The following is a 62,614-nucleotide window of genomic DNA, read 5'->3' on the forward strand; positions in this document are numbered from 1 at the left end:
TTATTGTTATAGGCCAAAACTCATCTTTGCAGTAGCCCAAAAGGAAGGAAAACAACAAACAAGACTGGTGGGGTAAAATACAAATGAAGCCCAAGAAAAATAAAGAATAGAAGGCAACAGGCTGAATGAAAAAGATCTGATCCAAGCCCGGTTACCTATCTCAGTTCAAACTCTTTCCATGTGCTTTAACCAAAAGTAACGTACACCTTTACTATCTCAATCAGAACTCAGAGAAAGAAAGAGAGAAAGCTTAGTCTCTAAGTTGTTCACAGAAGAAGAAAGAAAGAGAAGGTTAAGCAAGAAAGGGTAAAGTCTAATCAACCATTTCAAACCACATCGAGAAAAAAAATCAAAAGCAAAGGCAAAGGTTAAAGGTAACCCATTTCCTTATGCATGCATCATATGTTCTTCTCCTCTTCCTAACTCTCTGATCAGTCTGAAATAGGATACAAAGAAAAGTTGATTTCTGTTCTTCATTGCTGTGCATCTACGGTCACAAGTGAATCTTGGGGACCAAGTAGCTTCTTAATGGCTAAGATATGGGCTTACCATTGAAAGACCTTTTTCTGTTTGCCTTCCTATGGCTTTCGGTCAACAAGAGAAGGTCAGAACAAAAGTTTCTACTCTAAGATTTAATGGAAAAAAGTGAGAAAATAGGTTGGTGAAGCACAGAGCTCAAGAAGTTGACCTAGGAAGAAGAACCCAGCAACATGCAAGGAGATAAAAGAAGATTTTCTGTTCATTCAGAAGTAAGGAGAGATAACCCAGTGTATTGAGTTATTATTCTGTGAAGAAGCTCTCCGAAGAAGTTCATCTACTTGGACAGTGCTTTCTTTCAAAGAAGCATTCCGCCAAAAATGAAGAATTGAATCAAAGACATACAAATCTAGTTTATCACATAGCAAAGAGGCTGTTGATGAAGTCAATCTCCTTCATGTTATTGCAGATTTTATTTTTACTTTTCAATGTTTATCTTTCTGTAATTTCTTGAGTGAAAAGGCATATTGGGTGAGTTTAAGTAAAAGCCAATGAGTGAATAAGGATGAGTGATACACTAAAGAGAAAAGCCTAGAGTTATTTTCTGATTTCTTTAGGTAAGTCTGTGTCTTGTATCTTGTACTAGTGAGGTACCCCTTTCTTAGTTGGGTGAGCACTAAGAGTGAAGAGTTAGGTATTAGCATAGCCAATGTCAAGTTAGGTTAGAACTTGAGTGTGAAAGGATTGTGTCAGTCCTGTGGAACTGGTGTATGTAATACTTTAACTATAGTGGAAATTTCACCACTATTGTGGTGGTGACTGGACATAGGTTGCATAGCACAAGGCAACCGAACCAGAATACATGATGGTGTTAGCTTTTCTCTTCTCTGATCTGTTTTGTTTTCTGATATTCATGCGACAAAACGAAATTGTCTCATAAATTTCTGCTGCTGAGTTCAAACAGAATCAGAGTTGCAAGTTGATTTAAAAAGGAGTCATTTCAGTAACTTAAAGAAAGACATAGATTCAACCCCCCCTTCTCTAAGCCTTCTACAACCTTCATTCTTCTATCTAATACTATAAAAAAATAGATTAGCTACTTTGAATTGCATACAGGTCAACTTTCATCCACAGTAGTAGAATGCCTAAATTGAGATATATTCATCAAACAAACAATCAATAAAATACTCATCCGTATTTTCTCATGTTGGGTACATTTATACATAAAATAAATTATACATATAGAAAAAAAAAAGAAGAAAAGAAGAGTTGAAATAGCAATAACGATAAAAATCACGATTCTTATAATTTTGTGTGGCCATCTATATATAGTAAACCAGACAACTATGATTATCTAATAAAATTAATTTGTATTTATTGCACTCAACTTGAATAAGTAATAAATTATCTTATTTTAATTTAGTCCTTAATTCACATGATTTAAATTTAGCTCAATATATTTGATTTGATTTGATTTAATTATTAGTTAAAAATATCTCACTTGCCTATTTTATTCATAGATTTATTATTTTAATGACTAATAAATAAATCAAATTAATTAATTAGTACACAAAATAAATTAAAAAAATAAATTAAAAAATACTAACAAAATATTAAAATAAATAAATTAGAAAATACTACCAAAATAATTTGATATAAATTATAATAAATTATATGATATTTAAATATCTAATCAAATCAATTAGTTGATATAGTTAGTTTATCGTAACAACTTATATTTAATGAATTAAAAGAAATAAATCGGGAAACACTCTCAAAAGCATGTCACGTCAGCTCCATCATTAAGTGTCAAAAACCCGATTTTTATATAATAGAATAGATAGATAGAATAGATTTGATCGAGATAAATATTAAATTATTTAGTAAATAATATATAAAGCAATGAAATAAATGAACTTAATTAATTCAATTTATTATCTTATTATTTTATATATTCCTTTTCTCCCTCTCTATTTTTTACTTCAGGTAAAGTATTTGTAATTTTTTATTTTTGTTTTTTTATCTTAATTTTGCTAATATTTTTCTATGATTTTGTTTTATATTAATTCTTTTTTTATTTATTTTTATTAATAAGTCTTAAGGGTATTATTATTTTATGAAGGTTGTAGAAAGCTTAGAGAAGGGGGTTGAATCTATGACCTTCTTTTGTGTTAATAAACTTGACCCTTTAATACTGATTTGCACTTTGAATCTGTTTGAACTCAGCAGCGGAAAATTTATGAAACAATTTCATTTTGTCTCATGAATATCAGAAGACAGAACAGAGCAGAGAAGAGAAAAGCTAACACCATTATGTATCCTGGTTCGGTTGCCTTGTGCTATGCAACCTACGTCCAGTCTCCACCACAACAGTGGTGGAATTTCCACTATAGTTAAAGTATTACATACACCAATTTCACAGGATTGACACAATCTTTTCACACTCAAGTTCTAACCTAACTTGACATTGGCTATGCTAATACCTAACTCTTCACTCTTATGCTTACCCAACTAAGAAAGGGATACCTCACTGGTACTAGATACAAGACACAAACTTACCTAAAGAAATATGAAAATAACTCTAGGCTTTTCTCTCAAGTGTATCGCTCAGCCTCTTTCCACTCATTGGCTTTTACTTGAGCTCTCTCAATATGTCTTTTCACTCAAGAAATTACAGAAAGATAAACATTGAAAAGTAAATTATAATCTATAAAACATGAAGGAGATTGACTCTACAACAGCCTCTTTGCTATGTGATAAACCAGATTTGCATGTCTCTGATTCAGTTCTTCATTTTTGGCGGAATGCTTCTTTGAAAGAAAATACTGTCCAAGTAGAGGAACTTCTTCAGGGAACTCTTCTCAGAACACAACTCACCAAACTCTGGTTCTCTCACCTTGGCTTCTGAATGAACAAAAATCTTCTTTTATCTGCTTGCATGTTGCTGGGTTGCTCTCCCTAGGTCAACTTCTTGAGCCTTGTGCTTCACCAACCCATTATCTCACTTTTTCCCATTAATCCTCAGAATAGAAACTTTGCTTCTGACCTTTTTCAGTTGACCTAAAACTATAGGAAAGTAGAAAACAGATATCCTCAATGGTAAACCCAGATCTTGGCCATTGAGAAGCTACTTGGTCCCCAAGACTCACTTGTGACCGTAGATACATAGCAGTGAAGAACATAAATTAACTTTCCTTTGTATCTCATTTTCAGACTTGGCAGAGAGTTGGGAAGAGGAGAAGAAAGTAATATGCATGCAATAGAAAATGTGTTACCTTTAACCTTTTTCCTTAGCTTGATTTGGTTTGATTTTGCTGATTTGATCTCAGCCTTTCTTGTCTAACCTTTTCTTTCTTTCTTCTTCTTTGAATAGCTTAAGAACTAAGCACTCTCTCTCATTTCTGTGATTTTTGACCAAGAGGGAAAAGTTTATGTTGCTTTTGTGAAGGCAAGTGAGAGGGATTTGCTTGCTGAAATCAAATCAGGCTTGGGTTGGTTATCATTCAAGTTCAACCCGTTTAATTTCTTTGTCTCAGCTGGTTTCAATTGCTTGAATCCTTTTGGGCTTGTTTAATGATTTTAGCCCACCATATTTGTTTCTTTTTTTCCATCCACTTGGGCTGCTCCATTATATTTATTTTTGGCCTGCAACATATCATCATAAATAATCAACACTAATTATTTACTTTACTTAATAAAATAATGTTTGTCATCATTAATTGATTTAGTTAATTTTTTAACTCAATAATCTTCCCCTTTATGACAAACATATTTTAACAATGATCAAAAGAAAATAAATTTGAGTAGGGTCAATAAAATCTCTTTGATTTTTGTCATTTGCTTTTATATTGCTCCCCCTTTCCTTTTCAAGAGTAGCTCCCCTTAGATTTATGCTTTTCTTTTTGTTCTTGTTTACATTATACTTATATAGAGCACAGTAAAGAGCTACACAAAATTTACTTTAACTAAGAGAGATTAAGCAACTAGCAACACAATTCCAGCCCAGAGTTCAACATGTCATAAAAGCATGTTCCAATAAAACAATCACAGCAGTATCAAATAGTTGTAAATCAAAATTCACAATTTAAAAAAAAAAATCAGCATTCAGCAGCTATTACTCCCCCTTTTGTCATCAAGGGTGGGCAACAAGCAAGATCAATAAAAAACAGCACCTTAAATCCTGCAAGAAGGTGTTAGAACATAGTTCAAAATACCAAATAAATTGAAATACACTCCAACAGAAGTCAGAGTATTACAGTCATCCAAGACCATAAAAAGCTAGTTCAAAAGTGACAAAATAAACAGTTTTCATGAGACAAAAACTAAGAAATAGGCAGCAGTAGTGTGATGAGACAATCCTAAGCATCAGAACCATTTCCCTCCGAATGAACGTCCTCATCAGTGTCAGTGGCAGGGTCTTCATCCTTTTGTAGGTTGTCAATGAATGTCATGAACACAGCCACTCAATCTCTTGACTTCTGGATGAAATTTTCATGCTTGCTCACTAGCCTCCTTTGCTACTTGCTCATGGCAATCATGTGATTTGATTGCGAGACAAACTCCTGGACTACATCTTTGACAACATTTAGCAGAGCAGATTTTTGTCCAGTGGAGATGGAAGTACCCTCGGTGGAAGGAAGAGGAGAGTCTTCAGGGTTAAAGTCATCATCTTCATCATCCAAGACCACCCTCTCTGAACGAGTATGTCCATTTTGCTGTTTCACTAAACCACCCCCTTTTAGATATGAATGTCTATTTTCATAATCCTTATTTGACAGGTCAACACCAAAATGCTCAAAAACACAAGTTAGAAATATGCCATAAGGAAGGGCTTTTTCTTTCTCACTTCTAACAGAATTAAACATGTATCTAACCATCAAATAGGCAAAAGAAATTTCTACTTTTGTGATTACGGCATACAAAACAAGTATGTCTGTGTAAGAAACCCTTTGATATGAACCACTTTGAGGAAGTAAGACGTGGTTGACAATTCGGTGCAACTGAGCATGTTCATATCCTAGGGCTTTGTGAGTGGGTATGATGCCATCAATTAAGGAAACATATTCACAAATGTGAGCCAAAGCATCATTGTAAGAAATACCAACTCCTTCATCCCAATTTACAGATGTATAAGCACACGGCCCAACATCAGTGTACTGCAGAGAGTCACTAATTGTTTAATCATTTAAAACAATATCTCTATCCTTAACATAAGAATGCACACTTCCTTCATGGTATGTCATATTTGGATAAAACTCTTTGACCAACAGAGGATACACAGGCTTTTTTATTTTAAAAAGGTGATTTCAGTCTAAAAAAATCCAGATTTTCAACAAAAGGAAAACCTTTCTTTTTTAAAGTAGGTAAATCAGCAAGAAAGGAGGGACATATGGTATAATACTTAATAACTCCTTCATAAAAATCATTGTTCATGGTAGATTTGAGTCTATAGGGGTTATAGTTGGAGTGAGATGTCATAAAGTGGGATTTGTGAGCAAAAAGATCAATGTCTGGTTCTCTAACTGATTTGAGAGATATACGAGAATTACCTCTCTGTGGACGCATAGGAACATGCCTAGTTCTGGGTTGTGTGGGCTCAGAGGCAGGTTCATGCGCTGCAGGTTGTTTCCCCTTTGACGAGCTCGGCTTTGATGAACCAGGCTTTGATTGAGGTTCCTTTGGAGGTGGCATTGGCTTGGCTGACGATGGAACCCTGGAAGGATTCTTTGTGCGAGCCATAGGATTCGGACGAGGAGGTGAGGTCGGAGGAGAAAGTGAAGGAGTGAAAGTTTGGTTTTATGAGCGTGTTGAGGGTTTTGTGGGAAGCTTATATACTTTTTCACGATGAGGCCTTTTAGCTATGGTTTTCTTCCTCATTTGGTTGGTTTCAGATTTTTGTGGAAAGAGAAGCAGTAAAGTTAGTGGGGAGAAACCAAAGAGTTGAGGAGGAGTTATGGAGGGAAGAGAAGGAGTGTTGGTAACTGTACCAAAAAGTTTTCCAAAACCATGCAACTGCATCACCTTCTTATTTGACTTGAAATGACTTGACATCATAAAAAAAAGATTTGATTTTATTTGAAAAAAAAATATGAAATTAATTAAAATTATTTTTGGACATAAAAACAAATTAAAACCAAAATAAATTAAAGCAAACAGCCCAACAAAAACAAAATAAAACAAGTGTAACATTCAAGTTGGGCCCAGAGGTGGTTTGGATTAAGGAAACATATTGGACCACTCTTGTTCAGATTTTTTTATATTGACCCAGATAAATCTGCACCTGCAACCAGTCCAGAACACGCTGATTGAAAGGAATATTCTTCACCTGCCCAGAATTGTCTCATACCTGTTTATGAGACAAAAACTCCAACAAACACATTAGCAATTTTCAAACAATGAATCATAGCTCAAAATTTCTAGGCTAGTCCTAAGCATGCAGAATCTGTCCTCAGCAAGTGGTTTTGTGAAAATATCTGCTAATTACTCCTCCGATTTAACAAATTGAATGCTGATATCCACCTTTTGGACATGTTCTCTTATTGAGTAAAATTTCACTTTAATATGTTTAGTCCTAGAGTGCAAAACTGGATTTTTAGAAATATTAATGGCACTCATGTTGTCACACAATAAGGGAATATTTTCAGCATTTTATTTATAATCAGCAAGCTGTATTTTTAACCACATAAGCTGAGAGCAACAAGAAGAATACAGCATATACTCAGTCTCTGCAGTGGATAAAGCCACGTTTGGCTGCTTCTTACTTGACCAAATATTCAAGGACTTTCCAAGGAAGCAACATAAGCCTGATGTGCTTCTCCTATCAACTCTATCACCGGCAAAATCTACATCACAATAACCAACTGCAGAGAAATCATCAATCTTAGGATACCAAAGACCAAAATTGAATGTGCCATGAACATATCTAATGATCCTCTTAACTGTAGAAAGATGAGACTCTTTTAGTTTAGATTGAAATCTTGAACACATTCCAACACTTTGCACAATGTCGGGTCTAGAGGTAGTTAAGTACATAAGAGAATCAATCATTTCTCTATACCTAGTCTCATCAACATCTTTCTCAGTTTCTCCCTTATCTAATTTTAAATTAGGGTGCATGGGAGTTTCCATGGGTTTGACATTTTCCATACCAAATTTCTTAACTAGTTCCTTGGCATACTTTTCTTGATGAATAAAAATACCATTTTCAGTTTGTTTAATTTACAGCTCAAGAAAAAAATTAAGTTCATCCATCATAATCATGTCAAATTCACTTGTCATGAGTTTCACAAATTCAGAACAAAGGGATTCATTGGCTGATCCAAAAATAATGTCATCAACATATATTTGGACTAGAATAAAAGAATCATTAGAATTCTTGATAAATAGAGTAGTGTCTGTGGTGCCTCGTTGAAAATTATTTTTCAAAAGAAAAGAGCTAAGTCTCTCATACCAAGCTCTAGGAGCTTGCCTCAACCCATAGAGAGCTTTTGATAATTTGAAAATATGGTTAGGAAGTTCTTTATTTTCAAAATCAGGTGGCTGTTCCACATACACTTCTCTATCTATCACACCATTTAAAAATGCACATTTCACATCTATTTGATATAACTTAAAACCACAACACACAGCATAAGCTAAGAGAAGTCTTATGGCTTCCATTCGGGCAACATGGGCAAAGGATTCATCAAAGTCTATTCCTTCTTCTTGGTCATATTCTTGTGCCACTAGCCTTGCCTTATTTCTTGCAATGCTACCATCCTCTCCTACCTTATTCCGAAAAATCCACTTGGTTCCAGTCATTTTATTTCCACTTGGCCTTGGAACCAATGTCCAAACTTAGTTCTTCTCAAACTCTTGAAGCTCATCTTCCATTGCCTTCACCCAAGAAGGGTCACCAAGGGTTTCCTTGACATTTTAAGGCTCCATTTGAGAGAAAAAGAGCAATGTTTGTTCCTTCATTTGCCTTTCTAGTTGAAGACCGAGTTCTAACCCCATGAGAGATGTCCCCAATGACAAATTTCTCAGGATAATTCTTCAAAAATCTTCATTCACGAGGTCTGGTGGACTTGGAGGCAGATTCAGATACCAAGGGATTCTGGGTGCTGCTGGTTTCAGGGTCTCCTTCAGATTCATGAGACAAAATAGAATTGTCTCTTGAATTTTCAGCAACTGCAGTTTCTGGTTCAGCTTGTCCAGAATTTTCATTTTCATGATTTTGCACAGTTTCATCATCCTTTTGAGCTTGATTTCCTGCATCACAGTCTTCCAAAATACTTTGAACCAAATTAGTATTACAAAATGTAACATGTATGGACTCCTCAATTATCCTAGCATCTTGATGATAAACCCTATATGCTTTACTAGATGCAGAATATCCTACAAACAAGCACTCATACGCCTTTGGATCAAATTTCTCCAAATTATCTTTGTTGTTAAGAACAAAGAATTTGCATCCAAAGATGTGTAAGTAGTCCAAGTTTGGTGGGTAACCTTTCCAAAGTTCATAAGGAGTTTTCTTCAAAAATTTCCTTATAATGGTTCGATTCAAAATGTGGCAAGCCGTGTTAACCGCTTCAACCCAAAGGAACTTTGGAACATTATTCTCACAAAGCATAGCTCTTGTCATCTCTTGTATGCTTCTATTTCTTCTTTCCACAACACCATTTTGTTCTGGTGTTTTTGGACAAGAGAAGTTGTGAGATATTCCAAATTCCTCACAAAAGGATTCAAATAAATTGTTTTCAAATTCGGTTCCATGATCACTTCTTATAGAAGATATCTTTAAATCCTTTTCATTTTGAATTTTCTTGCAAAAAGGTTCAAAGGCCGAAAAGGCTTCATTTTTATGTGCAAGAAATAAAACCCAACCAAACCTAGTATAGTCATCCACAATCACTAAACCATAATGTTTACCACCTAGGTTTTGAGTTCTTGGTGGACCAAATAAATCAATGTGTAGCAACTCAAATGGCCTTTTAGTAGAGATGTCTTTCTTTGGTTTAAAAGAACTTTTGTTTTGTTTTCTCATTTGGCAAGCATCACAAGTGATGTCTTTGTCAAACATTATCAAAGGAAGACCTCTTACTAACCATTTCTTTACAAGTTTGTTTATTTGAAACATACTTGCATGGCCCAATCTCTTGTGCAATAGCCACTTTTCAGATTCTTTAGAATGAAAACAGGCTATATTTTGATCTTTTAGTTCATCAAGGGTTAGTCCATACACATTATTACAACGCTTGGCAACAAAAAGTACTTCATTAGTCTTTTCATTTACCATACAGCACTCAAATATTTTGAAAGCCACTAAGTATCCTAAGTCAAATAGCTGACTTATACTCAAAAGATTGTGCTTCAATCCACATACCAAAAATACTTCATCAATGAAAGTAGAGTGATCATTACCTACTTTTCCAATAGCAATGATTTTACTTTTTCCATCATCTCCAAAGGTCACAAAATCTCCATCATACTTGTTTAGTTTGATGAAGTAAGTTGACCTCCCAGTCATGTGCCTTGAGCATCTACTATCCAAGTACCACATATCCTTTTTGTTCTTGGATGCTAGGAAAATTTGCATGAAAACTTCAAATAACCTTAGGTATCCAAATTAATTTGGATCCTTTAAAGTTAATCCATCTTTGTTGTCCAAGTGCATTGAAATCACAAACAACATTGTAAATTTGGTTCCCACAACTCTCTTTTCAATGAAACATTGTGCATATGAGTGACCAAATTTTTTGCAATTTAAACAATGAATTTCTGATGCATATTGCTGAAATTGAGGTGAGTTATTTTGCTGGAAATAATTGAATGATTGAAATTTTCTGGTTTTTAGAAGAGGTGCATTTCTTTTGATAAATAGGTTTTTGTTATAATTTTTCCTCTTTGCAAATACAATTTCAACAGAATTTTTGAAAACTTTTAAACTTTTCGAATATGAGGTTTTGTTGTAAACTGATGGTTTCTTGAAAGCAACCTCATTTTTCGAAATATACCTTAGACCTGAACTGTTTGAAGTAGGTTCGGTTCTTGGTGAATGTTCATTTTCATTTGTGTAAACTTCATCAAAATTTTCTTCCAATGTGGGAACATATCCAATACCAGATTTGTTGGTTGTGGATTTAGTATTTGATGAAGAAGCCACAAATATCATAGAGGAATTATTACAAATTGCACTTTCCTTGGTTATATAACCTAAACCAGATTTTTCAAACAATGGTCTTTGGCTTGCAAGTAATTTGTCCAAGTTACTAGAGCTTTGAGAAAATTTTGCTAAGTCACTGTTCAGCCTTTTAATCATATCATTTAGTCTTTCATTTTCAGCAATTAACTCATGAGAAGGATCCACAATGTGCTTTCCTTTTAATTTTTCAAGTTCAGATTTTAGAAATCTGTTTTCTTCAATAATGTCCAAAGCACATTCAGTTTCCTCACTTTTTCTTTTAAAAAATCATTTTCAGCTTTTAACACATCTCTTTCAGATCTGCACTCATTGTACTTATCTAGAAGTTTTGAGGTGTTTAGAGTAAGATCATCAATAATAGCATGTAAATCATCCATAGACAAGTCAAAGTAATTTGCCTCATCAAAATTATTGTTTCCAGCCATGAAGCAGTCTTTACATTCACCTTCGGACTCTTCTTCCTCATTGGAGTCATTCTCAAGATCCTCCTAAGCTGCCATGAGCACTCTCTTCTTTTTTTTCTTTCCTTTATCCTCCTTTTTGAGCTCTGGACAGTTTAGCTTGAAATGTCCAGCCTACTTGCAGTGATGACACGTCACTTTGCTCAAGTCCATATTTTTTCCTTTGAGCTTGAACCCTTGTTCTTCATCATCCTTCTAAACCTCCTAGCAAAAAATATAAGCTCATAATCTGAAATACCACCACTAGACTCACTCTCTTTTGATTCTATTTTTGACTTGAGGGCTATTTCCTTTTTCTTTGAGTCTAGGTTTGTGTGTGTGGTTTCATATGTAAGGAGTTTTTCTCTAAGCTCACCATAGGTTATAGGGCTTAGGTTATTACTCTCGGTTAGGACAGTGGCAGTGGTTTTCCATTCTTTTGTGAGGCTTCTAAGGAGTTTTCTCACTAGGGTTTGTTCTGAGTAGTTTGTACCCATAGCATCAAGGTTGTTGATTATGATTGAGAATATCTCAAACACTTCATCAATGCTTTCTCCATCCTTCATGTTGAACATCTCGTACTCTTTTCACAGGATATCAATCCTCGTTTCTTTGACATGTTTAGTGCCTTCGTGTATAACCTGGAGTTTCTCCCATATTTCTTTGGTTGTCTTACATATAGACACCTTTCGGTACTCTTCAAAGCTGATAGCACAGTGAAGAAGGTTGATGGCTTTAGCATTCAGCTTCATTTTCTTCTTATCGTCTTCATTCCACTCAGCTTCTTTTTTTGGAGTCACTACTCCATCAGCGCTTGTTTTTGTTGGGATCTTGGGACCGCTTACAAAAATCTTCCAAATGTTGTAGTCAATAGATTGGATGAAGATTCTCATCCTCTCTTTCCAGTAGGTATAATTTTTCCTGTTGAAGAAAGGAGGCCTATTGTTTGACTGGCCTTCAGTGAGAGTGTAGGCAACTGTGGTTGTGCCCAAGTTGTTCGCCATTGAATCTTTGCTCCAAGCTGTTAAGCTTGATTCTTGAGACCTTCGCTCTTGATACCAATTGAAGGTTGTAGAAGGCTTAGAGAAGGGGGGTTGAATCTATGACCTTCTTTTGTGTTAATAAACTTAACCCTTTAATACTGATTTGCACTTTGAATCTATTTGAACTCAGCAGCAGAAAATTTATGAGACAATTTCATTTTGTCTCATGAATATCAGAAGATAGGACAGAGCAGAGAAGAGAAAAGCTAACACCATCATGTATCCTGGTTTGGTTGCCTTGTGCTATGTAACCTACGTCCAGTCTCCACCACAACAGTGGTGGAATTTCCACTATAGTTAAAGTATTACATACACCAATTCCACATGATTGACACAATCCTTTCACACTCAAGTTCTAACCTAACTTGACATTGGCTATGCTAATACCTAACTCTTCACTCTTAGTGCTTACCCAACTAAGAAAGGGATACCTCACTGGTACTAGATACAAGACACAAACTTACCTAAAGAAATATGAAAATAACTCTAGTCTTTTCTCTCAAGTGTATCGCTCAGCCTCTTTCCACTCATTGGCTTTTACTTGAGCTCTCTCAATATGCCTTTTCACTCAAGAAATTACAGAAAGATAAACATTGAAAAGTAAATTACAATCTGTAAAACATGAAGGAGATTGACTTTACAACAGCCTCTTTGCTATGTGATAAACCAGATTTGCATGTCTCTGATTCAGTTCTTCATTTTTGGCAGAATGCTTCTTTGAAAGAAAACACTGTCCAAGTAGAGGAACTTCTTCAGGGAACTCTTCTCAGAACACAACTCACCAAACTCTGGTTATCTCTCTTTGGCTTCTGAATGAACAAAATTTTTTTTATCTCCTTGCATGTTGCTGGGTTGCTCTCCCTAGTTCAACTTCTTGAGCCTTGTGCTTCACCAACCCATTATCTCACTTTTTCCCATTAATCCTCAGAATAGAAACCTTGCTTCTGACCTTTTTCAGTTGACCAAAAACTATAGAAAAGTAGAAAACAGATATCCTCAATGGTAAACCCAGATCTTGGCCATTGAGAAGCTACTTGGTCCCCAAGACTCACTTGTGACCGTAGATGCACAGCAATGAAGAATAGAAATTAACTTTCCTTTGTATCTCATTTTCGGACTTGGCAGAGAGTTGGGAAGAGGAGAAGAAAGCAATATGCATGCAATAGAAAATGTGTTATCTTTAACCTTTTCCCTTAGCTTGATTTGGTATGATTTTGCTGATTTGACCTCAGCCTTTCTTGTCTAACCTTCTCTTTCTTTCTTCTTCTTTGAATAGCTTAAAAACTAAGCACTCTTTCTCATTTCTGTGATTTCTGACCAAGAGAAAAAAATTTACGTTATTTTTGTGAAAGCAAGTGAGAGAAATTTGCTTGCTAAAATCAAATCGGGCTTGGGTTGGTTATCATTCAAGTTCAGCCCATTTGATTTCTTTGTCTCAGCAGGTTTCAATTGCTTGAATCCTTTTGGGCTTGTTTAATGATTTTAGCCCACCAAATTTGTTTCTTATTTTTCATCCACCTGGGCTGTTCCATTATATTTATTTTTGGCCTACAACATATCATTATAAATAATCAACACTAATTATTTACTTTGCTTAATAAAATAAAATTTGTCGTCGTTAATTGATTTAGTTAATTTCTTAACTCAACATTTTATTTAAAGATAATTTAAATTTTTTGTAATATTTTTATAAAACTTGATTAATAGTTTCTTTTTTAAAATATTGTTTTTGAAATTTTTTTTAATAAGATTGTATTTTAATTTTTTTCTTTCATCCTTTGTATTAATTAATTATATTAATCTTCTATTGTAATACATTTTTTTATCTACTCCTCACATTATCTTTTTTATCTTCTTTTACTTTTTTAATTGCTCTTTTTACTTTATTTTTAATTGTTTATTCTACTTTTACTTCTCATATATAAATTTATTATAATTCATCAAGGTTCTTTTTGAATTTAAGTAATTTTTTAAGTTATATGTTACCATTGATACTTTTATTTTATTTAGTGTGTTTTTTTAGTCTGTGATTAATATAATAATTTGTAAATATCTATTCTATTATATAAAAATTAAATTTCTGCACTTAATGATAAAACTGTCGTGGTATGTTTCTAATAATGTTTTTTGATTTATTTCTTTTAACTCATTAAATTTAATTTATTATAATAAATTAATTATATCAACTAATTGATTTGGTTAATGTTATGGCCCAGCCTAGCTGGCACTCTGACTGAACCGACCCGGCGTCCAGGGCCACCCGACCCGAGCGGTCGGGCTGTTGGGCGTCGCACATCCGGACCCTGACCAGGACACCTCTCCTTCAGGAAGCTAGCTACCTGACAGCTGGAGCAAGGAAAGTTCCAGGAAGGTGGGTCTGTCCTCGTGGGACCCACCCCACTGACAGGGTATATATGGGGAGGGCCCTACCCCTTCCCACGGTACGTCACTACCTCCTTTATTTTCTCACCACCATCTGCACTATTTCTGACTTGGGCGTCAGAGTGTCATTGCAGATGGCGCCCCCTCCTTCACATCGCAACAGCTCGGGAGATCGTGAAGTCTCCGCCCTCTTCTCCTGGACCCAAACCAAGGCTGGTTCCTACCATTCTATCTCCAGAGCTCCACCGACCTGTCCGGAACCCGAAGAACCAAATATTTAATTATTTAAATATCATATAATTTATTATAATTTCTATCAATCAATTAATTATAATTTAAATTGAATGATTAATTTGTTACGAAATTATTATTTTTTAATCTATTTATTGGCAGTACATATATTAATTATAATCGCAAATTAAGCTATTTTATATTAAATGACTTATATAATGGTCATCTCATTTATTATCTTAAATGCTGAATTAAATAAGTCATTATTACTTTTGATTTAGAATTAAATGAGAATAAAACCAGAGATACTATTTTATTTGGCCTTTCGGGTTTAATGGGTGTCACACTCAAATATAAATAGTGACTTCCAGATTTTGGTCTCCAATACATTAAAGTCACCTCCATAACTCTTTTTCCATAAAAGGAATTGCGATTCAACTCTATCAGGGATACATAAGATTTTCAAAGAACAAGGGAATGGTCTGAATTTACACGAATTCTAAATGATCGAACTTACGATGTTGTTTCAGTTGGTTGTCGTTACGAAAATGACTCTAATCTATACGTATTTAAGGATTAGAATAGATTAAATATTGTTTAAGTAATTTATTTCTAATATTGGTATTTGATTAAATTAGTTTTAGCAAAATTTAAATTGTTGACTCAATTTATATATTACGACTATTCTTTTTGAATATATTATTTTTATATTTTTTAATATAATTTTTTTATTTTTAAGTTTATTTTCTTTCTTAGATATATGTATCACTTTTTTTTGTCATTTTATATTTCAAATTAGTAATGTAATTATTAAGAAAAATGTATTTAAAAAAAATATTAAAACATCACTATTTTTTTAAAAAAAGAAAGATACGTGAAAAAAATAAAAACAAAAAATTAAAACATGACTATTAGAAAAAAAACTGTTAATATGCGTATGAATAGAACTGAAATTGAGGAATATATATGAATATAAAAAATAAAAAATTATTGTACGATTGTAGAATAAAAAATAATCATATATATAAAACGAAATAATTATAACAAAAAATAATTAATATATGTGATTTAAATGTTTTTAATAACCGGTAACATAGAGTTTAACAAAATATAATTCATATATTTTTTTTATTTATGTATATGTATATATATTAAAAAAAACTACCGTAATATATATATATATATATATATATATATATATATATATTATTTAACAAAATTAATATATAAAGTTATGGAAAGTCCTATCTAAATTTGACAAAAACAAGGCAACTTACATAGAAATGGTTCTCATGAATAATAAGGTAAGTTGATTATTTTTCATGATTCTTTCAAATGATGCTAGGTCCATTTTATAAATATTTTTTATTCATATTTTAAGTTTATTTGATAAGTAAACCTTGCACGAATCAAAGACAATACGATTTTATAGATTTATAAGTACTAATAGCCTTTATATTTAATTTGTTTTATAGTGTGATAATAGCCAATATATTTGTTGGTAGATTTAACTATTACTATATTATTTATGATCACATTCACATTCAGTATATATGTCTGATTTATTGAAGAAAGTAGATTATTAAAACCGATTAATAACTATTTTAAAGTTAATCCAATTAACACTAGATTAAAAAAAACAAACAATACATAACATACTACTTTTTTATTAATCAAATTATTATAATTTAAAATAATTTATAAAATAATTTAAAATTATAATTTCAATCTTATCACGTGCATGACACGGGTAATTATACTTGTTCTCTTACTAAATTAGGTGAGCACTTAGTGTTTGAAAGTTTACGAGTGAATCTAGCCAAATCAAACTTGAGTAGAAATTTATTTTGTTTCTGATAGAATTTGATAAAATTTTTGAAAATTTGTGTATGTAATCTTTAAAAAAGATAATGAAAATTTCACCATAATTATAACGAAGACTAAATATAGACTATATTATGTTAGGAAATTATTTGATTTCCTAACTTATTTGTGGGCAATACATATATTAATTATAATCACAAATTATGCTATTTCAAATTAAATGACTTATATAATGATGATCTCATTTATTGTTTTAAATACTAATTGAATAAGTCATTATTACTTTTAATTTGGAATTAAATGAGAATAAAACCGGATATTATCTTTTGTTCCTTAGATAATTATCTTTTTAGATTTTAGATATATTATCTTTTGGGCTTTAGATACTATTTTATTTGGGCTTTAGGGTTTAATGGGTGCCATGCTCAAATATAAATAGACCTTTAGGGTTTCGGTCCCCAATATACCAAAAGCCGCCTTTGTTACTCTTTCCCCATCAAAAGAGTTGCAGTTCAGCCTCCTAGGAATACAGAAGGCTTTGGTTGAGGAAGATCAAAAGAACCACAAGATCCAGACTCTTCCAACAATTTCTGACTCTTATGAGCAAAGGTACGCTTCCGTATTATGAGATATTTTTGGTGATTCAATATGAATGATCTGGGTTATTGAAATTAATTTATTCCAACATATTACACATGGTAGTTAAACCAAAATATATAATTATATTATGAAAAATGCTATTTGTACACTAAAATTAACTACTAAAATCAGTTACCAATGTATTTATGTATAAATACATATGTAGTTTAATTTATTTTCAATATGTATTTATATTCCAGTATATATTTTATATTAGTGACTGATTTTGGTGTACACGTAACATAACCCTTATATTATAATTTTATTCTTCTCTATTCTATTTTTGATTTCACTCAATATAAAACAAAATAAAATTATCTTTTACATAATCTATTTCTCAAACATTACAGTAACTCAACGTATTCATAAATTATATATTTGCTCTGTTATTAATCAATTGTCAAAAAAAAAAAAAAAATATCTTTTACACAACAAACATTATAGTTTCGACAGTAAAAACCCTTTACATGCATGCATGATTCACATTTTTATTGTAATTTACTTAGAAAATAATATACATACCATTCTCTATGCAGATATTATTATATTAATATACTGATATACTAATATTTTAATGATCAAATGACATGACAATTTGCAGAGAACTTAAATTCATCTCGTCTTTGTCTTCCTTGATTTGACAAACCTCCTTATAATTTGTCATATCCAATTTCAAAAAATTTTCATCAACTTTTTATTTCATGGGATGGCTAGCCATAATTTGATACTTTCTAAAACTTCTATAACAAAACTTTATCCCATCCCATCAACTATTATCTATTTTTTCATAAAACATTCATTTTTACTTTTAGTTATCAACTTAAATAAGTAATCTTATAATTTATAAATATTTTAAAAATTCTATAACTTTAATTTAAATTCTTCAACTTAATTATAATTTTATTATTTTAATTTTTTATATAAAACATCTTTATATATAATACTAAGTAAATGATAAATTTATTAAATAATTCACTAAATATTATTATTCTTTTACATTAAAAATAACTGTTGAACATCTAAAACTATTTTAAAAAAAATTAAAGTTGTATTTAATTATGAAAACAAGACAAAATAAAATTATGAAAATTCAACTTATTTTTATTTTTTTATTCAAAAAATTTAAGAAAAAAATATAATAATATTAAAAAAATATAATTATAAAAAATTAATTAAAATAATAAAATAAAAAATAAATGATATCACTTGTTAATATCTCTATATCTTTTTTATTGAGATAAATATAAAATATATTAATTTAATATTTTTAAACACAATATTTTTATTTTTATCTTATCTTATCTAAACAAATACAATTTTATATCTCTATATTTCTATTTCAATATTTGTACCTATAAACAAACACCACCTGAATTACTTTAGTAAATGGAAAGTCTACTAACATTGATAACTCCCCTATATTAAAAATAAACTACTTAATATATTTATTATAATTAAAACTAATACAAAAAACTAAGTCAGTCTCGTAAACTTGAGCCAAACACCGTTAAATTACTCTCAAATGACTAGTTAATTCTGCCACCTCGCTTGTGCTCATGTCATATTTTTCTTGTTGAATCACATGCTTCTCTTTTTAATATATGACATTTTTATACTCTTGAATATCAAATGATATCAAGTTTGTAGTTTTGATACCACATTTGAGTGACAGCGAAACCAAATTTTCTAAAATATTTCTTTTTATATTTTGAAATGGGTTTGTTTTAATTTTTTTTATTATCTTAAAATAATAATTAAAAAAATTAATTGAAACTCAATTTAAAAAATACTTATTCAACTATTCATCTATCATCTTTCTTTTGTAATATTACATGCAAGCTTCTATGTCTGTTTATCGAAATTAGAAATAGTATATATATGCTGCTGAATATTAATCACCATCAATTTGAGTTATTTTATTTAGGGCAATTTATGTTATTAAATTGTTTCACCTTTAATATTATGTAAATGTATTGTTTCCAATTTTAATACGCAAATACATTATTTTACTATTTTATATAAACCGCTACTGACAATAGCGGTTTACAGGTGTACATAAACCGCTACAACCAACCGCGGTTTTTGTGTGTGAGTGTGTGAGTGTAAACCGCTGCTGCCAGCAGCAGTTTACGTGTGTGCGTGTGTGAGTGTAAACCGCTGCTGCCAGCAGCGGTTTACGTGTGTGTGTATGTGAGTGTAAACCGCTATAGGCTATAGCGGTTTACGTGTAGTGTGCTGCCTATATAAACCGTGGTTGTAGCCGCGGATTATGCATTTAGAGGGTTTGTGGAGTTTTTTAGAGAGAGGAAATTCTAGAGAGAGGTCAGAGCAAGTTGAGAGCGGGTCCGAGGTATCTCAGCAGCGACTTCTGGCGAGTTATCATGGCAGGCAGGACCCTGTACCGACTGAACGGTGTTGCGCATATTGCCGGTTCTATTGGTGATGAGGTTAGTTAACATTTATTTTTTTTTAGGCTTTGCATATGTTAGTCAGAAAAATGGTAGGTTAGGTAGACGAATTAGAATTTATAGATTATTCCCTCTAGTTTGAAATTAGGCTTCGCATGCTAGGATGTTAGTTTATTGGTTTTGGTTTAGTATTTTGAGTTTTTCTTGTTAAGTTATAAATATGAGTATTTAGCTGAATTTCAAATCCCTTCAATGAATGTTATGCTACATGGTGTTGGTTTAGTTTAGGGAAAGGGATAGTTGACGTTAGTGAATTATTTTAGTTTGGTAAGGGCATTTGTATGATATGAAGTTTTAAATTTTAAAGCTTTATAATATTTTAACATTTCTGGCTGTTATTTATTAAAGTATGTGTGTTGTTATTTTTACTATCGTGACTAGGGAATTTTTTTTTATATAGGAGAATTTGTTGATGGTTTAAGATATTTGTATCCAGTTAGATATGGAAATTTTTTTTAAGGATAGGAGAATATAATTGGACTCTGTATTTCTTTGTTGTTCTGTGCAGCCCACTAGGTGTATATACAGTGTGAGACGGCAACAGAATATGCCCATGCATGAAAGGATCATCCCGTATTTAGAGAGAGCTAGATTGTACCATTTGGCCAGGCTAAACAGCCAATGGTTCTGGTTGGATGAGCCACTGGTTAGTGCGTTCGTTGAGAGGTGGCGTCCTGAGACGCATACGTTCCATATGCCTTTCGGAGAATGCACAATGACATTGCAGGACGTGGCATTTCAGCTAGAGCTGCCTGTGGATGGGGAGGCTGTGAGTGGTTGCCTTGGTGAGTTTGAGAAATACATGGAGGGTGGCCGACCAGCTTGGGAGTGGTTTGAGGACCTATTCGGTGAGCGGCCTCCACCGAATAAGGTCAAGCAGATGACAGTACATTTTACATGGTTTCACGAGAGGTTTAGGGTGCTACCACCAGATGCGAGCGAGGAGACTGTCCGCATCTACGCACGGGCCTACATCATGATGCTGTTATCGACCCAGTTATTTGGGGACAAGAGTGTGAACCGGGTACATATACGGTGGTTGCCATTTGTGGCAAACCTTGATGACATGGGGAGGTATAGCTGGGGGTCGGCTGCTTTGGCATGGCTGTACCGATGCATGTGTCGGGTAGTGAACAAAAATGTGACTAATCTTGCGGGCCCGCTCCAGTTACTACAGAGTTGGATATTCTGGCGGTTTCCGTCTTTGAGGCCGGTCGGGTTTGAGGTTTTCTCTTTCCCGCTGGCATCCAGGTATGGGTTATGCTTTTTTAATGTTAACAAATTTCTTGGGCGTTTTTTTAAGTTTGTGTCTCATATGACTTAAATTTAGGTGGTCTGCCTACTTACCTCCTAACGATGGAAAGGAGCAGAGGGTCATAAGGTATCAACTTGCATTGGATCGATTGACCGCTCGTGATGTAAGTTTTATAGCAGTTAGAGTTTCGTTTTTGGTTTGCTCTCTAGTCGTGACTAGATATATACTTGTTGTTGTAATGTATGATGAGTTCTGAAATTTCAGATTGTATGGGAGCCCTACTCTGCGCTTGATGTACTTGTTGTGGTCCATCCAGAGATACTTACAGAGGAGCATAGTCGCATATGGCGAGCGGTGACTACTTTGATATACTTTGCGGTCATCGAGTGGCATCAGGTTGACAGGGTTGTTCCATAGCTGGGTGGAGTACAACATATCCCCGAGGATGCTTTGAACGTAGACTGGCTGCATGCTAAGGACGGGAGGGGAGGGGATAGGTGGTTCCCCCATTACTATCAGGTCTAGCATTTGCACTGGGGGAACCGACTTGATGCAGTCATTTCCATTGAGCGAGTGGCAGATCCTGGCCCATCTGCTGATTACCTAGATTGGTGGTACCGCAAGGCTCAGCGGTTCCTTAGCCCGGGGGCAGCATTCGCGGATCCCAGAGGCACTCAGATACCTCCAGAGGCATTTCAGAGAGGGTCGTACCAGGTCCCACGCAGATCACAGCTACATGATATGCCGAATAACCGCCGTGTTGAGAGACTCCGTCGTGTTGGTACTAGGGACACCGGTCGAGAGTGGCGATGGTTACATGATGCGATGCAGGAGGATGATGCAGGCGGAGAGGCTAGAGCTGAGGTCGATCACCGTGTTCGTCGGTCTAGTGCCAGACGTGGGAGAACTGCGGATCCCACGCAGTTCGGTGGTGGAGTTAGTGGGACCGCAGCGACTGAGGCTGGAGGGGAGACATTCACCAGCTGATCTTACTCTCCGATGCCAAAGCCCAGCTCTCACATGTATGCCCAGCCTGAGACGCCGACGATGACTATGGATTTAGATGATCAGCTGGTGAGTCCACGGTTTTATGCAGAGTTTGCTGATTTGATTAGGGATGATGCTGGCACGTCCAATGTGCAGTTTGGTGGCCAGTCTTACCAGCCCCAGATGCTGGAGGTGCAGTTCGAGGCTGCAGCTTACCAGCCACATATGACGGAGATGCATTCCCAGCCACCTGATTATCAGGGTCAGTATGTGGTGGATCTGAACGTGCCTGCAGGTAGCCCGTTGGATACTTGGTTCACATGGAGGGCACCCCCCAGTCCGCGATTGGGTTAGACCATCCAGTTGATGACATTGGACAGGAGGCGGCCCAACCGACTCGAGTCAGGCGTCCCGCTCGATGTGGGACAGGATCTCATCTCCTTGGTGACTTTCATGATGCAGCCCGGGATGATCGCGATGATTAGCACCATGTGTTGTTGTTTTCCATTTCTCATTATGTTGTTTATGTTCCGGTTATGGACTTTATGTTTATTCTCGTTGGATGACTTTGGATGACTGTTATTCTAGTTAGTTTTTACTTTATGTTTATGTTGATGGACTTTATGTTTATTCTCGCTGGATGAATATTATTTTGGTCAGTTTTTACTTTATGTTTATGTTGATGGACTTTATGTTTATTGATCGTACAGCTATGACGGAAACAAAGCACGATAAATCTAGAAAAGTGATAAATAACTACTTATATTAACATTAACATTTAAACCAAGAAGACTTAAAACTCATAACTGATACAAACAGACACATTTGTAATCACGAAGACTAACACAAACGAACTAAATCATGATAAATCTAGATGCCGCTAGTAGAACCTCGCTGAGGGCAAACCCTTCGAGTATGACTGGGCTGCCTGCACAGGCCACACCTCTTAGGTCGGCTGGTGTCAGCTTCGTCCATGTTGTTGCGGATGCGGGTGGACCGTGGTCGTCCTTCTCTTGCCCTTCTCATGCCCCGGTCGGGGATCACTGTCGGCTTGTCATATGGTGGCCAAAGCCCCTCTGGAATACAAGGTGAAAAGGACATCTCGTACACCTTAAAGACCTCAGACATGGTGTACACCTCATCGACATATGTGGCCCAATGTAGCCGTGACTGCACACAGCATGCGAAGGCATGGCAACAGGGGTAGTGCAGCGCCTGGAAGTATCCACAATCGCAGGTGCGATCCCTTTGAGAAACCCGATAGCTACCCAAAGAGAATTTGTCGGTGGGTGTCGTCTCAGCCACTGTATAGTCAAGGTGATGTCTATCAAACATAGTCACGGTGAAGCACCTCGAATCCTTCAGGTTACGCTCAATGGCCTTAACTACTGCCTGTGAAAACCGGTGCCCGGACCCTAACTGTGCCTCTGCCGTGTGCCCCCGGACAACAAACAACTCCGCCAGCCGGAGATATGTCGACTTAACAAGAGACGTCACCGGTAGGTTTCTTGTGCCCTTCAAGACAGAGTTCACACACTCAAAAATGTTGGTCGTCATGTGACCATATCTTCTCCCCCCATCCTTGTGCTGTGTCCACCTCTCATACTCCATTCTGTTTGCCCAATCGCACATGGCCGGGTTCTCCGTCCTCATTATATCAAACCAATAGTCGAATTCTGCTTCCGTCTTCGCATACACGGCATTTACCAGCCACCTCCTCGCATCCTGTCCCTTGAAAGTGAGGGCAAAATTTGTAGCAACATGCCGAATACAAAATGCCCGATAAGCATGGGGAGGTTGCCAACCACTATCGGGGGACTCTAGTGCAGCCTTGATGTCGTTGTGTCTATCAGAGATCACGAGAATACCTTGCTGTGGAGTGACATGCCTTCTAAGGTTCGAAAGAAAGTATGACCAAGACTCTGCATTTTCCCCCTCCACGAGTGCAAACGCAACAGGCAAAATATTCGAGTTACCATCCTGAGCGATCGCCAACAACAATGTCCCGCCATACTTGCCATAGAGGTGTGTTCCGTCGATGCTTACGAGCGGCTTACAGTGGCGGAATGCCTCAATACATGGAGGGAATGTCCAAAACATCTGATGAAAGTAGACTCTATCTTCATCAACTTGGTCACCCACCCTAACCGGGGACGTCTTCAGTAGAGCAACAGAACCTTCCATCGTGCATGTGACCCCAAGGATCCACCGAGGCAAATCAGCATATGACTCCTCCCAATCGCCATATATTTGCGCTACTGCCTTCTGCTTCGCCAACCACACCTTCCGATAGCTAGGCCTGAATCCATAAGTCGCCTCGGTTGCCTCTTGCAACACCTTAATCGACACCGACGCATCAGCTCGAACCAATGGATAGATTCTCGCACAGATGACATGATAATCAAGCTGCTTGTGGTCGCTTGATATCGATGTGGCCATACACGTGTGCGGACCGTTGTACCTCCTAACTTCCCATGTGCTCTTCCTTTTTCGCATGACTATCCGAATCAACCACGTGCACCCGTTACCAAACTCCTTGCATCTCCCTTGGTATTTCAGATTGTCGGACTCCATAACCTTGTACTCAACGCCACGCCGAATACTGTAATCTTTTACACTCAACACGGCTTCCTCTTTACTTTGGAACGATTGGCCAATCTGAAATTCAGTCATAGGTGTCCCATCATGCATCCCCTGCCCATCGAATGTTGCATCTACATTCTGGTGTTGGCCGATGGCTTCCAAGTTCAAAGAAGAGAGATGGGGAGGGTACTCTTGTGTTCCAGAACCGGAACCTCCATGGGCTGAACGTCTACCTCTTGGAATATCATCATCACTGTCCCCACCAATATCGACTGGCTCCTCATCCGAATCATCGTCAAACAGTGCATTCTCAACTCGATCTGGTCCGGCATCGCATTCAAAATCAGGAACAACAGGAGCAATATATGCATGAACAGCCCCAGCATGTTCGGGCTCAGCATTCGGAACTGCCGCTGCTACCACAGGTATCGATGTTGATGCACCACCAGCTGGGGTCGACTGAGGATTTGGTGCCGATGCCCCAGAGCTATCCACACTATCTTCCAACTTCGCAAGCAGCTCAGGTATCCTCACCTCCGGAAAACTACGCCTGCAGTGAAACAAGACCTGCAAGTCTTCATCCGACCCGATCACGAAGGTCTCATATCTTACACCGGTTGACACAACGGCAATGGGAATCTTGTAAAATAATTTTTTTACCCACTTCGTCCCACAGGTACCGAGCTTCCGTAATATGCTTAGCTTAATCTCTGCCAACGTATTCGACGATCGGATAAAAATACTAAGCGGTTCTCTATCTGTGAATTTTACACCATGCCTTTTGCTCTTTTGAATTTTTCCAGAACAATGAACCAGAGCCACAAAACTATCCTCCCCCTCCATTTGTGAATAACACTCTACTTCTCCACATTTGGCCCCTCCATGGTTTATATAGGCAGCCCCATTCAGCACACTATATGTAAACCGCTATAGCCTATAGCAGTTTACACTCACACACGCACACACGTAAACCGCTGCTGTCAGCAGCGGTTTACACTCACACACTCACACACATAAACCGCGGCTAGTTGTAGCGGTTTATGCACACCTGTAAACCGCTACTGCCAGTAGCGATTTATATAAAATAGTGAAACAATGTATTTGCGTATTGAATTTAGAAACAATGCATTTGCGTAATATTGAGGGTGAAACAATTTAATAACGTAAATTGCCCTTTTATTTATTGTTAGTCTACATACATAACATAAAAATTAAATAACCAAAATCATATTTATTCTCGATCGCTAGTACAATTTTTAGTAAATTTAAAAAGTGAAAACGTAATTATCAAGATAAAAAAATTTAAATTGATCATGATAAGTAATAAATAAATTTGTAGAATAAAAAAGATAAATTTTAACTAATTTTAAAATTTAAGTTACAAATTTTTAAATCCTAAATTTAACCACTCTAGAATCTAAAATCTAAAATTCTAAATCCTAAATTTTAATCTCAAATTTTAAATCTAAATCTTAAATTTAATTCTATTATGAATTCTAAATCTTTATTCTAAAATTTCAATTAGGAAAAGCAACGGATACATAGGGGGAGAGTAGTACATTGCTTAAATAATAAAATTAAATGTAAAAGATAATAAACATTGATTAAAATAAAAGTCTGTGACACCACAATAATTCCGTAAAAATATTAAATTCATAATATAATTTAATATCTAAATCATTTAATCAATTAAGTTCAATTAAATTGTTATAATCTAATTTATTTTATTTACGTGTTATTATTTTCAACAAATTTTTTATTTAATGCGCGCGCGCACACATATATATATAAAACTGTATTTTCTTCTTTTTTTGTATTATCTGTATTCTTTTCATCGTCATATTTTTCTTCTCATATTTTTCTTCGTCTTTCTCTTTTACTTTTACTATCATCGTCATTACTACCATTACCTCTATTTTCTTCTCTTTTTTTCTTTTTTCATTTGAATTTCTTCGACTTCCTCCTCCCTTTTCTCTTTCTTCTACTCCTCCTTTTCTCTTTCTTCTACTCCTCCTCCATCATCATTATTATCGTTATCGTCTTTTTCTTCTTATATGCATAATAGAAAAAAGAAAGAAAAAAAAAAAAGAAAAAATGTAGTATTAAAAAATATTTTTTTGTATTTTTGTAGTAAAATTTCGATGTAAAAATTAAAAAATTTATGTGTTATTGTTAAGAAATTTTGGTGTGTCATATTCTGATAAGTTTTGGATAATTCAAATTTTTTTCTCTTCTTCCTCCTCATCTTCTACTACTTCTTCTTCTTCTTTTTTATCGTCATCATTATCATTCTTTTTTTCTTACTCATCTTTTTCTTCTTATTTTACTCTCTTGATAAGAATAAAAAAAATCAAATAAAGAAGAAGAAGAAATACATAATGCTGTAAAATTATTAGAAAGATAATAAACCTATATTCATTCAACTAAAAGAAAAAAAGAAATAAAAAAAAGAAAAAATACAGCATTAAAAAAATATTTTGTGTATATATTTATAACAAAATTTCGGTGTAAAAATTAAAAAATTTATGTGTTATTGTGTGTACTTTTTATTCTGAATAATTTTGCATAATTCGATAATCTTCATCCTCCTCATCTTCTGCTCTTCTTCTTCTTCTTCTTTTTGTTTTCTTATTCTTCTTGTTTTATCTTCTCATTTTTTTTCTCGTTTTACTCTCTTCACAAGAATAAAAACACAAAAAAATTAAATAAAGAAAAAAAAATTACATAATGCTACAAAAAATTAATATAGAGGGAATGAACCTACATTCATTCAACTATAAAAAATAAAAAAAGAAGAAAAAAGAAGAAGAAAAAATGTAGCATTAAATAATATATTTTTGTGCTTTTGTAGCAAAATTTCGGTGTAAAACTAAAAAATTTATATTTTTATATGTTATTGTTAAAAAATTTCGATATATTTTTATTCTTATAAGTTTTGCATAACTTCATCTTTCTCCTCCTCCTCTTTTGTCGCTTCTTCTTCTTCATCTTGTTTTTTTTATATTTCTTTTTGTTTCATTCTCTTAAGAAGAATAAAATAAAAAAATAAAAAATCAATGCTGTAAAATTACTAGGAAAAAAAGTAGGGAAAAAATGTAGCAACAACAACAGTAATAAATGAACGACAATGAAGAGAAAACACGCGAATAAGAAGAAGGAACGCAAAGAAGAAGGAACGCGAAGAAGAAGAAGGATATGTTTGTATTAATGAAACACACATATGTACATGCTATGTGTAATGAAAGTAATTTTTGTTGAATTTAGGCCAACTTAATTGTAAAAAATATTTGGATGTGTAGCGAAACTTTATTTTAATTACTTTGATTTGGTAATTTTTTAAGAATAATGTTTATTTTTGTTTCCAATATTTTTATTTTATTTAAGTCTTTAATATTTTAAAATTGTCTCAATTTTATTTTACTGTTAATTCTATTAACAGATTTTTAACGATAAAATAATATTAAGATAATTTTAAAATATTAATAATTTAAATAAAACGATTTAAATATTAGCAACCACTTTAAAATTTATTCTAAATATTTAAAAAAAAAATACTTTACTCCAGATTTTAATATCTTAAAGGAGAAATTAACGATCACAAATTAATCAACCACCATCCAATACCCCCGAATCAGGTGGAACTTTCCTATTTAGGCCACATACAAAATTGGACAAGACATTCCATCATTTGATATTAGATTAATTAGAACTTTAATGGTCATCGCACTTAAGATAATTGCCTCATTGGTGACACACCATTATATTATTTGAAGTTGACTTCTCAAAAATTTCCATCTCATTAGTCCTACTCTTCCCTCTATTTAAGCGCTAGCTTGATGAGCCTCTTCTCTTCATACATACATACATTGAAACAAAATATCCAAAGAGTAGTTATATATTTCGCTCTGGTGAGTTAATTATAAGCATGCTTTTTATATATTTTGGAACAGATCATCATATGTAAGTTTATCCATTTATATGCATATATGGGATAGTCTCTATCTAATTTTATTTCAGTCCCATTTTTCAAAACAAATATACTGATAGCGTTGTGATATTATTTCTCCGAAAAAATTAAGTTAATATAAAAAAATTATATAAATAATTATATTTCTAACATACTTTTTAAATAAAAATCTCTTTTAAATTTATTTAAAATTTTATATAAATTTTTTTTATCTTATATTGATTTATTTTTTCTTTTGAATGAAGTTCAATTAAACAAGAACTGTATTTTAAATTTTTTAATTATAAAAATTTTAATATTATATTATAATATTATTTTTTAAAAAACTTTAAGTTCATAAAAGATTATGTAAATAATTGTATCTCTAATAGGCTTTAATTTAATTTGCGTAGTTTATATAATATAATTATAATTATTATTAGTTAGAAAAGGATATAAACATGCTCCGGTGGTTTTGTCACCCTAGCTCGCAAGGGAAAACAATAAAATAAATCAAAGAAGTATATATATTCATGTATTTATTAGATGATTTTTAAAATTGTGAATTTAAAATTTAATCATATTTAATTATATGATAATATACGATTAAATATTTACTTAAAATATTTTATATTATTGATGCATGTAAATTATATATCGCGTGTTTAATTTTTAATACATTAAATTTTTAAAAGTTATTTTTTTATAAATTTATTCAAAATTTAACTAATATTATATAAATTTAATTTTAAAACACTAATAATATAAAATATTTTATATAATCGTATCCTATTTTTAATGATTATTCCCGTCATCAAAATAAAAAGTAATTAATTTTAATTGGTATTATACAATTAAATGTATATATTATAAAATTATTTTATACTTATATTAAAATTAAATTCATACTTTATACTAGCAAAAAGTAGAAGCTGATTATACTTAATAAAGAAATTAAAAAGTATGCATACATGAAAAGAATATTGAGCAGCAGTTACGAATTTGTTGACAATATTTTAACCATAACAATTGGTATTAGTTGTTGTTCTAACTATATCTTGTATATTTGCTTTATATTCTTTTGTTCCAATCCCTTATTTGAATTTTTAAATCATCCCGCAAAAATGTATCAAATACTTATGATTTTACTCCTTTTCTTGATCTAAATCATCAAAGCTAATTAATTCTATTATTACCACTGCACATAGTGTATCAAAAATCCAAAATGAAGAAGCTTCTGGTAGTTGCACTCCTGTTGATGGTGGCAAGCTCTTCTCTAGCCACCATGGCGGCGAGAAAGTTAGAGGCGGAAGAAATGCATGGCAACCCGCAGGAGGAGGAGAATGAACAACTGAGCGACGAGAATGATAATGATCACCACCGTATTCCTCGAAAGGAATATGGTAGACCGGGCACCGGCTATGTTGTCACGGATGATAGTGATCACCACCGTATTCCTCGTAGGGACTACGGCGGCACACATCCTGGCCAACCGTGAAGAAACCGTTACTACTGTACTTGTGTGATGCATGCTTATAATATTCCATAAAAATAAGATATATAAGATAAAAATTTAAGTACAGTTATTTTCATGTAAATTTGGTAATTGAGAGTTATTAGATGATAATTTAATCAAATTTGACAAATTATTTAACGATTCTCAACTATCAACTTTACATGAACTTAACTACAAGTAAGTTTTTACTAATAGATATATATTATCCACATCATGGTAGTATAGCAGCATACTAGCATGCATGTATATATATTCGCATGCAATTATGTATCTTGGTTTGAAAGTTATGCCTAAGGATACCCAAATTCATTACAAATAGAGAAATGTTATCTGTATGATTTTTGTGTACACTTCTCTTGTATATTTAAAGTGTTAATTGTGTCTTATGATTAATCATGCATGTATATATTATATTAACATAATAACATGTGTATTGCCTTTGATCAATGTAAATTTATGTTTCTACATGTACATAATTTTCTCCAATAATACGATAGATTTATATCTCCTACTCTTTCTTCCTTTTTATATACAAAATTCAGTAAATACTTAGTAGATATTTAAATGAGATTTGCTACACATTTAAGTATTTTTTTTATCCAAGTTCATTCAAGTAGGTCAAACATTAACAAAAACCACTCTCATTAAAGGAGCTTGATCACACGTGCGTTTCATAATGTAACTCTTCGTCTTCGTCTTCATCTTCGTCTTCTCCTTTTCCGTTTCTTCCTTCTTCTCTTCCTCCTCCTCTTCCTCTTCCTCCTCCTCCTTCTTCTTCGCGCACGCAGATTCTTACATGATTGGTGTTCGATTCAGTGGTGTTGGTCATTTTGATTCACCTGATTGTTATGTGTTCAGTTGACTTCTTTTGTATGAAAAAATGTTATTCTTGATGATTTAATGTTTATGACGTTTTATTCAGCACATGAATGTTGCTTGGTTCAGTGGAGTTGCTCATTTTGATTCACTTAATTGTTAGTGTGTTCAGTTGAGTCCTTGTGCATGTAAAAATATTTTTCTTGATGATTAAATGTTTATCACGCTTTTTTTTTCAAAACATCAATAGTGCTAGTTCGGTGGAGTTGCTCATTTTGATTCACTTGATTGTTAGTGTGTTCAGTTGAGTCCTTGTACATGCAGAAATATTTTTCTTGCTGATTGAATGTTTATCATGTTTTATTCAACACATGATTCGTGTTCGGTTCAGTGATGTTGGTCATTTCAGTTCACCTGATTGTTATGTGTTTAGTTGACTTTTTTGCATGGAAAAATGTTATTCTTGATGATTGAATGTTTATGACGTTTTATTCAGCACATTAATGTTGCTTGGTTAAGTGGAATTGTTCATTTTGATTCACTTGATTGCTAGTGTGTTTAGTTGAGTCCTTGTGCATGTAGAAATATTTTTCTTGATGATTAAATGTTTATCACGTTTTATTCAGAACATCAATAGTGTTGGTTTAGTGGAGTTGTTCATTTTGATTCACTTGATTGTTAGTGTTGGTCATTTTGGTTCACATGATTATTCTGTGTTTAGTTGACTTTTTTTGCATGGAAAAATGCTATTCTTGATGATTTAATGTTTATGACGTTTTATTCAAGACATGAATGTTGCTTGGTTCAGTAGAGTTGCTCATTTTGATTCACTTGATTGTTAGTGTGTTCAGTTGAGTCCCTGTGCATGCAGAAATATTTTCTTGCTGATTGGATATTTATCACGTTTTATTTAGTACATGATTAGTGTTTCGGTTTAGTGATGTTGGTCATTTCGGTTCATTTCTGTTCTGCATAATTCAAAACTCTTCCTCCTCACCTTCTACTGCTTCTTCACCGGAGAGAGAAGGAGGAAAAGACAAAAAAATACAGCAGCAAACCAGCAACAACGACAAAAGAATAACGATAAGGAGAAAACACGTGAAGAAGAAGGAACGCGAAAAAGAAGAAGGAGAATGAAGAGGAGGAGGGAAGCGAAGAAGAAGAAGACACTCCGTGCGTAAACGAACATGAGAAGAAGAAGAAGAAGAAGCGTGGGGGAGAAGAGAAAAAGAAACGTGGGGGAGAAGAAAAGAAAAGAAGAGAAGAAGCGTGAGAGAAGAAAAAAAATGAAAAAAGAATGTGACCTAAAATCACTTGGATGAACTTAAATATTAAAATTGCTTAGATGTAAAGAATATCTTTATTCGAATTTTAAGTATTAGTTTTTCTTAATAATAAGTTTGAGTTTTCAAATATTCAAATAATATTTAGTCGATTAGAAAACTAAGTGCAAGTATGAATTATGTTTAAATCTAGTTTAATTGTTTGAAAATCCATGTAGTATCTCTTCACCTTGAGAGTTAATTAATTTTTTTTTTTTTGTAAAAAAACCAAAATGCAAACGAAAATTTTTCTTTTCCTTTTACTTTTTGTATGTGATGACAAATTTAGAATCCATTGGATTCTAATTAGAGGTGACAATAGGTAAGGTAAAATAGGATTTGAATCCAATTTTAACTTTACTTGTGGGTTAAAATTTTTATATAAGTTCAATTTTAACACTATCCGTTCTTAATCCGATCTGTTCTTAATTTACGAGTATCTGAAAATTATATAATTTAAACTGATTTTTCTGTAAAAAAATATTAAATTATCAATTAATGATCTTCATTTAGTTAAGAATTTTTTGTATTTAATGAAAAATCTTTAGTGTAATATCTATTTAAAACATATTTCTATATAAGGTACGGACTAATCAGATAGAGTTAAAGAACAGTTTGCACCCTATCCAACCCATACGAAAATTTTATCCTCATTCTATTCTATTCACTACAAATTGAATTATATATCTGCAAGTAGAGTGAATGTTGAGACCCCTAACTCAAATGGGTTTTAGATCCTGTAGTTACTAGCATTGGAGACTTGCAGTTAACCCGACCATAAAAAAAAACACCTCTGCGAATGTGGAAGAAACAGATTGCCATATGTTACAAGTTTGTTATCTGGAATTCTGGATAGATAAAGGCCAAGACACTAGCTACGTGGTATCAAAATGATTACTTTGGCGGCAATTGAACTATATATTATTTGACCAAAAAAAACCTATATATTATTGATGTTCAATTGGCCATACATACAAACATCTACAATTTACGAGAAATATTGTATTATTATTTTTGTTTAGGATGTTTTATGTATTTTTTATTTTTTGTATGAAAATAATTTATAAAAAAATAAGAGAATATAAAAAATTATATTCAATGTTATAGAAAAGAGAGAAAAATTTTAAAGGCGTCTGACAATTATCTCAAAAGACAATGAGACTCTTAATAAAAAAAAAATTCAACCCGACTCCTGAGCTTTACTTTTATGAGACTAATTAGTCCCTATGTCAGTATTTTTTTTTTTTGTACAGGACTAATCAGTCCCATCAAAATAAAGTTTAAGGGACGAGTTGGGTATTTTTTTTTGTTAAAGGTCTCATAATCTTTTCGAAGTAATTGGCAGGGGCTGGATTGGGTATCTATCTATCTATTTATCTATTCTTAATATATAAAACTAGATACATAAGTTTACCCATATTACTTTTAAGACATCTTTCTTCTCTTACTAATGCCATGTCAGCAACATCGCTTACTTGGCAAAATTTTAGAATCAACCACTCAATTTTTGCCAAATCATCTATTATTTCCAAATCAGCAAAAAAAAAATACAAAAAATAATACAATAATTACCAATAAAAATAATTAGAAATTAATAGCGTCAAACCAAATTTATAACTTATAAAGACATTAAATTCATATTTCTATATTATTATATCTTACCGTTGTAAACAATACAATAAATTTATGATTCTAATAATTAATTTATTAATTTCTATAAATAACTCATTCAATGTAATAAACATCTATATTATAAATGTCATAATAATATTATTAACCATAATAAATTTTACGTTACAAATATTCAAATTCCATATTATTTGGACTAAGTCTCTTATTACTATTCTTTTAAATAACATCAAATTTAGCACAAAAAAATTATTTCCGAACTACACACCATCTCAAACTTACTCAATGGAGATAATTATGTTGAAAGTGAAAAGTGTAAGAAGAAAGCATATGAAAAAGGAGATAACTACATTTGTGGCACATGTAATCAAACACCACACTATCCAAAATAAGTTAACTCTATATATTTTTCATAATCCCATCTATCAAATTATTAGTTACTAACTCAATACTTATTTTAGGTTCGAAATTCAATAAAAAATTTCAGATCAAAGTGGTACAACAACTTTTGTACTATTTGATGGCGAATCAAAAAATTGTTGTGTATAACTGTTTCAAATCTTATAGCACTCCAGAAAAGTAATGACATTGAAACACCACCCCAGTTGAAAAATTTGTGCAACCTCACTTATATTTGAAGTCAATATAAATTATTTTAATCTTGAAAGAAAGTTCTAAACAATACACTCTTACCAAAATATTTGTTCCAACAAAAAATACTGAACCTCAACACTCATTACAACAAATAAAACAGATAATACTAAAAAAATCACTTATTTTAGTTATTTTAGACATCATTTTTATTTCTAATTTAAATTATTCATTGATTATAAGAACTAATTTCGCCAACATTAATATCATTAGATGAAGATCACATACCCATCAAAAGATTAAGAAGAAAGAAAACTATAAAAATTCAAGACACATATTCGAAAGAAGAACATACTTACAAAGATGGAACAAACAACTCAATAAAAAATGCATATAACTCAACAATTCATGAAGAACATATCTTTTGCACTACAAATTATTTTAAATAAAATACCTTTTAAATTTAACTTTAGTTTACACATTTAATTTAATTCTACAAAATATAATAATTTTTAATATTTATTATATATTATCATTAATTTAACGCTCCGCGTATCGTGCAGATCTTATTCTAGTTCACTCTAAAAAAGAATATGTAAAAAAAGTGTATATAAATAAAAGGCATAAAAACTCATGTATTCATCATTTTTAGCAGTACAAGTAAGTTTTTATCTTTTACCAACAAATTAACGTTGTTTAATTAGTGGGCTAATAATAATTAGAATAAATTATCATTTGTACCCATGAAATATACAGACGCTGACAAATGTACCCATATAAAAATAAAACGACAATTGTAATTACGGAAGATGACCTTCGTGTGCCAAAAGTACCCGAACGTTGGTTACGTAATTGGTCTGTTAGGATACTTTTGGCATATATAAGCCATCTTTTGTGGTTATAATTGTCGTTTTATTCTTATATGAATACATTTATTAGCATCTATATCTTTTATGGATACAAATAATAATTTATTCTAATAATTAAACCCAAATCGATATGCATGGCTCTTATATAAGCTCAATTTGCTAGTTAATATTGTGCATAAAACAGTAATGGCAACGTGGAAAAGCAAGTAATTTCTCTTTTCAGGATGAGTACAAAATTATTCCCATCTGCTATTGATTTGTACACCCATACATATAATGTGACACGCCGTGCTAACAAAAACATCTAATGTACTGTCAGATTGGTATCATAAGATTCGACGCTGAATCTGCCACAATATTTCTCAAAAAAGTTAGTGTTATCGGGTAAGAACCTCACATTTCCTTACATGCATGGTAAATAACACAGCTCATCCTAAAATTGAAGCTGATAAAAAAAAGACAATATTAAAGATTATTCAAATATAAAATTCTGATATTATATTATGAAACTATTAATTTAAAAAATTTAAATTAATAGGAGAAGATAATATTAATAATTATATCTCTAATAATCTTTATATATGATATATGTTTGTTTGATATGATGATAATTGAATTTTAATATTTGTTAAATCTAAAAGGATAACTTTGTCAAATATAAAAATAAAGTTGTTTAAGTCATTTTGTAAAAGTTAATAAAAAAATATTTTTGTCATTTATTAATTAATTATAAAGATATTTGAGTAAAAATAAAATATAATATATTTTTTAAAAAAATAAATAACATATAATTTAGATATATTTTTATTTGTTCATATTTTTATAGTACCGATACCTATACCGTAGTAAACACCTACACAATAACGTGACAAAAAACATCAACTTGATTATGTATATGAAAAATACATAAGCTTCGCCATACAAGAAAAATGAATTTGGATCCTCTAAAGTTTGAATTTCACTTTAGAGAGTAAAGTGTAATCTTCTATCCTTAAATAGTTTCCTTTCATGTTTATTTTTGGTTCTACCTATGAAATCAATGGTGAGAGATCACACTTTACTCTCTAAAGTGAAATTCAAACTTTAGAAGATCCAAATCCAAGAAAAATTGTTCTTAACATGTATCCAGAAGCAACTGTTGCCTTCAAAGCCATCCTTCTCAAACAGTACTAATCACATCACAAATGTTACTACTGCTTCCAAGTTTTAGCCCACAAACTCCCATATCAGAATTATTGGATGTTAGCATGAAAAAAAAAAAAAAAAACTAAAAAGAATGAAAGAACATGACTACAAACACATTCTCTACAATTCCCATATAAAGCACTTCCCTTTCCTTTTCAAGCAAATATAATGGTGGTAACAAATTTTCGTTTGTCATATCACTAACACGTGACAACAATAATAGCAAAGGGTGTGTTCTAATTAATATCTCAACTTGTTAATTAGTTACAATAATAATAATAATAATAATATATTGATGTAATTAAGATAATTAAAATCAGCCCACAAAATCATGGATCATGTGTCCTCCAAAGTGACGCCTAAGCTGCTCCTCTTGTAACTGTTGTTGTTGCTGTTGGTTTTGCACAACAGCTTCAACACCATGCCTTAGACCCAATGTTAGTGACACAGATCCAAGCCCACCAACCTGATGATCACGCCTGCTATATGGCATAAAACCCATCATGAGTGACCCTTCATCCATGCTTGTTGAACTCATCTCACATTCCAATTTAGACCTCTTCTCTTGGCTCCATTGTTCTTCATTGGTTGTTGACTCCATTTCAAGTTCCATACACTCGTGAGACTGCTGTTGGTTCTCAGGAATCAAAGAATGCATGTCGAACTTGCTTTGAGTCCCCTCCATTACTCTATGCTGTTGGCTGCTGGAACCATCTTCATTAACACAAGCTCTCTCATTTTCAGTACCAGGGTGATTGTTGTTGTTCTTGTTGGCACCTGTTGTGCCTTTTGTTTCAAGCATGTGTATTTCCTCAACCATTGGCTTCCACACTCGGACTCGAGCATTGATGAACCAATTCGACACCTACATTAATCAGTTTGTTACATATTTAGTGCGTCTTCGGTTAGTAAAAACTAAAGAGAAATGTTTCTTGTACTCATTCTTCATTACATAGTAAAGTATTTATACTGACTGGTCCCATTCCCTTGCATGGGATGAAAATATGAAAATAAAAATGCTTAGTTTATGACACTGTTTAAAGCTACCATATGAACATTGTAGATTACAAATTCAACAAACTGAATAAAAAGACCAACAGACAAAATGATGAATTTGAAAGGAATAATCCCCCACCTGGTTTCGTGAAAGACCTGTTTGTGTTGCCAACATGTGTTTATCAGTGTCTGTGGGGTAACTGAAATGAAATTCAAACAAGAAAAGTAAATAAATAATAAAAAACTGTACCAAAAATTCAATCTCCTTTTATTTCTTTTTCTAATACATGAAAGAAGAGTCAAAGGAGAGAAACAGAGAAAGAAAGAGGAACATACGGGTGAAGAAAATGCTCAAATAACCATGCTTTGAGAATTGCCACAGAATGTTCCGGCAAGCCTCTTTGGGGCCTCCAGACATGTTGCTGGGGTTCAACAAGGCCGGTGCCACCCCTCCCAGATTTGTTCTTTTGAAAGCTTTGGTCCATGCAACTTAATCTTCCCATGCTAGCGGTGTCATCTTTACCACAAGTACTGGTTCTTGGTACTGAGAAATCCTCTCCCAACACTTCACTTATATGTTTGAGCTGATCTGAGATGGAATTTTTGAGGCACTTGAAGTGCCTCGATACCGACTTAAGAGCCAAGGAGATGTAAGGAGTGGCGGAACTAAGACCTGCTACTGACTCAAAGGATGAAACAACCATCTGCATTTGTTGATGGTACTGCCTGTATCTCCTTGTAACCTATCATACATGGCCCAATAATGCAGCAGTGTCATATTCTTGGATAAAGCATTTGTGAAGTCTAACATTAGCATAACCCAAGAATCATTCATTACAAACAAATATCGTGACTATCAAGGAACTGCGGCATGCCTAATAAAGCGACATTGTAAGATTGTAACAAATATGAAGGAAACTAAGCACTTAGGGCCATGTTCTATTTCTTACACTTTGGACCTCTAGATAGTTGATAGAATAATAAAATTTCAGGAACTAATGACAAATACTCGCCAATATTAGCAACAAAATAACTTCATAACTGCATTATCCCAAAGCCAACCATGAGTAGAACCGTAAAACATTACATACCGAATTTGCCAACGATGCAAGAACAACATAGAATAGGGTCCAGGCTAAAAACAACATAAAAGAATTTTTCTTCTGAATCTTTGTTCCAAGAACAGGATTATTGTGGAGATACATCAACTTGGGCATACAAAAAGACCCTAGCTGAATGTTGATATATGGAAATAATCCACAAATTAAATGCACATCACTGAGTTTATCAGTTATTTATATTCTTATAGGGAATGTAATTTATTGGGGAGAATGAAGGATTCATGAAATAAGTAACTTTACTACAAACACATTTTTCAAGTATTAAAGAATTGAAGTACTAAAGACATCCGTCCAAAAACGCTACAATCATGATGTCCGTCAAGATAAGGAATAGCTCTTAAAAAGTTATACAGCCAATTCCATAACGAGTAAGGAGCTAATTTAATTTCTTGTTTGGAACAATTATTTACATCATATCCAGAATCTCTAGGTTAATAATATACAAAGAGAGGTTAAGAATTAACCACTAAAAAATGATACACCAAGAATTCATATTTTATCATTTCTATATTGTTTTTTGTCAACATGCACAGAGAGATTCGATTGAGCTGCCAAACTTTAAAACAAATAAGTACTAAATCAAGCAAATTTTCACTACGAAAATTTACAAAATATGATTTTGACATCTAACTAAAAGAAAGGGAGAAGCATCCAACGGAATAAGGAAGCAAACATTGGAACATCCATGAATAATGGTTGAATAATGAACATTTTATAGAACACAATTAGTCTATGCACTAAGAATCTATAACCAAGGATAATTAGTTTAGTTTATGTTCAACTGGATTTGTCATGTTTCACAAGAAACGGTCATATCTCTCTCTCTCTCTGGCTTCTTGGTGTTTTGTAATTTATAACATCAAATACATACACCAGAGCACGATAATAACATATAATAAAACCAACTCATTGTTAGGATTATTGGACCTTACCGGTTTCCTCTTTCATTCTTCTACAGCAAATTTGCCAAGGATCGAAAAATCAAAGTCTTTGGCACGTTATTTATCTATTTATTTATTTAAAAAAGACAAGACAAGAGCCACAATTCAACAAGAAACATCATATTAATACGACCATAGAAAGGAACACCCCTTTATATTCCACAAGGGAGGAACAAAATGATGCAACTGTAAACCAAAACAGAAAATCATGAAAAAAAAAAAAACTGAGAAAAAGTAAGATAAATTGAATCAGATATTAAGAAAAAGGATGCAATTATGCTCCCCAAATTCAATATTTGTTAAATGCTATATAGCAGATAGTGCAGTAAAAGCAAGAGGCCTTTTTTCCATTTTTGACAGACAATATGCCCAAATGAAAAAGATAGGAAAGTAAATCATATATAAAAGCAGGTTAATCATGTTAGAGCGAGTGAAAACCAACCTCCTCTTGCATGAAAAGGAGCCTTGCCTTCTTTTGTTGGTAATCTGGCCGAGGAGATAGACAAGAACCACTCCCGGTTCCCCAATCTGCTTTATTCTCATTTGCACCATGGAACATAGAAGATGAAGAACCTGAATTGCTACCTTCTTTTGCTGCAGCCTCAGTTTGATTATCGACAGTGATAACATCAGTAGAAGTAGAAGCACTAGCTTCTCCAGATAACCTTTGTGTGACATCACGTGATTTTGAAAATCTTGGACTAGATATACGGCAGAACTCATCCAATAACTGTTGTGCTGATTTCAAGAACCTTGAGCTCTTGAGAATAGTAGCATAACCAGTGAAAGGGCCAAGGGGACCTACATTCCTATAGCTAGTGCTTGAAGGCACCCCCACTGGATCTTGAGGTGATTTCCCAGAATCTCTTGAAACTATAGATGGCTTCATGAAAGCTCTTACATACTTCATGTACTGAGGATCCTTACATTGAAGATCATCAGATGCAGACACTTGCTCAAATTGAGACACAGAAGTCTTTGATTGTGAATTTGATGACAGTGATAAAGACAAGTTCTGAGGATTCGAATTGCTCATTAGAGGTCGTCCAGAGTGTTCATCATCCTTCTTGTCTATGAAACCAAGTGGACTACTATTCCATCGAAGGGCGTTGTCAACTGTTCGATTCGTCCAAGGATTACCACCGGCGCAACGAAATTGATTCGGTTGGTTTCCATAGCTTGGATGAAGGTCAAGTCCACTACCATCTCCAACCCAAATTCCATGGCCAGGTTGCTGCATCAATGAGGCCATGTTGTCTGATCCTTGCGCACTTATAGAAGCGGACTTGACAATATCCTGCAAAGTATTCTGATAAAAAGGCGACATCGATGATGAAGAAGAAGGATGATGAAGTACTCCTCCTCCCAATTGCTTCTGAATTTCTCTATTAGCAATTACATCTGTGAATTCATTGTAACAACTAGGCTTCTCATAGTGCTGGTTATAAGACACATTATTCATCTCAGTAGCCAAATGAGTAGTAGTGTTGGGATTATTGCTTTCATTATTAGCCATAGAACTGCTTCCTGATGCATAATTTACAAACCAATCACACCCTTGATTACTGTTAGCACTGCTTCTCCAATTCCCCAAACTGCGCAGTTCACTTTGATGCATCATTACCCTACTGCAACTACTACTAGGTTGTTCAGCTGCTGCAACAGTAGCTAGTTCGTGATACTCCAAAGGGTTCAAAGGCGTTGATAAGAAATTGGACACTTGTGATGAATAAACACCTGGTGGTGGTGGGTGAGGCTCATCATCAAGCATGTTGTGTGCATTTCTAACATTCCTTACTTGAAGAAGATCCAAGTTGAATTGTTCCAAATTGTTGGGGAAATCCTGTGATTGTGGATGGTGAGAAATGTTCTGGACTCTCAATTTATCACGCCGAATTTGCTGTGCTACATGATGAGGAGACTGATGATCAGGCCTTAAGCCACTCATTCCAACCTACCAAGTTTCACTACCATCCAAAAAACCATATACACTTTAAGTCCTTTCACCCTGCATCACTTAATATTATATGGCAAATTAAATAACATCTTTTTTAAAAGAAAACAAACAAATTAAATACACATCCTCAGTATAATTTCAGAAATAAAATAAATTCTGAACCGAACAAGAGTTATTATTACGTTGAACTGTAGAGTCTAGACTCAATAGAGAAAGATGACAAGAGAGGAACTACCATCATAAATAAAACAAAAATAAAATTAAAAAATTGAGAGCGAAGAAAAAACTACTGGGTTACGTTATTCTATGTTCTCTCACCTATAGAGCCTTTCTTTTCTTTCTCAAATTCTCACTTCCTACATCAAACACAAAAATCACAAAACAGCTCCAACATGATGATGGTGATGATGCTTTTCTTTTTTTCACCCCCCACCAAACAGTGCAATGTCCCAATCCGCTTTTGTCGGCAATAACAATGATTGAATCAACATCATTGAAGAACAACCTCCACTACTACCCAACTAGAAGCGCCCAAGGCTCCCTTAATTATCATACGTTTGATGAGTATCACAACGACGACCTACTGAAACCCTAGTTCGAGATCTAGTCACCAAATCTAGCCAAAATAATATATATCTATATAAAAACCTCAAAAGAAGGCTTATTTTCTCGTTTGTTTTGAAATTGAAACTAAAAAAGTAAAGTTAGTTCGAGAGTTTAGAGTAAAAGTGGAGGAATCTTTGTAATACATGCGGTGAAGGTGGAAAAAAATGAAGACGAAGAAGAAGATACGTGCGTGGAAACTAGAGGGAAAACGACGCAGAGCCATGAAGCCCGAAACGACACAGAAAAGGAAATAATATAAAATTATAAATAAATAAATAAATAAATATTATAATAATAATAAATAAATATTATAATCAATAATATAATAGTAGTAGCAGGTTTGAAGAGAAGAAAGGAAAACGTGAAGTTGATTATGGAGCTAGCGTAGTGGAAACCTGTGAGAAGAGGGAGTTTTAGGTCATTTTGATATTACCTTCTCTTATTGTAAGCTATTATGTGAAGTTGGTGATGGAGGCACACAGCGTCTTAGAATTCAGGTGCTGAGAAGAAGAAGGAGGAGGAGGAGGAGGAAGAAGAAGCTGCTATCTCTCTAACATACACCACAAGTCAACAATCATTATCATGGCCCCCTTCTTTACCCTTTCACACTTTCACGCTTAAATTGACGTAAAGTTGCAGTTCCAGGCTTAATACATGATTAATTAACTAATGCTTATTAATTACAAGAACATTAGCTGAGAAGAAATTCCGTGTGCTCAATATTCAACGAGTGTGGACCCTTCCTTCACTTGCGTTTCTCCCTCAGCTTCTTCTACTCCCAGAAGCTCTGTGCTTTTGAGATTCTGTTAGTTTGTTCTCTTCATATTGCTTTAATTTATTGCTGTGTTTGTTTTCTCATTATTATTATTATTATTGCTTACTCATCTATTTTTTTAGATATAACAAAATAACAAATACATAATTATAAATATTAAATTTAAAAAAACTTTAATTATTATCCCTTAATATTACCGGAATAAGTAGAGCTGTGACCAAATTTTGTCTTATTTTCTGACACGATAGTTTATTTAATGGTATTTATTAATTAATTGTTTCTACGGACTTTACCAGAAAATAAATATTAAATTATGAAAATATTTAATAACAAAAAAATAATTAAAATTTATTTTATTTTATTTAATTATTATAATAATTAATAAATATTAAATAAAATAAATTTTAATTTTTTTTCTTACCTTGAATAATTATAAGGTTCAGAAAATTAAAGTAGTGTTAGGTTTGATGATATAAATAGTTAAATACAGAAATGCCGTGAGATGGTCCGCAAGGCGAAGCAAGGTAATAAGAAAATTAAAGTTGAGTGGGTACAGCTGTCTGTGTTGTGTGGTAGTGTTATTCATTTCAAACAATCCATATACATATTCAGTGGCAGTGCCAGTGATGTTGCTGTTCCCTGCCTCCTGCTCTCTGTCTGTCCTAATGTACTATCAATATATCCCCACTTAATTACCTCGTTAATCCCATTACTGCATTATTAATAATTACTTAAATTACTAACGAATTGTACTTAATTACCTACCCTACAAGGCTACAACATCTTATCAACGAAATAGTAATGATGGTTATAAGTTATAACCACCGCTACTAACTCATCATTTTATGCCACGTAACGTAATTATCTGATCAGAGGTCAACTTAATGTTTGGACCATGTGGGTCACTCACACTATTCAATCTGCTGTATTTTATGAGACTCATTCTGCCATCACAACCCTCGCTCCTCCATCAACATGGATCAACGCACATGCATATACATGTACGTACATGGATCAACACTCAACTACTCAAGACCTTAATTAATATATTATTACACTTGTATGTTCTGATAGAGATTAATAATTCATGTTAACTTTAATTTTTATATTAGTTTAAATTTTAAAAAATAATATAATATAATGTGAAAATTTTTATGACTAAAATGTTTTGAGTTCAATCTTTATTAAATTTTAAAAGAAAAAATTTAAGTATAAGACAATAAAAAAAATCTATATAAAAATCTTTTCCAACCCTAACCCACTTAAACTTTTAAAAAAATAATATAACGATATATCCGATAACAAAATATATAATAATAATAAAGAAAAGTCTAGGGACCAACAACTTTATTAAATTCTGACCAGCAAAGAAAAGTGAATCATTGGATGAAATCTCACACCATTAAAATCATCATTGATGGTTATTTGATGGTGACAACTCACAAAAATTACTGTCCCCTAACACTCCTCTGAAAATTATGCGGCCTGTTAATTTAGATTGTCAAATTTGGAGTATATATAACACAACGCTCTCAATTAATAATATCTCGTAATTGAAAGTATTGGTAAATAAACAAATGAATATTTTTTTGATTATTTTTAGAAAATAAAATATTTATAATGCCATTAAAGGAGAAATTTATGCAAGGAGGGGATTGCTTGGAGTGAGGCCATTAATGGGAAGCTAAGAAAATCTAGAACAACAGGTGCTGATGACATAATGTTGTGTTGTGTGACTGTGACAAATAATTAAGATACTGCTGCGCGAGAGGAAGTAAATTTATAGGGTAACTAGTATTATAAACGTAAATTAATAATAAATTTAAAAAATAAAAAGAATGATATATGTGGGGTGGGGGGAAGATTGAGAAAGAAGAAGAGAAAGAGAATAAAGGAGAAGTGTCAGGCTTTATGAGGTAGCTAGGAATTTAGTGTGAAGAAGAGAACAGGCTTTTCTTTCAAAGTTTCAATTGTATCGTGTATCGGTAAATGGAGAATTATCACTGCCGTTAAGCAAAAGATATGGTTGCTGGTGTTGGTGTTGGTGTTGGTTCGAAGCCCCATAACTCTCACTCTTTCTTTCAAAACTCAGTACAATCCACAGGTGACGTTATCTCCAGTTCCCTCTCCCTCCCAACCTCTTTTTAGTTTCCTTTTCTTAATTTCGAAAAAAGTATGAATGTTCCTTAATTAGATTAAGATGTATATGCACGTACACTAAATAGCAACTTTAAGAAAAATAGTAATCATAAAGTTTTTTAATACTAGATTGTACATGATACATATTCCTGCCAAACTTGTTCATAAGCTTTTTGCAATTTCCATTCGTTACGTTGCTGTCATTGCCAACCCTGGTATTTTCCAATTTGTTGCCCTTTTCAGGCAATACTAGGTTGCATTATTGTCTCTAATTTATAAAGGACTTGATACTGCATAACAAAATATCACTGGGTTTAATATATGTATATATCTATCTATACATGAGTTTTTCTTTTAATGAACTAGGTTTGTGCTTAAAAATTAAGATGTATATATGTATATATCTATCTATATATATAGTGTGTTAAAAAGATAAAAATTTATATTTTTAATATGCTGTTGAAAAATATTTATGATTGATCATCTTAATTATTATCATTAAAATACTTTTTAGCCAAATCTAAATAATGTGTATTAAGTCTATTATTATAGAATTGGGTAATGTTAGGTAGACAAAAAAAAGTCAGAATTTACCTTATTAAACATTAATTAATTATCGCAACAATTAATGAATATTAAATAAGACAAGTTATGGCTATTTTTGATTGATTTTCTTTGGTTACCAAATATTTCCGTATAGAATTAAGTCTCTGGTTAGAGATGTTAATAAATCAAAAATGTTTTGTAACCAAAGAAAATCATCTAAACTTGACTCATCAATTACTAATTAGTCCAAAGATATGATATATATGGCAACATAGGTCTGGCCTCTTAATCAAGGGTAGTTTGCATAGTCTTTGTTTTTTATATGTAAAAAATTTTAACCTATATATCTTAATTAATTAGGATCTAATTGAGCTTGGGTTATTGTCAACATCTAATTAATTATGGCAACGATGGAGTGGTGATTAAGAAACTATAAGAAGTAGTATTAATAGAGGCGGTTAAGAGAGGGTAGCTAAAAATGAAAAGGAAAAGGAAATAACCATAAGAAGAAAAGACTACAAAAAGAACAAGGCTAATAAAGAGGAGAAGCAGAGTGAGGTCATGCCATCACGTCACACAGAAACCCTATAATATTTATAAAGAAGGGTATAGGTCCTACATATATAGGACATACTATGGCTACACACAATTGAATACCATCATCTCATCAAGACATCAACACACCATTTTTCCGGTTTTTGCTAGGCCCCCGCACCGCAGCAACCAAACATACACATGCACTTCACTACTCCTCCACTCTTCCATGCTTGTCCCTTTCAATCTTTTCTTTTCCCCATTATTGTTTTTATGTACAAATTCTCATTTAAACTCATTTTCGTAATTTACTCTAAAATGGTATGGTAGTAATTATTATTAATTAATTATGTAAACATACTATGTATCAATAATTACATTTATAAAGAAAAAAAATTAAACATATACAAACATAATTGTTAATACAGCTTATAAAAATAGTTGATATAATTTTTTTTTTAAATTTTTATATGAGTAAAAAGAAATAGATTTGGTCAATATAATATTAAAATAAAGGATAAAGTATACTTTTTGTCTTTGAAGTTTGGCAAAAGTTTTAAAAATACCCCTAAGTTTTATTTTGTTTCAATTTTGTCCCAAAAGTTCTCAATTTGTATCAAATATACCCTCGACGGCTAAATTTTCAAAAAATTTAAAATCGATTCAACAACAATTTCATAATAACAACCCCTCAACACAAGTAAATCAAACATAATTTTCATGCATTATTGTTAGATTGGTCGTAAATTTTTTGAAAATTTAGCCGTCGATGGTATATTTGATGCAAATCGAAAATTTTTGGGACAAAATTGAAACAAAATAAAACTTAGTGGTATTTTTGAAACTTTTACCAAACTTTAAGGACAAAAAGTATACTTTATCCTAAAATAAATTATATATTTATATTTTTTATAATTTAATTTTTATCTATCTAATCTTACTATTAAGTAAGTCATAATCACCTATAATAAAAATTATTTATGTCAAATTTTGGTAAAAGTAAACATAAGTTATAAATATATAATTTAATAGCATATATTCAAGTATTATTTTATCATTTTATATTATCAATCTTTTTATTTATAAAAAAATATATAAAATGATTTTTAATTTTTATAAAATTTAATAAATCAAATGTATAATAATACTTATATTTTTAATTTGATAGTAAATTTTTTGTTGGACATTTTAAATTTTAGAAAATTTTAATTTCCAAAAGTAGTCTCAAAATATTTATTTTATCAAATAAACTATTCCTATAAGAGATTGTTCATCTGCATAGAAGTACCAATTTGATCATTTTAAAATATTTTAAAAATTACTATGTCTTTTGTTAAATAATAATAATAATAGTTAAAGATTACTTTATATAATATTTTATTAAAAATTAATATATCTAATAATATAAAAAATAAAAGATGATTTAATAATTAAATTTTATTAAAAATTAAATTATCTAACTAATAATTTATTAGAGACTGATTTAAAATATTATTCTTATTTTAATTTATGTTGATATTATTTAATTTAATCCATATATAATAATGATGTGATTTTTTTTTTCTTTTCAGCCTTTCACTCTAACTAGGATTGGTACTCTTACATTGTCTGGTGTTTAATTTTGGGACTCAAGTTGAGCTGTATTTACGGCACTGCCACTCTGAGTCTGAAGTGGTGGACGTGAAACTGTGAAAGCCTGTCCCTTCATTAAGAAGACTTGACATTTATTTATCATCACTACTTCTCAGCTTGTACGTACTCTCTACTATCTACTATATATTGTCGCTATGCTAATTGTAAATGTAAATACCCTCCATAACTAGGCCCTGCTCACATTTGCATTTTTTAGTATGCTATTCACCTATATATTGCCACCCCAAATCAATCAATAAATAAATAATTCCACCCACCTAGCTACCACGCTACGATGTTGTTATCATGTATAATTTGACTAAAGTAAAAATTTAGTTACAATTAATTTAACGTGAAATTGATAATTAAGAGTGGTTAGATAAAAATTTAATTAAATTATTTAAATTATTTAACGATACGTAAAGTTAATTGTATCTGAATTTTTATTTCTGACTAAATATCTAACTCCCTTTTCTACTCTCATGTCATAATATTGGTAATATTTGAAAAATTAAATTTATTTTATTTAATATTTATTAATTATTATAATATTTAACAAATATTAAATAAAATAAATTTTAATTGCTTTTGGGCTATATTTTTTTGTTATTAAATATTTTCATCACAATATATAGGCGACATTATATTATTATCACCACGTTAAATTGTGATTATTATTGATTATGGAACTGCAAGGAGCCATGCGCAAATTAAACATCCGGCCCCAACGTAACCGTGCCTTAGAATAGTGAGAATATAAGAAAATAATCTGAAATTGTTAATTGAATTTGAGCATTTTGACAAAAGGAAAATTATACGATTCAAGGGAGAAGATTCTCACGTCTAGCTGGCAAATATAAATAAAGGTAGGGTCTATTTAATTTATGTATATATATGTATGTTTGGGGGAGTATAAGAGAGAATAATTTTCACAAAAAGGTACATTGGATGATTTCTCGGTGACCTTGGGCTTGACCATTCATTTGCTTAATGACATGAAAGCATGTAAAGAAGTGGGGTCTCTCTTATGAGATGGAAGGAAGATAGAGATGCTCTTGCATGTGTTTGTTTTTCAAGTTGCAAGAGAGGGACGACATGACGTTTCATTATTTCATTCAACATTATTGTTAACAATAATAAGCTATCAAAGGTTATAAAATACAATAGGGTATGTAAATTGCCACCATTTGAAGGGTTGATGAGAATCATAATCATGATAATGAGCCCCCCCCTTTTTTTCAGCTAAAAGAGGGGGTTTCAATTTCAAAGACTGTTTTGCTACTTTGAAATGCCAGCCAGCATTTTGGCATCATTAGGTGGTGTGTTCCTAGCTAATTTGTACTTGGCCACGTTTTGTGATTAATTAATTAATTGCTTTGCATGCTAAAAACGGCATGAAATCACGGATCACTTAGGAATTGCCATCATAGATTCATAGTACTACTACAAATTGTCATTATAGTAATTTGAACAGAAAATTATAGAAAAGTACATAGAGACAATGAAAATACTAAACAATGTGAATAATGGATATATTGAATGTTCATTTCACTAGATGTGTAATGATTATTCTAATATTAAAATTTAGGTAGATAATTTAAAAATATAGTGTCTTTTTATTTTATTGATAGTTGTTCATATTATTCAAAAAAACTGTTAGTTACCTAGCATAACTCAAAAATTATTTCTTTTTTCCTAGAGTCATTTTGGCCATTGGTAAAATTGGTAGATATTGGCGATTTGCCGTCAATAATTCTTAGCAACTGTGTGACAGTTCAGTCATCTATAAATTTACAAATTTTACATATAATCTAATAAATTAACTAAATTTTTTTATTTTTAACTTTAGAATAAATTAATTTTTGACTTCTTTTTTTCATTTTTGACTTTTTTTTTTGTTTTAGAGAAAGGTACACTTTTATCATAAAGACTTTGTTACAAGAGAATACTACGTCACAGAGGTTTTTAACACCTAGCTTTTAATTTTTTTTTTAGATGCATTGAATATACCAATGAGTGAGAATGAAATAATTATTAAAGGCTACTGCAAGGTAATTTAGTGTTTTCAGGTATACTATTAGAATACTTTACCGCCGAAAAGAAATTTAACCAAGTAATTATAAGGAGCTAAAAATGACATGACTTTAGAACTTGGATTAAGATTGACCGAAGGAATAAAGTGAAAAATGATACTTGAAAGTTGAAACAAACAAGAAAAACAGCATATGATTATTAACTAATGCGAGATCAAACAATGGTATGCATATGCATGTGTTTGGAAGTGTTTTTACTTTTTGAATTTAGAGGTTATTTGAATAAAATTATAAAGAGTAAGTTAGAGACATGATGTTATTATTATCTTTTTATTTTAAATTTTTAATGTCTCGAGTTCATCATTTTAATGGTGGAGGTGTTCTTACAAGAACTCCAACGCTCAAGTTAGCATGATTCACAAAAGGAACTAAGTTAGAGATTATACCTTCGTACACATATTTATAATAGCACATATATTGTGAAGTTGTGATGTTATGAACTCCTCTCCTTATGTTCTTTAGAGGCTATAAATTACCTTTAACGTTAAGTTGATTTAGGAGAATAAATTGCTATTCTCATGATGAATTATTTAATGCTTTGTTGTGGTATCATTTATTCATATAATGTTCTTAGGTCTACATACATGTAGTTGATGTTGTAACTTTTTTTTTAAGAGAAACTCTTAAGTGCTAGTAATTTTTAGTATTTTTTGTCATCATTTGGTCAGTACAAATACTAAATTATTTTTAATAAATAAATTTTACTAATTTTATGTGTGCAAACTCTGAAAAATATGAATGTAAACTATATTAATTTAGATCCTGCTAGGGAGACAATGGACTATTTGTACAATGTGTACAATGGGCTATTGAGTTACAAAATGAACATCCGAGTACTAGCGATAATAAACATCTTCCCAAAATATTAAACTATTTGGAGTTCACCAAGGATCGAACTCTTGACCTTTCGGATCTAACGCTTTAATACCATGTCATAATACCACTCATCCCAAAAACTTCAACTGATGAGAAAAGGTAACAATAATGATTATATCTCTAATACTCCCTAAACTTCCATTGTACATATTGTATAAATATTTCATTGGCTCCTCATACTTTACCTATTAATTTATGTGTGCAAAACATCTGTAAATATGATGTAAATTATTGCTGACAAAGAACTAGTAAAAAATAATAATATTTATTGGTCATATAATATTATTCTTTCTTTAATATAAGAATGTTAATTATAGTGTAATAATTAAATTCATAAAATTGAGTTATTAGGCATTAGAATGAGTTATGAGAAATTAGTGTCTTTTTTAACATATTCTTTAAAATATAAAAAAATATTTAATCATCAAACCATTTTTTTAATTTTTCACATTTTTTAATTTAATTCTTAGTATTAGACTTATAGAAATATTCCAAAATAGCATGCTAATATGCAAAAGTGGTCTAAATTATTCATTCTCCAAAGATATGATTTGTTTTTATCAATATTAGCCAATATTTATACTATTAGAATTTAGTTTTTAAATTTTAAATATTAAAATTTAATACTTAAAATTTAAAACATTAACTAAATATTAATTAAAATAATAATTTTGTTAGTCATATATAATTTTTTTATTCCCTAGCCGTGTGGAACATGGATTAGTATTGTGTCATTCCTACAACTTTTTTTTTTTTTTGGTCGATGGATTGGACAATCTCCAATCCTAAATTACACAACACATCCACTCACACACACTACTATTACTAATATAGGTTCTATGTTCCTCATTAAGAATTTGAACCTGGGTGCAGCTCCCAGCGAGGCAGGTGATGCTGCCATTGAACCAAAGCCTCGGCTGCTTCCTACAACTTCAAGTGATCCTTCATCCTGGATTCGCTCTAATGCTCTATACTACTTTTTTTTTTGGGTCATACTATATACTTCTTTATTTTGGGTATTTTTAGACACATTTTATTTTGGGTTAAAAATCTTGAAATTTCTGATGATTAAGCCCAACTTACACACTATTTTGGGTTAAAAATCTTGAAAATTCTGACGATTAAGCCCAACTTGGGGCTTATATAATATATTTTTTGGGCCTAAGGATGAGGATCCTCTTTTGGGCTTTGTTATTGAATGTAGATGAGGATGCTTGAAACTTAACCACAAGCATACAAGATGGTAAGTCCCAAAAATATAAAAGTACACAAGATGTCCTCATTTTTATATACATCATGAAATTTTTGTATAATATGTGATTGTTTAGTTACTATTTAGGTGTCAGTAAATTGATAAAAAAAATTATTTTTTTAATAAAAAAATATTTTTTTATTTTTTAACGTATTTAATAAATTTTTAATAGTAAAAATAAAAATATTAAAAAAATATTTTTTAAAAATAATTTACAGTTTTTTAAAAAATTTTTAAAAAATATTTTTTTACATCATAAATAAATAAAAATATTTAAATATAAAATTATTTTTATTTTTTAAAAGTTCACCTAAATGAACCCTCTATATTATATACATTATTTTTGTATATCCTATTATTTTTCTTACTAAAACTGTAAACTTATCTTGTGTTTATTATATTATATGTTGACATTGTGATTGTAAAAATATAAAGTTGACTTTGATATATACAAGTTGGGCCTTTACCACCTATTTTTTTTTTTTAAATTATAAAAAAGCACATGCATGATATGATGATACATGATACTGTGAAAACTTAATAGACTTCTTTAGTATGGATCCGTCCCTGTCAGGATATGTATAAAAATATCATTGTTTGAGTTTGGAAGTTGGAAGTTGGAACCCTGCTTTAATTCCATTATTACATTACATATTTTATAAACGAAAATATTTAATAACAAAAATAAAATTAACTAAAAATAATTAAAATTGATCTTATTTAATATTTAATAATTAATAAATATTAAATAAAATAAATTCTAATAATTTTTTATTTTTATAATATTATTATTTTATAAATTTATGAAATTCTCATAGGATACATGCTCACCAAGGTTTTAGCATTTCCGAAAACAAAACATAAAATTAAATAAGCTACATGCTTGTCCTTATTTATTTGTTTATTATTATTATTCCCTAGCGTATAGAATTGGCAACGTGAGATTATTATTTTTAGGCCATTGACCAAGAAACGTTTTCAACCCCAACATCCGTATCCAGCCCTAGAGCATCCCACACCGCCTGCGATCCATCCACGACGTTGTTCCGGCACGGTGGCTGTCCTGCATGCTCCGAATCACAACCGTTAACGGAGTCGCACTCGTCCACCACCTTAGCCAACACGCTCCTCCCGTTACTCGCGGTGATCCTTATCATCTTCAAGCACCTCGACCCTTGGTTGTACCACCCAGTGGACAGTGCCACCACTGGCTCTGAGTTTTCGTGGTAGTTTCCGTCACACTCAGATGGGCCACCTCCGTCTCCGCCTTCGCTGAAGTCGTTCAGGGTGAGTATTGCCTTGGTGGAGGATGACACCGGAGGCGAGCACCTGCATTCGGAAAACTTTATTCATATATATACATAATATTTAGCATTTTAATAATATAATAATAAAAACACTTAAAGTGCAAAATAGAAAACAACTTTTTAATAGGAATAAACTATAAAAAATTTCTTTCAGATATTTATTTATTGAAAAAAAATATCTTTTAAATTTGTTAAGATCTAAATAATATATGTATTTAAACATAAATATATAAATATATAATAACTGATTTTAGTGTTTAATTTTGACGTATAAATATTATTTTTATCTTTTTTTTTTATACTAGCTATACCCTTAAAATATATATCCTTATTAGCATGGCACCTGTATTGAGGGTAGGAGTTTGTGCCGCATTGAAGGTTGCCGGAGGATCGGCAGGTTCCGCCTCCACCACTTGGTGGAGCGGGGGTGGTGCAGATGTGAGTACCGACGTCAGGGTCGTCGTTGCACCTTCCGTTGATGCAGATGAGCTGGCCAGAGCAGTCGTTGAGGTTGTTGCATGGGCCGTTGCAGGAGGAGAGTGCGTTTATGAGAGTGAATAGGCACAAGGAACAATATAGAATCATAAAGAAGGAGGTTGCTTTGTGAGCCATTATTGGCGAATTAGACTAGAATGACTACTTGTCTAAATGGTGGTTTAATTTTGTGCTTTGTGAGCATTAGATAAGATGCTTAAATAGAGGACAACGATATATTAAAACTAAGGTTTAATTACTTGTATAGTCTCTAGTTGCACCCAATTTTTTAATAGATTTTTATTCTATTTTTTTAATTAAATTCATATATTATTTCAGTAATAAAAACGTTGAAACTAACAAATTATTATATTTAGGTATATTTTTTGTTTAACAAAATATTCTAACAATTCTAATATTTTTGTCACAGTAAAAACTTAATTACAAACTTTAATATGATATAAAGATTAAATAAAAAAATAAAAATTTAACTAAAAATTTATTAAAACTATAAAAATTAATAGAGTAATTAAATTTAAAAATAAATACATTAGATTCTTATAATTACATGTTATAAAAAAGAGTTATGCTATATATACATTAAAATCACTCACCAAAGTTAGTCATTAGTATAAAATACATACTAGAATACAAATACACATTGAAAATAAATTAGACTACACATATATTTATACACAAATACGTTGATAACTGATTTTAATGGCTAATTTTAGTCTACGAATAACATTTTTGTACAAAAAAATTGTGTGCTTATACTACATACACCAAAATTAGTTATCAAAAATTAAAAATTGATTGGTTTGTAAAAATATTTTATGTTCTTGTTTTCAACATTTTATATTTTAAAAAATATGATTGGTTTATAAAAAAATTATTTTTAAATATTAAAAATAATAAAAATATGTTTAGTTGGTTTATTTTTAATATTATAAAATCTAAAATTATATTTTTATTCAATCATGATTTTAGTTTTTGATTTTTTATTAAGTTAATAATTAATTCTTTTATTTTTTAATTTTTATTCATTAGTACTTTATTAATTGACCGTTGATTAAATAAATTATTGCTATAAACTTTTTTTTTTATTTTATTAAAGAAGAGTCGGTCATAACATTTGAAATTAATATTTTTAAATAACAAAAAAAATTATATTAATATTAAAAAAATAGGTATGAGATATAAGTACAAAATAAATAAAACATATAAAATAGAAGTACGGTTAAAAAAATATACTTATTGAATGAAAATACAAATAAATTTTTATATTGAATATAAATACAAACGAGTCTTTATATTTCTCGTCAATTGTCGAATTCATTTATTTGATATTCTTTTTTTTATCACTGGACTTTGAATCAAAGAATAAACACAACAAAACCTATCCAAAAAAATTATCATATTCCTATCAAATTGAAAAATATCCTGATACAAAAATTTTAGAAAAACACAAAAAATAACTTAAAAGATATTGAAAGCAGAGAACGTAAAAACAAGAGTTGAAAATTAAGAAAAGGTGAATATAATAAAGAAAACTAGAACTCAAATTTTACACCGTTTAATATTTAAATTTAGTTTACAAAAATAAAATAGTAGAAATTTTTATGCACAACAAAAAATTTTTAAAAGAGCTCTTTTACCTTTAAATCGAATTAAGAGAATGGAAAAACGAGTGGAAGAGAAATAATGAGTAGACAACTAATAGAAAACGTGAGTTGGCAATGCGAAGAGTAAAGACTGGTTTTAGAATTTAAATTTAACATCATAGATCAAGAATTCTTAATTAAAAATATCATATTATAGACTGGAAATTTTTCAAAATTTTTAGCTGAAAATAAAAAAAGTATCATTTTTTATTTTATATTTTTTTAAATATTTTAATTAAAAATAATGTTAAAATATTCAATCAGTCTCTAAGTTTTTTTTCACTTTTAGTCTAATTTTAAATATAAATATTGTATAAATAAGTCTTTAAACACTTTTATTTTAAGAAAATTTAGTTAAAAAATATATCACTATAAAATAAATTAGTCTTTTTTTAAATAATAAAAAATTAATTTGTCTAATAACAATTATTTTCAAAGATTCATAAAAATACAAATTTATTAAACATCAAAATTTTAAATATTTAAAAAGTATTCACCAATATTGAGAACTTAACTAGATCATAAGTTGTGTTAAACAGCCTTTTCCTTGTCTTTTTTTTTTTTATATTTTAACCTGAACATATTATATTATAACAAATTAAACTTATTCTATATGTCAAAATTAAGTGAAGGATAGAGATGGAATGGGTGGAAGAAATTATTAAAGAAAAGAAATCCAGTGAAATAAAAGAATAATATTATTTGGCATCCTTTAATGATATATGATAACTAATTTTTATGTTGCTGCAGACAAGTTTATAATGAGATACGGTGTGGAATTGTCAAAGTTGGAGGCTTCATGGAATTCCATGTGCATGTTTTAGGTACTTCCCATGTTATTAAATTCAATGTACCCCATACCAGTCTATAAAGGTAATCGGAATGATTTCTTCCATCTCATAATAAGTATTCAGCTAATTTGTATATTTGTTGCTGTGAAAATTCACATCTAATTATTTTACTTTATATAAAATTATTATTTAAAATTTATTAAATAATTTAATATATTTAATTAAATTATTATTTAATAATTTTTAATTATTAATTTTACATGAGTATTCATTATTTGAATTATATATAATATTAAAAGATATTAATTTGTAAATATGTAATAAATGCAACAAATGAATGAAGTGACAATTATTGTGGAGTAGAGACTCATGCAAACAACACTCATCTATTTATTTTCATATGAAATTAATAATTAAAAATTATTATATAATACTTTAGTTAAATTTATTAAATTATTTAATAATTTTTAAATATTAATTTTATATAAAAATAATTGCACTTAATTTTTTTTTATTTAAGAGCGAGAGAATGTATAATAAAACTCAGCAACCACCAGTCAACATTACTAAAAAAGACCAAAACAAACAAAATAGAAGAAACAAAAATGCAAACCATATATGGAGGCCAACTTGGGTGAAACAAACGCAAGTAGACTTCGCGATTAGCATTCATGGAGGTACAATGACATTAATGGCACCGGTCTTCTTAAATCGTAAGGACCACGATAAATTAGCCAACGACAAACCATAGATATCAACTGAAATTAACACCGTTGATTTGTTAGATAAGGGTTAATCTACTGAAGATACGTGCCGTGATTAACACTTTTGTGCTGTGGACATACCCATAAGTCAAGCATCCATGAATGGAATTGCACGGTCAAGTCTAACATGAATGAAAGGAGAAATTTAAAATTTAAAATTTAGGATATATAATTTAGGATTTAAAATTTAGAATTTAGAATTTAATATTTAACTATTTAAACTTTAGAATTTAAGGAGTATTTCATAGGGGTGTACATTGTCTGGTCCGGTCTGAAGATCCGGCCCAGTCTCGAACACTTTAGGGGCTAATTTGATGTGATTTCATCAGGTTTAGGGTCGGATAAGGGTTTTAAAAAAAAAATCCGGTCATTATTTCGGATCAGGTCCGGGCCATAGCTCGGGTCACCCGAAGTCGACCCGGTAGCCGGTCATCATACACAATTAATATTTTGTATTATTAATGATGGATCATGACTATTCTTATGTGAAATTTAAGTATTGTAAACCTTAATATTTTGTGTTATTAGTCATTATAAGACTATAAATTAATATTTTATGTTTAGAATGCATAAGACTATAATTTTGTTGGTCATATATAATTGTTTTATTCCCCAGCCGTGTGGAACATGGATTAGTATTGTGTCCTTTATCCTGGATTCGCTCTAATGCTCTATACTACTTTTTTTTTTGGGTCATACTATATACTTCTTTATTTTGGGTATTTTTAGACACATTTTATTTTGGGTTAAAAATCTTGAAATTTCTGATGATTAAGCCCAACTTACACACTATTTTGGGTTAAAAATCTTGAAACTTCTGACGATTAAGCCCAACTTGGGGCTTATATAATATATTTTTTGGGCCTAAGGATGAGGATGCTCTTTTGGGCTTTGTTATTGAACGTAGATGAGGATGCTTGAAACTTAACCACAAGCATACAAGATGGTAAGTCCCAAAAATATAAAAGTACACAAGATGTCCTCATTTTTATATACATCATGAAGTTTTCGTATAATATCCGATTGTTTAGTTACTATTTAGGTGTCAGTAAATTGATAAAAAAATATTTAAAAAAATATTTTTTATTTTTTAGCTGTTTAATAAATTTTTAATAGTAAAAATAAAAATATTAAAAAATATTTTTTAAAAATAATTTATTTTTTTTAATTATTTTTCACATAATAAATAAATAAAAATATTTTTATATTATTATATCTAAATATAATTAAAAAATAAAAAATATTTCTATATAAAATATTTAAATACAAAATTATTTTTATTTTTTTAAAAGTTCACCTAAATAAACCCTCTATATTTATATACATTATTTTTGTATATCCTATTATTTTTCTTACTAAAACTGTAAATTTATCTTGTGTTTATTGTATTATAGAAAAAATTTTAAATGTATCAAGAACATCGATATTTTAATTATTTTAACTGTTGATGATTTTAATTAATATATATTATATATATTTTTTATAATTCAGATCTAATGGTTAAAACAATTAGAACACAAATTTTTTCTTATTATATGTTGACATTATGATTGTAAAAATATAAAGTTGACTTTGATATATACAAGTTGGGCCTTTACCACCTAATCTTTTTTTTTTAAATTATAAAAAAGCACATGCATGATATGATAATACATGATACTGTGAAAACTTAATAGACTTCTTTAGTATGGATCCGTCCCTGTCAGGATATGTATAAAAATATCATTGTTTGAGTTTGGAAGTTCGAAGTTGGAACCCTGCTTTAATTCCATTATTGCATTACATATTTTATAAACGAAAATATTTAATAACAAAAATAAAATTAACTAAAAATAATTAAAATTTATCTTATTTAATATTTATTAATTATTATTATAATAATTAATTAAATATTAAATAAAATAAATTCTAATAATTTTTTATTTTTATAATATTATTATTTTATAAATTTATGAAATTCTCATAGGATACATGCTCACCAAGGTTTTAGCATTTCCGAAAATAAAATATAAAATTAAATAAGCTACATGCTTGTTCTTATTTATTTGTTTATTATTATTATTATTATTATTATTATTATTATTATTATTATTATTATTATTAATCCCTATCGTATAGAATTGGCAACGTGAGATTATTATTTTAGGCCATTGACCAAGTAACGTTTTCAACCCCAACATCCGTATCCAGCCCTAGAGCATCCCACACCGCCTGCGATCCATCCACGACGTTTTTCCGGCACGGTGGCTGTCCTGAATGCTCCGAATCACAACCGTTAACGGAGTCGCACTCGTCCACCACCTTAGCCAACACGCTCCTCCCGTTACTCGCGGTGATCCTTATCATCTTCAAGCACCTCGACCCTTGGTTGTACCACCCAGTGGACAGTGCCACCACTGGCTCTGAGTTTTCGTGGTAGTTTCCGTCACACTCAGATGGGCCACCTCCGTCTCCGCCTTCGCTGAAGTCGTTCAGGGTGAGTATTGCCTTGGTGGAGGATGACACCGGAGGCGAGCACCTGCATTCGGAAAACTTTATTCATATATATACATAATATTTAGCATTTTAATAAGTTGATAGCTGAGAGCTGTTTGATAAAAATTTAGTCAAATCAGTTAAATCATTTAACGGTTCTCGACTATCAACTTCACATGAAATCGACTTTACTGAGTTTTCACCTTTTAATAATATAATAATAAAAACACTTAAAAGTACAAAATAAAAAACAACTTTTTAATAGAAATAAACCATAAAAATGTCTTTCAGATATTTTTTTTTTTGAAAAAATATCTTTTAAATCTGTTAATAACTAAAATGTCTTTAAAAAAATATTTGTAAACATATTTTTTTAATTTGTTAATAAATTAAATAATATATATATTTATATGTAAATACATAATAACTGATTTTAATAATTAATTTTAATGTATAAAATAATATTTTTATCTTCTTTTATACTAGCTATACCCTTAAAATATATATCCTTAGGATATATAGATGCTTCGGGTGTAGCATCGCACCTGTATTGAGGGTAGGAGTTTGTGCCGCATTGAAGGTTGCCGGAGGATCGGCAGGTTTTGCCGCCACCACTTGGTCGAGCGGGGGTGGTGCAGATGTGAGTGCCGACGTCAGGGTCGTCGTTGCACCTTCCGTTGATGCAGATGAGCTGGCCAGAGCAATCGTTGAGGTTGTTGCATGGGCCGTTGCAGGAGGAGAGTGCGTTTATGAGAGTGAATAGGCACAAGGAACAATATAGAATCATAAAGGAGGAGGTTGCTTTGTGAGCCATTATTGGCGAATTAGACTAGAATGACTACTTGTCTAAATGGTGGTTGTGTTTTGTGAGCATTGGATAAGATGCTTAAATAGAGGACAATGATATATTAAAAGTAAAGTTTAACCGTTTTGTTAGATAGACAATGATTTTTATAAATAATGTGAATAATAGGTTTTAGAATTGATACAATAAAGTAAAAAATCACTTAACTTTTAAATTATTTTCTAAATTTTAACATTAAAATAACTATTTGCACATCTAGTGAATTGAACATTCAGTCATTGTTAACTCTGCATGAGTAAATCGAATAAAAAGAAATAATCATTCAATTAAAAATAATAAACATAATCATCTGCATATCTATTGAATTGAACATCCGACATATCTATTGTTCACATTGTTTAGTATTCTCATTCTCTACCTATACCTTTTTAAGGTTTAATTACTTGCATTGTATGATCTCTAGTTTCACCCAATTTTTTAATAGATATTTTTTTATTTTTATTTTTTTTTTGTAATTAAATCTATATATCATATCAAATTTTGAATTTTTTTTGGTAATAAAAACATTAAAACTAACAAATTATACATGATATTCAGTCAAATGTTAGGTACATTTTGTTTAACAAAATATTCTGACAAACTTAGATGCAGTCAATTTCATGTGAAGTTAATAATTGAGAGTCGTTAAATAATTTGAATGATTTGACTAAATTTTTATTTAACGGTTCTCAGTTATCAACTTCACGTGAAGTTGACTGCACCTAAATTTCCACATTTCAATATTTTTATCACAATAAAAACTTAATTACAAAATTTAATATGATATAAGAATTCAATAAAAAAAATATAAAAATCTAATTAAAAACTTATTAAAATTATAGAAATCATGGTTCTGAAAATCGGATCGGCCGGTCGAATCGGTTCAATTGGAAACCGGCAATGCAAGTGGTCCGGTTCTCCCTCCATAACCACTCGAAAAGAACCGGTAGAAAATTAAGAACCGGTCGGTTGGACCGGATCGGTAATCAACTGGTTTGCTTAAAACGACGTCGTTTTTTTAATTTGTAAAAAAAAAAAAAAGAAATGGATCCAGGATTCCAGGTCATTCCCAACCCCCCCTCGTGACCCAACCCCCTCTTCCCCCAACCATTCATTTATTCACGAACTGGAGAGTGGAGAACCCTGAATCGAAGAAACCCTAGCCGCCTAACCCTCCATCGTCGCCGCCTAACTCAGGTCCTCAGCGCCACCGCCGTCCCAGGTCCTCAGCAACGCCGCTTCTTCCTCCATCATCGCCGCCTAACCCAGGTCCTCCATCGTCACCGCCTAACCCAGTAACTCGGCAGGTCCTTTTCGGCTCTTCATCCTCGCTGGCTTCTCGGCACGGACCCAGGTTAGTGGCTTCTCGTCTTCATCTTCACTGAGGGTTTGGTCTTCTTCTTCAATTTTTGTTCCATTTTTCTTCAAGTCTACTTCAGTCTTTATTTCAAGTTTGGTTTTGAAGGTTGGTTCTTCAATTTTTCTTTTGGTTCTGTCTTGTATTTACTGGTTGCTAATGGTAGAAATTTTACAAATTTGTAAATTTGTATGTATGGTTCTGTATGTATGGTTCTGTACGTATGGTGGAAATCTTTATGTATTAAAATTTATTTTACCAGTTGCTGATAGTATTTTACTGGTTCTGATGGCTCCTAATTTGTTCATTGCAATATTGTTGAATGCTGTAGACAGAATTTAGATATGGTCTTGTTGAGAATTTTTTTTTATTTTTCATTGTGTTGTAGGCCATATACCACTGTCTATTACTCCAATAATTACCTCACTCTCTGCCACAGAGGCAGGTAAATGGGTACTAAATCTATCCAAACTAGCAAGAGTTAGATCAAATCCAAGGAAGTATGGTGTTCTTGTTGTGTGAAGCTCGTATTTACGCTCCGGTATGAGCGAAAGGATTTCTGGTTGCTTCGAGAGCGCCTCGGCTTCTTGGTTAGTTAGCCTTGTTGAGAAGCCATGAACTACATGCTTGTAGGTGTATAGCATTTCTGCTGATTCTGATACTGATTGCAATGATGATTCAAACCAATTGTGGTGATCATTGAAACTTACTGGCATGGTGGACTTCTCCATGTGGACTATGTATGTTTTTTTGAATTGTTCTATGTTATTTTTTGCTATGGTGTGTTTGGCACAGAAAATCAACAGAAGAGTCTGAAAAAACTTGAATTTCAGCATCTTCATTTTGTGACTGTGTTCTTGCCAACTGAATCTTTGGTTTGTGTCTTGTTTTTTTTTTTTTTAATTTGGATATGTGGGAATGTTAAGGTATTTATTGTTGTTGATTTGGAACTCTTGAACTTTTATATATCATATGGACAAAGATTCTTTTACATGATAATTAGAGGTTACACAAAAAGGGTTGTTCTCAAAACAACTTAAAAATATGGACTAAATTATAGAAAATAATTAGGCAGTGTTGT

General features: G+C 31.7%; 4 protein-coding genes and 1 long non-coding RNA gene across 7 annotated transcripts; 2 read left to right on the top strand and 3 right to left on the bottom strand.

The window, feature by feature from the left end:
- The first annotated feature begins 19,603 nt into the window (after positions 1–19,603).
- Positions 19,604–24,888, top strand: LOC148547046 (uncharacterized). The gene is made up of 3 exons (XM_088496269.1): positions 19,604–19,669; positions 20,199–20,481; positions 24,641–24,888. Exons 1-3 carry the CDS (start codon positions 19,604–19,606, stop codon positions 24,886–24,888), a joined length of 597 nt encoding a protein of 198 aa, XP_088352395.1.
- Positions 24,889–28,350: 3,462 nt separating this feature from the next.
- Positions 28,351–30,486, top strand: LOC107612313 (uncharacterized). Its single transcript, XR_001613690.3, has 2 exons — positions 28,351–28,423; positions 29,670–30,486. It is a non-coding gene; the product is annotated as an uncharacterized LOC107612313 (long non-coding RNA).
- Positions 30,487–36,610: 6,124 nt separating this feature from the next.
- On the bottom strand, positions 36,611–42,601 carry LOC107614193 (uncharacterized). 3 transcript variants are annotated; one of them, XM_016316425.3, is made up of 5 exons: positions 42,444–42,601; positions 39,890–41,455; positions 37,722–38,128; positions 37,525–37,585; positions 36,611–37,254 (listed from the first exon to the last, which is right to left on the bottom strand). In XM_016316425.3, the coding sequence occupies exons 2-5, from the start codon at positions 41,393–41,395 to the stop codon at positions 36,706–36,708; spliced, it is 2,523 nt and encodes an 840-aa protein (XP_016171911.1). In that variant the 5' UTR covers positions 41,396–41,455; positions 42,444–42,601; the 3' UTR covers positions 36,611–36,705. The 3 variants fall into 3 exon arrangements, with proteins under 3 accessions (XP_016171911.1, XP_020964300.1, XP_020964301.1); XM_021108641.2 differs by having other exon boundaries at positions 39,890–41,414; positions 42,444–42,582; XM_021108642.2 differs by lacking the exon at positions 42,444–42,601 and adding an exon at positions 41,723–41,842 and having other exon boundaries at positions 39,890–41,414.
- Positions 42,602–52,606: 10,005 nt separating this feature from the next.
- LOC148547047 (kiwellin-like) lies at positions 52,607–53,840 on the bottom strand. Its single transcript, XM_088495226.1, has 2 exons — positions 53,508–53,840; positions 52,607–53,186 (listed from the first exon to the last, which is right to left on the bottom strand). Exons 1-2 carry the CDS (start codon positions 53,774–53,776, stop codon positions 52,811–52,813), a joined length of 645 nt encoding a protein of 214 aa, XP_088351352.1. The 5' UTR covers positions 53,777–53,840; the 3' UTR covers positions 52,607–52,810.
- A 4,979-nt stretch (positions 53,841–58,819) lies between these two features.
- LOC107611809 (kiwellin) lies at positions 58,820–60,190 on the bottom strand. Its single transcript, XM_088495227.1, has 2 exons — positions 59,878–60,190; positions 58,820–59,375 (listed from the first exon to the last, which is right to left on the bottom strand). Exons 1-2 carry the CDS (start codon positions 60,144–60,146, stop codon positions 59,000–59,002), a joined length of 645 nt encoding a protein of 214 aa, XP_088351353.1. The 5' UTR covers positions 60,147–60,190; the 3' UTR covers positions 58,820–58,999.
- Positions 60,191–62,614: the final 2,424 nt, after the last annotated feature.

This window comes from Arachis ipaensis, chromosome B8 (assembly GCF_059453495.1).
Source record: "Arachis ipaensis isolate K30076 ecotype BB chromosome B8, ASM5945349v1, whole genome shotgun sequence".
In the NCBI taxonomy this organism is placed as follows: domain Eukaryota; kingdom Viridiplantae; phylum Streptophyta; class Magnoliopsida; order Fabales; family Fabaceae; genus Arachis; species Arachis ipaensis.

Excerpts from the sequence above, each read along its gene's own strand:
- LOC107614193 (XM_016316425.3), bottom strand. The coding sequence starts at position 41,395 with ATGAGTGGCTTAAGGCCTGATCATCAGTCTCCTCATCATGTAGCACAG. Across the intron at positions 37,586-37,721 it reads TTTGAGCATTTTCTTCACCC|TTACCCCACAGACACTGATA; the intron begins GTATGTTCCTCT and ends ATTTCATTTCAG. Across the intron at positions 37,255-37,524 it reads CAGGTCTTTCACGAAACCAG|GTGTCGAATTGGTTCATCAA; the intron begins GTGGGGGATTAT and ends TGATTAATGTAG.
- LOC148547046 (XM_088496269.1), top strand. The coding sequence starts at position 19,604 with ATGGCAGGCAGGACCCTGTACCGACTGAACGGTGTTGCGCATATTGCC. Across the intron at positions 19,670-20,198 it reads CCGGTTCTATTGGTGATGAG|CCCACTAGGTGTATATACAG; the intron begins GTTAGTTAACAT and ends TGTTCTGTGCAG. Across the intron at positions 20,482-24,640 it reads GAGTGGTTGCCTTGGTGAGT|TTGCATCTACATTCTGGTGT; the intron begins TTGAGAAATACA and ends GCCCATCGAATG.
- LOC148547047 (XM_088495226.1), bottom strand. The coding sequence starts at position 53,776 with ATGGCTCACAAAGCAACCTCCTTCTTTATGATTCTATATTGTTCCTTG. Across the intron at positions 53,187-53,507 it reads AACTCCTACCCTCAATACAG|GTGCTCGCCTCCGGTGTCAT; the intron begins GTGCCATGCTAA and ends TTCCGAATGCAG.
- LOC107611809 (XM_088495227.1), bottom strand. The coding sequence starts at position 60,146 with ATGGCTCACAAAGCAACCTCCTCCTTTATGATTCTATATTGTTCCTTG. Across the intron at positions 59,376-59,877 it reads AACTCCTACCCTCAATACAG|GTGCTCGCCTCCGGTGTCAT; the intron begins GTGCGATGCTAC and ends TTCCGAATGCAG.